The 72,089-nt window shown below is 34.0% G+C and overlaps 2 pseudogenes; both read left to right on the top strand.

Moving 5' to 3' along the window:
* The first annotated feature begins 43,020 nt into the window (after positions 1–43,020).
* On the top strand, positions 43,021–44,791 carry LOC141499181 (ribose-5-phosphate isomerase pseudogene; annotated as a pseudogene).
* A 2,432-nt stretch (positions 44,792–47,223) lies between these two features.
* LOC141499770 (DNA-directed RNA polymerases I, II, and III subunit RPABC1 pseudogene) lies at positions 47,224–48,274 on the top strand (annotated as a pseudogene).
* The last annotated feature ends 23,815 nt before the right edge of the window (positions 48,275–72,089 follow it).

The following is a 72,089-nucleotide window of genomic DNA, read 5'->3' as shown; positions in this document are numbered from 1 at the left end:
CCAAAGTTTAAATGATTTCCCTTGATCATATGGCTGGTATGCATTCAAGGCAAGATAAAAGTAAGGTCTTCTTGACTATATAAACTGAGACCTGAACCCTTCAGGGATCAGGATTTCTCTTTTCCAAAGGGAAGAAAACTGGAGGGCTCAAAGGTCAGCCCTATGGCACCCAAGTCCTTCTTTTCACAGGGGTAGAAAACCAGAGGGAGTCCATGTCTATGAATCTCAACAGTGTTCTTTGTTAAGCAGAAACAAATATGGATCAGAGAACTTACTGTTGGAAAATCAGGGAAATCAGGGAGTGGTTTATATTTTTTTCCTAACAAAGGGAGGTAGGAAATGGGATGATCTAGAGAAGGAAGATAGTGAGTTATGGGCAAGAATTCAAAGCAAGAAGGACATTGACTTCTTGGTACATTAAAAAGTAAACAAGGTAAGCAAGGTGAGAACAAGAGTCCAAGACTTGTGTTCAGCCAACAAAATGAGCAGAACATTTAGAAAGTCCTGATAAGTTGTTGAGTCTACAGCTTTTGTCCAAAGTTGGACTCGAACTGATCAAGGTTAGTTTTGTGGTTTCTGCCAATCACAGGCATCTCCAAATTCAACTAGTGTTCACTTGCAAAGTATCACTGTTAAATAAAGCAGCTCTAAACCACAGAAATCTTTTTAATTGCCCGAATTTACTGTTGTGTATATATGACACAAGAAATTAAACATGTATATTTTCTATTGTCTATGATTTGGCAAACAATAACTATTTCCCAGAAATAAATTAATATCCATGATGTTAAAAATGACTTTCTCTTCTCACTCATTAATTTATTCATTCAATAATTATCAGACACCTACTTGGAGAAGAGCACTGTGTTAAGCTTGAAGGAGATACCAAATTTAGAAAATAAATAATTATTTCCTGTTAGGACTGATAAGATAATATAGGGAATAAAATTCTAAGATAAAGTTTCATAATATAAAATTTAGTATGGTTTATTTAAATTATATTATATTACTTTTTTTTAAAATAGCATAGCATAATCAGAAAAGTTAATATCAAAGCTAACCCAATCTATGTCTAACTCTGACATAGATTGCCTGGGTGATCTTAGGTTAGTAAATAACCTCTCAGGGTCCTGGGGAAGTATCTGAAACTATAAACTGTATTGGCATAGGAGGTTTCCTCACATGAATTTTTTCCTATACCAATTAAGTCATGGTCTAATCCTTATCCTTTATTCCTTTAAGATACAATATGGATGGGGGGGGCAGATAGGTGGTGTAGTGGATAGAGCACCAACCCTGGGGTCAGAAGGACCTGACTTCAAATTCAGCCCCAGACACTTAATAATTACCTAGCTGTGTGACCTTGGGCAAATAATTTAACCTCATTGGCTTGCAAAAGCCAAAATGCATAAAACAACTGACATTTATATAGTGCTCTAAGGTTTGCAAAGTACTTGAATTGTTTTATTTCATTTGAACCTCACAATGATCTTGTCAATATGTCAGGTACTAGCTTCACTTTACAGATGCAGAAACTGAAGCAGTTATGTTAAGTGATTTGTCAGTAACCATACAGCTAAGAACACTCAACAAGAGGATTTGAACTAATGCCCAATTACAATTACACTGCATCTTCAATATTCCTCTATATGTATTTGGACTTGAAATCTTGTTCCAGAAACTAAATTAAAGTTGGCTTTTGAAGTAAATTATACCTCATGGGCAATCTTATACAAAGGATTCATTGTATTTAAAAAATAAAACTCCAAAAACTCCAACAGATAGTACTGCTTAATCATTATAATGCTTAAAAGATTGCCCCATTTCATATGCTGAAAAAAATCTGTTGACAGGTTTACATTTTCTTACCAAGGTTGGTAAGAAGAGTGGTGCATCATACACTACAGTGTCAAAAAAGGACTTGGGAATAATAAATGGTAAATACTGGCTCTGGTAGGAACAGCTTTGTCTTGATATGCCAGTGTGCCCTGTTCAGCCAAGCAACAGACTAAACAAAAGCTTTTAAGAGTTAGGTTTTTGAAACAGATTCACAAATATTTGACTAATGATCACCAGCAGAGCTCATCCATAATTAAATATCCACAAGGGGCTATAATAATATTCCGAGGGATGCTCAGTAGCTGACCAGAATAAAGCATGGAATGAAAATATATAAAAGACCAAAGCTATGATTGTTTACAATTTGGGACATAAGGAAAACAATGAGATAGAAACATGTGATCAGGCAGAATGGAGGAAGAAGAAAAAAACTGAATAACAAGGAAGTCAGTTTTTCTATCCTTTTTTTTTTTCTTGCATGTTTTCCTGGAGAAATGACACTATGTGTTGTCAATAATAAATTTTCCATATCTGATATTTTTAAAAGCCCACATCAAAATTATGGAGATTTACAGCAAAACATACTGGGTGAAATTTTTTCAAATGTCATTTGTTTTCTCTTCACGGCAATAGTTTTTTTTTTTTCTAGTGATATCTATAAACAGATTAAGCTATAAGAAGATGAGGACAATGGCAAATTAATGTTAATCAAAAAATCCTATACCAAGAAAAGAATGAAGAAGATGGGAATGGACAAAATATTACTTTTATCCCTTCAGTGATCTATTCTTTTGACCTAGAAAGGTTAGTTAAAATGAATATCAGGTAGAAGACAACTAAAAATGAAACTTCAGAATTGGTAAATTGGCAATTAAAATGCTACTGTCCTTTTATAGAACACATATTGGAAAGTAAGATTAAGTATGTGAATTGTTTAAATGAGGGATGTTCTTCACTATACTCCCCTCTTCCAAAGACAAAAGGCAATTGGTAAAACATGGGAGGCAGAACATAGAATTAAAGGGAAAAAAATCAAAGAAGCATAATTTCTTTTTTTTAAGTTTTTTGCAAGGCAAATGGGGTTAAGTGCCTTGCCCAAGGCCACACAGCTAGGTAATTATTAAGTGTCTGAGAATGGATTTGAACTCCTGACTCCAGGGCCAGTGCTATATCGACTGCACCACCTAGCCACTTCAAACAAGCTTAATTTCTAAAAGGGGATCAACAATGTTCTTTTAAAAAGGGACAAATAGAATGGGGAATGAAGTACATTGTAAAGTGTAAAAACATAAAACAAAAATAAAATTGAAATTCCCAACAAGATACAAGTTTATTGAGGGTAGGAACTATTTCATTTTTCTCTTTATATCCCAATTCCTATAATGGTACCTTGGCATAGTAGGTGCTTAATGAATACTTTTGGAATGATTAAATTATAGGAAGATTAGTGAAAGACAATATGGTAGAAATAATACAAGATCACCCTAAAATGGATAGGTTGGGATATAAAGTAGGGATTCACTAAATAAGTAATAGAGAACTGAAAAAAAAATAAAGAGATGAAAGAGCAGCAGCTTACTGGGGATTCTATAAGGAAAAGGAATGGAAATCAAAGTGAAGAAAAATGTCAATTGCTCACATACCCAGACATTCAATTAACATAGACTAGGGTGGGGAATAAGCATTTTCTAAGTGCCAGCTACATTCCAGGCACTGTGATAAACAATTTGCACATGCTATCTCAACAACAATCAATTGCATTAGCACAATGAATTGAAGCTACAATTTTAGGTAGATTTACAAAATTATTTAAGTACTTAATCATCACAAACTATTTGTAGCTACAAAATTCCATCTTCTTAAAATACCATATTTTTACTAATGCGATATGGATGAAAATCATATTACACCATAATCTCAAAGAAGGTAAACTATTCAAATTAAAATTGAAGGCTGTATGGTAGATAGAAATAGGCTGCAATGTGCTACCAATGATAACTCAGGGTTGTGATGAGGATCCACAGCAATATTTGTAAAGTACTTTTCAAAGTGTTCAATATATAATGGATATTCAATAAATATTTGTTCTAGAAGCACTGAAGTTTCATGATTTGACCATAGTTCTAAAGATATGATGTGTAAGAAGAACATATGTTTGATATCTCTCTATTAATTATAGTAAAAAAATCATATCCAAAAAGAGTAAACATTAAGATGTAATACATAAAAGCAATTCAAAGGAAGACAATACTATATATCAAAAAATATTCTAGGCAATGAGAATACAAAGATAAAATCATATCAAAGCAGTCCTTTCCATCAAGGAACTTCTATTGGGTATGGAGAGGGAGAATACATTAGCCATTAAATTCTTTCTTTAAAAAATTATCTTCTAATTTTATTTATTTTTAATTATATAAATATTTCATTTATTTTTCCAACTACAAGCAATGACAGTTTTTTACCAATCATTTTTTGCAAGGCTTTGAGTTTTACCATTTTTCTCCCTCCCTGCCTTCTCTCTCCTCTCCCCCAACAGAAAATAATCTGATTTATGCTTTACATTTGCAACCACACTAAACATAGATCGAAATTGAACACGTTGTAAGTTCCAAAGTTGTGACCTTCCAAAAGGAAGAAAGAAACCATTAGAGATAACAAATTTACCTAATACATATGATAACTTTTAAAAATTGAATATAATAAGGTTTAATCTTCATTTAAACTCCACAGTTCTTTCTCTGGATATGGATGGTATTTTTCCATCACAAGTCTCTTAAAACTGTCTTTGAATATTGTACTGCTAAAATTAACAAGTCCATCATGATTTATCATCACTCCATATTGTTGTTAGTGTGCATCATGTTCTTTTGTTCTGCTCTTTTCACTATGCATCAATACATGCAAGTCTTTTCTGAAATACCATCCCACATGATTTCTTATAGAACAATAATGTTCCATTGCATACATATACCACAATTTGTTCAGCCATTTCCTGATTGATGAGCATTCCCTCAATTTCCAATTCTTTGCCACTACAAACAGAACTGCTATGAATATTTTTGTACATGAGGGACTTTTATCCTTTTCCATAATTTCTTCAGGATACAGACCCAGTAGTGCTATTACTGGACCAAAGTGAGCACAGTTCCAAACTATTCTCCAGCATTGTTAGATTAGTTTACAACTCCACCAACAATGCATTAATGTCCCAGTTTTCCCCTCCAACAATTGATCATTTTCCTTTCTAGTCATATTGATCAATCTGAGAGGTGTGAGGTGGTGTCTCAGAAATGATGGACTTTAATATGATTTTAGAGCAATTTTTCATATGACTACAGATTGCTTTGATTCCTTTGAGAATTGCCTTTTCATATCCTTTGACCATTTCTCAAATAGGGAATGATTTGTTTTTTTATATAAATTTGATAAATTTCTCCATATATTTCAGAAATGAGTCCTTTGTCAGAAACATTAGTTGTAAAAATCATTTGCCAACTTGCTACTTTCCTTTTAACTTGCATTGACTTTGTGAAAGAACTTTTTGATTTAATGTAATCAAAATTATCCACTTTGTTTTTTATAAAGTTCTCTATCTCTTCTTTGGTCATAAACTGCTCCCCTTTCCATTGAACTGACAGGTAAACTATTCTTTGTTCTTCTGATTGGAGGTAAAATTACCTCTCATGTCTAAATCCTGCACCCATTTTGACTTTATGTTGGTATAGAGTGAGATGTTGGTCTAAGCCTAGTTTCTGCCATACTATCTTTCAGTTTTCCCAACAGTTTTTATTAAAGAGTATGTTTTTATCCCAGAAACTGGAATCTTCGGGCTTATCACATCGTAGATTAATAGTCATTTATAGCTGTCTCTTTTGCACCTTAACTATTCCACTGCTCAATCACTGTATTTCTTAACCAGTACCAAACAGTTTTGATGACTGATGCTTTATAATATAATTTGAAATCTATTATAGCTCAGTCTCCTTCCTTTGCATATTTTTCATTTAATTCCCTTAATACTCTTAACCTTTTGTTCCACATATGAATTTAACTACTATTTTTTTAAATCACTAAAATATTTTTTTGTAAGTTTCATTCATTTGGCCCTAAATAAGTAATTTAATTTAGGGAGAATTGTCATTTTTATTATATTAGTTCAGCCTACCCATAAGCAATTGATGTTCATACAGTTATTTAGGTCTGATTTTAGTTGTGTAAAAAGTGTTTTAATATTTATTTTCATAGAGTTTCCAAGTAAACTTCCAAGTATTTGATTTTATCTGAAGGTATTTTGAATAGAATGTATCTTTCTATTTTCTGTTGCTGCATCTTGTTAGTAATATAAAACTGCTGAGGATTTATGTGAATTTATTTTATATCCAGCAACTTTGGTATAGTTACTAATTGTTCCTGGTAGTTTTTAAGATGATTTTCTAGGGTTCCCAAGATATGCCATCATATCATCTGCAAAGAGTGGGAGTTTCGTTTCTTTATTACATATTCTAATTTCTTCAATTTATTTTTCTTCTCTTATTGCTAAAGTTAAAATTTCTAATACAATATTGAATAACAGTGTTGATAACAGGCATGCTTGTTTCACCCCTGATCTTACGTGGAATGCTTCTAACTTATCCCCATTACATGTAATTCATGTTGATGATCTCAGATTAGATATTGCTTATTTTTTTTACAAACTAATCCATTTATTCCTATACTCTCTAGTGTTTTTAATAGGGATGGGTATTATATGTTGTCAAAAGCTTTTTCAGCATCTATTGAGATAAACTTATGATTTGTTCGGTTTGTTATTGATATGGTCAATTATGGTGACAGTTTTCCTAATATTGAACCAACCCTGAATTCCTGGTATAAATCCTATTTGATCATAGTGTATTATTCTAGTAATAACTTGTTGGAATTGCTTTGCCAATATTTTATTTAAAAGATTTGCATCCATATTCATTAGGTCTATAATTTTCTTGCTTCCTGGTTTAGGTATCACCATTTTGGTGATAAAAAAGTAATTTGGTGGAGTTCCTTCTTCTCCTATTTTTTAAAAATAGTTTATATAGAATTTGAACCAATTGTTCTGTGAATTTTTGATAGATTCACTTGAGAATTCAATCTGATCCTGTAGATTTTTCCTTAGGGACTTACTTCATTGATGGATTGTTGAATTTCTTTTTCTGAAATAGGATTATTTAAGAATTTAATTTCTTCTTCTTTTAACCTGGGCAATTTATATTTTTGCAAATGTTCATTCACTAAGATTTACATAGATTATCAAATTTATTGGCTTGCAGTTGGGCAAAATATTTCTGAATTATCAATCTAATTTTTCTTCCTCATTGGTGGTGAATTCACTTTTTTCATTTTTGATAATTTGGTTTTCTTGCTTTAAATCAAATTAATCAAAGATTTATCCATTTCATATATTTATTAAATCATTCCATCAAATTCATGGACATACCATTAATATCCACCTCTTAAACCTAAGTATATTCCCTGTAATAGAATTACAATTCTTAAGAGTTACGATAATCTTCCTCCCTGGTGGGGATGTAAGCAGTTTAATCTTAATGGATAATAGTTTTGTTTCTTTTCCCCTGTTTACCTTTTCATGTGTCTCTTGAATATCCTCTTTGAAGATTTTCTGTTTAGGTTGCCTCTTTTCATTAGGAAATATTGAATGTCAATTTATTTTGTTAAATGTCCATCTTTTCCCCCTGAAAGTGAAGACTCAGTTTTGCTTGATAGTCGATTCCATTTGTAATTCAAACTCCCTTACTCAGCAGAATATCATATTCCAGACCCTTTGATCCTTTAATATTGATGCAACCCAGTTCTGTGTAAACCTGTCTGTAACTCTTTGATATTTAAATTCTTTCCTTCTGGCTGCTTGCAAGTTTTTCTCCTTGATATGATAATTCTGGAGTTTGGCTACAATATTGCTTGCTGGATTCATTTTAAGATTCCTTTCAGGAGGGGAAACGATGTATTCTTTCAAAGACTATTTTGCCCACTCATTCCAGAATGTCAGCGCATTTTCCTGAACTATATTCTGAAGTATGGAATCCAGGAATTCATTTTTCATTTTTGTTGTTGTTGTTCAAAGTTTTCAAGTAATCCTTTGATTCCTAAATTGTCTCTTCTGGATCTATATTCTAAGTCAATTGTTTTACCAATGAAGTATTTGACATTTTCTTCTTTTTTTTCACTTTTTCAATTTTGTTTAACAGATTTTTGATGTCTCAAAATGTCATTAGTTCCACAGATTTCATTTTTTTAGAGAATTTTCTTTATTTATATTTTTTCATCTCCTTTTCCAATTGATCAATATTATTTTTGAGAGCTGCTCTGTTTTACCATTTGCCCAATTGTATTTTTAAGGGAATCATATTCTTTTTGCATGTATCCAATTGTATTTTTAAAGGATTTGTTGTCTTCTGCCATCTTTTATTGTAAGATGTAAATTTTCTCTTGGGTTTCTTTTCCCAATTTTTCCATTTGATTTTTAAACTCTCTTTTGATCAGAAATCTTTCTGTACTGGTGACCAATTCATATTCTTCTCTGAAGCTTCACATAAAATTTCCCTTCTGGTGGTGGCTAGGTGGTACACTGAATAAAAGAACTGGCCCTGGAGTCAGGAGTACCTGGGTTCAAATCTGGTCCCAGACATTTAATAATTACCTAGCTGTGTGACCTTGGGCAAGCCACTCAACCCCATTTGCCTTGCCAAAAAAAAAACCTAAAAAAAATTTCCCTTCTGTCCTCCTTTCCTGAGCTAGTGTCCTTATCTCCAAGGTAACATTCAATGGACTCTATGTTGGTCTTTTTTCATTTGGGGGATGTTAGCTTTCCAAAGGGTTTTATACTAGGGGAGGGGGCTGGTTTTCAGACCTTCAGTATTGAGATTCCGCTGAGGCCTTGCTTACTTGTGTTGTTAAGAACTCCAAGTGGTTACTCAGTGGTCTCTCCAGTAAGGAACCAGAAGATTTCTCTGAATTTTCTATGTTAGAGGTTTAACAGGCCTATTCCTTAGGTCTAGGACTGGATTAGACCATAAGGGCTAGAAATAAAAGAGTGTCTCTCTGGGTAATCAGTCCTAAGGAAGATCTCCTGCCCATATCTGGGTCTTGGGCCAAGGTGCAAGCACTTGGGGCTATTTCTGTATTTGTATTGGAAAAAGTCCTTTCCACAGGACCATGGGGGCTCTCTGGAAACATGGGGGCTTTGCTAGAAACATGGGGGACTTCCAAATCATCTGAAGTGGCTGACGAGTATCTGAGAAGCCGTGCTGGAAATCTCCATATCAGCCCACCACACACACAGCAATGACTTCTGCCACAGTTCTCAGATTAGTCCTTGGGACTCACTCTTCTAGTTATGGGCTGGGTCTCTGTTCTCTGCCCTGGGTTCAGCCATGCTCCCCTGTGAGATACTTTGCTGGAAGCTATTCCCCCTCTGTTCTTCTCTGGGTTTTGTCACTCCAAAATCTGTTAAGAGTCTTGATTCATGTCAGGTTTTAGGGAAAATCAGGAGAGCTTAAAACAGTGCCTGACTTCTCTCTCCCATCTTAGCTGGAAGTCAATCCTGTTCATAAATAAATTCAAAGTGAATGCAAAAAAATACAAATTTATTTGAGGGAATGAGTTGCTGACAATTAGGGAAATGTAAAAATCCTCTCAAAGGATTTCTCACTTGAATCAAGTCTTAAAAGAATCCAGAGGTTCCACAAAATGAAAAGTGAAAATGGAGAGTATCCTAAGTAGGAGAAAAAGCCTATGCAAAGGAATAGACCTAATGATGGAGATACATGTAGTCAGACAGTTATTCAACAGAAATTTATTTAGCATTTACCAAGTACCAGGCATTTTACTAAGCAACTATAATAGAAATAAAAGCAAAAATTGGTAGTCTTGTCTTCAAAGAGCTTGCATTCTAATAGAGGCAATACATAAAAGAAATCTGGAAAGAGAAGGGTTAATCAGTGGGAGGGATTCAGAGTACTTATGATATCTGAGTCCCAGGGCTATAGTGATCTTCTAAGATGGAAATTGGAAAGGAAGGGAAATTTATTACCAGAAAATAGGGTGTTTTTAGTGTATAAAGGGGATTATCATTGTGGAAAGTTAAGATAGTGAAGGATTAGGGTAATATTCAACAGATAAGTTTCTATTTTATCTTAAATATGATAGAGAACCACTAAAACTTAGTGGACCAAGTAATGATCAGATTTGGGCTTTAGGAATCTAAATTTGATATGCAAATGAAAATGAATTTGAGACGAAAATGAATAGAGACCCATATACACACATACCATATATAGAGAATAAACCAAGAAGGGCATGATAAAGCATTGCTTATGAGGATGGGTAGAGAGGAGGGGAGAAATGCAAAAAAGTGTTGTATGGAAATAGAAATAGAAAAAAGAATTGGCAATTAATTGGACATGGGAAGTGAAAAGTAATGAAAAATCTACTTGTGAGTCCAGGCTGATAGAACAATGGTGGTGTCCTTGACAGAAATAGAACAGTTATAAGGAAGCGTCAGTTCAAGAGAAAAAGAGGACCAATGATAGAACAAGGGGTAAAGAGTTTCAGAGCAGAGGTGATTGTGTAAAGTGGGACTAGTTAACTACATAGTCAAAACTGCAAAGGGAAGAAAGGGATGCCAGAGTGGAATGAAGACCTGGGAAATCAGGAAAGGAAGGGTTGTCTAGAGGTGAGGATGGAGAATAGGTTTAGAATTAAGATAAGGCACAGAGTAGTGTAGATCAGGAAGTCGTTGAGATCAATGGTGTAACTATACCCATGTACAGTGAAGTTAAAGATCATGAGTTTTGAGAAAGTTGATGAACTGGGAATGGAAGATATTTGAGGAGAGACATATATGTGCAAATTCAAGGTCCGAGGTTTTAAGGTGATGAGCTATCATTCCTCAAGCTATATGATATATACCTCCTCTCTTCCTCAGTCAAGCTCCTATAAAGTGTTTTCTACATACATTTGCATCTACTGCCTCTCCTCATCCCTTTAAAATTTGGGTTCTGACTTCAACAATCAATTGAAATGAATCTCTTCAAAGATAACCAACAATTTTTCCAACTTTTTCAATCTTTTCTGTCTTTACCTTGCTTCACCATTGAATTATCTGACACAATCAACACCTTCTCGTTCTAGATGATCTGCTTCCTCCCTCTTCCATTTGATTTTTGATGCCACTTTTGACTGTAATTTGTCTTTCCAGTCTCATTTCACATTATTTCCTTTCCCAAATTCTGGTGCAGTCAAACAGGCTTTGCACAAGGCACTCTACTTCCTGCAACTGTGCTTTGAATAAGTATACTGGAAATGCACTAACCTCTGCCTAACAGTATATATCTCTCTTTAACTATGTTCTACACAATGCCTTTTTCTTATTTCCTTCCTCCTAGGACCAATTTTTCCTAATCATCTCATATTTATTTTGTGTACAATTAAGTATCAATTAGTGTTACTATTAAATCCCATCAATTTGTCATATTAGAATTTGCTTTGCATATCTCAAATAGACTGGTACAATAAGAAATTCTTATAATTATAGCTTCAAATACTTTGAATTCAAACAATGGGTTCATTTCACACTAATTGACGGGTACCTCATTGTTTACTTACCAAGGATTGTATGCACATGCATGCATATTTTCACATGTAGCACATGGCAAGTGGTTAATGAATGTTTATTGATGTTTTGATTGATTATTGATTGATTGAAGATGAAGATGATGAGTCATAAGAAAGAAAACAGATTAATATGGGAAACTGATAGCTAAGTGTTATCAGGATCCAGATAGGTGATATTTGTAGTCTGAGAGAATCTCAAAGAACTTACTTAGTGATGGTAACAGGTAAGGGTCTAAAAGCATCAGTGAGGAACAAAATGCATGACTGTCCCTTCTCCTTGCTAAGTCCAAAGGAAGTCACTCTTCATTGGCCTCTATAGGATGGGGGGAGTTAGGGGGTGTTATGGGAGGGGAGAAGACAGCTCAGTGGTGCAATGTATAGAGTTCTTGCCCAGGAGTCAGGAGGACCTGAGTTTAAATACACTTGATGCTTACTAACTGTGCAATCCTGGGCAAGTCACTTAACTCTAATGGTCTCTCTCTCTTTCTCTCTCTCTCTCTCTCTCTCTCTCTCTCTCTCTCTCTCTCTCTCTCTCTCTGTCTCTCTCTCTCTCTCTCTCTCTCTCTGTCTCTGTCTCTCTCTCTCTCTCTCTCTCTCTCTCTCACACACACACACACACACACACACATGCACGCACACAGATAATATAGGGGCTCCCATAGGCACAATAGAGCAGTAGACAAGACAGAGAAAATAAAATGATAGGGTTGGTATTAATGGGTATGAAAAAATGGGGATAGCTTCTGCTCTGGAAGTAAATAATTCTTTACAACAGAAATTCTAGCAAATAGTCATCCTTTCTAATGATGGCAATGCAGGTTTGATTATTCAAGATTGAATTGAGGTTCTGGTAATGGACTGTATGTAATTTACATCAAGAGACAACATGATGCTGATGATTAATCATGGCTTGGTCAGGACCTGGAGGCTTGATAGAAACAGCTTTTAGTTTAAAGCCTGACTGATATTTTTGTTTTGTTGATTTATTCACCCAGTGATCAATAATAAATGTCGAAGAATGTGTGAAGAGGAGGAGATAAAGTCCGAGTCTTTGATCTTGGTTTCAGTGATAAAGAGCATGTTGTGGTAGATCACTATTAGAAGACTATGATGTGGTTGATTTACAGTCATACACACATGCAACTAAGAATGTTCTAATCAGCATCAGGTCTAATGCTGAGCTGAGTGACTCCCTGATTCACTTGGGGTTTTTAATGTATTTCAAGGGATCTGTGCACTTCAATGGGAAAAATACATCGTTTTTTTTCATTATAATCCACCTGAAATTTAACAGTTTTTCAACTATGAACAAACATTATTTCAAGAAGGGACACATAAATTTCACCAGATTGATAAATTTCTGACTTTAGCAGACTGTCCCTGACACTAAAAATAACAAGCATTCATGTTCTAGAAGATCTCTGTTCCTTGTGGGGATGATCAGGTAGATGCTAAAAGAGAAAGAATTTAATTTACTGAATTAATGCATCCTTTTCAGAGAACTGCAGCAGTTAGTCTCTAGAATAAACTGCATGAATTAGGTTAATGACTTCAGGTTCCATTAGCAACTCAAGTAAATATCTAGCTCTGCTTTATCTTTGGTGCTAGGATTGTTTGTGTGTGTGTTTGTGTGTGTGTGTGTGTGTGTGTGTGTGTGTGTGTGTGTATGTGTGTGTGTGTGTTGTTCTATATTTTAAATTAAATGCTAATAGGATAACCATCCCTTACATTCGATTACTACAAATTGGTTATTTGGGTGTTTCTGTGGTTCAATAGCTAAACATAGATGAATACGTAATTGGATTTTAACATCCAGCCTAATAGCCAATAGACAATTGCTTGTCTACAGAACTTCATTTAACATGTCACTAAACATTTTAGGAAACTAAATTGAAAGCATTACCTGAAATTTCTTTCAATACAGTGAATTTATCCTCCTACAACTGAAGACACATAATCTATATACTTATCCATTAAGCTATCTAATATGTGTGTGTGTGTGTGTGTGTGTGTGTGTAAAATGGGCAATAAAGGAGAATGGAAGGCATTTAGAAAATGAAGAGAAGTGGCCAGAGATAGATCAAGAACAACAGTGCTAAAAGTTACAACTGAACAACCTCCATAAACTTTAGTTCTCTGAAGCACATATAGGAGATGAGCTAGCATTTTTAGAAACAACATGAAAGTAACAAGATGCTACTTTGTTCTAGCCATCCTCAAAAAATAAGTAGGAATTCTTTGACCATTTATTAAATTATCTGTGTTCTTCTCAGATTACCAAAAATGATTTAATTGTCTCTAATGCTAATCTTAGTGGAGTTTACTCAATTGTGATTCTTGGAATCAGAACTTTATCTTAGAGCATAGAAATTTGAAATAATGAGGAAATTTCTTAGAGTTATTCTGTAGCAAAAACAAACAAACAAAAAAAGCCCCCAAGCAAACGAAACAAAACAAAACAGAAAAAAACCCCAATTGATTCTAGCAACCAGTTGGTAAATATATGTGATTACAATATAAAGTTACCAGATGACAGCTATTTTCCCCTGATAGTCTCAGCTCAACTTAACTCTTCTCTGGTCCAATCTCACCTTAACCATTTCTTCCCATTGCAGTATGGGCTCACACAACACCACCATAGTGTAATAGGAACCCTCCTCACAGCTCCAAGGCAGAGGGAGGGCCTGAATACAGGCAAGAGAGCATTCACAGCCTCTCATAAGATCTTGGAGGAATTAAGGCCCCTGTTGGTTGTCCCATCCACCCCCCTGCAAAGCCTTGGAAGTGCAGTAAATAAGTCATAGGCTGAGGAAATATGCAAACAGCAGAAAAAAGAAGAATCTGACCATAGAAAATTACTTTGGTCCCTTGGAGAACAAATATATGTACCCAGATTTCAACAAAGTCAAAGCTTCTGTGTCCAAAACCTCCAAGATAAATAGAAAATGGGCTCAGGCTATGGATGAACTCGAAAAAAAAAAAGACTTTGAAAAGCAATTAAGGGAGGTAAAGGAAAAATTTGTAGAAGAAATGAAAGCAAGGCAGATAAATCATGAAAACCAAGTCAGCAACTTGGTGAAAGAAATACAAAAAATACTTAAGAAAATAACATATTAAAATCCAATTTATGATAAATGGACAAAAAGCAACACAAAAGGCAAATGAAGAGAAGAATGCCTTAAAAAGTAGAATTGGCCAGCTGTAAAAAGAGATAAAAAAGCTTTCTAAACAAAATAACTCCTTCAAATGCAGAATGGAACTAAAGGAAGCCAATGACTTTGCAAGAACTCAGGAAGAAATAAAACTATACCAAAAAAAATTAGAAGAAAATGTGAAATATCTCATTGCAAAAACAACTAACTTTGAAAACAGATCCAAGGGAGATAATTTAAAAATTATTGGGCTACCTGAAACTCATGACCAGGAAAAGAGCTTAGACTTCATTTTTCAAGAAATAATACAGCAAAATTGCCCTGAGATCCTAGAAGCAGAGGGTAAAATAGAAATTGAGGGAATTCACTGATTACCTCCTGAAAGAGTTCCCACCAAAAAATATATCCCAGGAATATTATAGCCAAATTCTAAAACTCTCAAGGCAAAAAGAAAATAATAAAAGCTGCCAGAAACAAGCAATTCAACTACTCTGACACTATAGTCAGAATTACATAGCATCTGGCAGTATCTACATTATGGGCTTGTTGGACTTGGAATATGATATTCTAGAAGATAAAAGAACTTGGTTTACAACCAAGAATCAACTACCCAGCAAAACTGAGCACCCTTTTTCAGGGGAAAAGATGGACTTTCAATGAAACAGGGTGTTTTCAAACATTCCTATTGAAACAATTAGAGATGAACAGAAAGTTTGATCTCCAAGTACAGGACTCAGGGAAACCATAGAAGGTGTGAAGGACTAATTATGAGAAACTTAATCATGTTGAGCTTCTTATATTCCTGCATGGGAAGAAGAAACTGATAGCTCATATAAACTTTCTCATTTTTTAAGAGCAATTAGAAGGAGAGTACATAGACAAGGCGCAGGAAGGAGCTGAATATAATGGTATAATATATTAAAAAGATGGAGTCAATGGGTGATAAAGGAAAGTACTGGGAAGAAGAGAAATGAAAGGAAGAAGGGGCTAAGATATTTAACATAAGAGACTTTTACAATGCTTTTACAATGGAGTGGAATGGGGGAAGGTGAGGGGGAATGAGTGAGCCTTCATTCTCATCAAAAATGGTTCAGAGAGAAAATAACATGCACACTTAAAATAGTACAGAAGTCTGTCTTACCCTAGAGAAAAATGAGAGGAAAGGGATGGAATACGGGGGAATGGGGGAAGAGGGAAAGGGGAATAGATGTTAGGAGAGGGGGAAGATTGTGGGAGAGGGTGCTCAGATACAATACACTTCTGAACAGGGACGGGATGAAAGGAGAGAGAGAATGGAATAGATGAGAGTGGGGAGGAATAGAGTGTAGGGAAAATATTGGGAAATCTAGGAGGAAAATATTGAAGCAACTTCTCTGGTGTCTATGATGGGGAAGATGATTCATCCTCGAGACAGAGCCATTGGAATTTGAACACAAACTGTAGTACACTTTTTTTTCCTCTCTCACTATTCTTTTTTGTTTATCATCTTTTTTGGGGGGGTAATGATTATTCTCACAACAAGATTGTTGTAGTAATATAAAAGAAATGCAAAGAAGAAATATAATTCTGTAGCATATCCTTCAAATGGGTCAAAAGACTGGTGGGAAAATATATGCCTTCTAAAAAGCTATAAAAGTAGCCAATACAATGAAAAATGAACAATTTTTGCTGGCTACCCAATCAGGTTCTCAACTTATTGTTTGAAATTGCAACCTCTCCAATATATCAACACATCATTGAAAAATTCTGAGGGTTTTTCAAATTGTCAGTAAACAAAGACAAATAGCTTTCTGTACACCTATTGATTAATTTGTGATCATCTTTACACAAGATAAAGCAGGTAATCAATGATTTTTTTTCTTTTCTTTTACATAAACATTGTCATTGGATACAATAAAGAAAAAAAATTGCCTAAGAGCTAATATAACTGTATTAGACCAACTATAGACAATGTTATCCCCATCCAGAGGAAGAAAAACCAAAGAAAACAAAACAACAACAACCAAAAAAAGAAAAACCAACTCTTTACAATCTGATGAACCCTTTATAAAAAGCATCTCTTATGTTTCTCTTACCCTTAATCCTAATTTCTCATACTGAAAATGACTACTATGTAAACATGTTTATCCAAAATATGTACAATGCTAATCTGACTGTTCACTGTTGAGGGGAGTGGGGTATGAAGGGAAGGTGGAAGGAAATTTTGTAACTTAAAAATATACCTGTGCATATGGATAAAAAAAATTCAAAAAAGAAAGAAAATTGCAAGGAAAATAATGTTTACCATTACATTCTCTAGTTTCTCTTTAAGATGTTTAAAGATAATAAAGTACCTATTATTGAAATAAAATTATTTAAAAGCATTTTGAAAGGACATCCTAGTCCTGACAAAAAAAATCTTTTTTTTTATTTTTTATAAACTCATCCTTTATGTTTCCTCTGTTTTCACAGCAATGCTATAAATGAAATATGTGCTTTACAATTTGACAGGGCAGATATTTTGTTTTAATTTATCAACGTATAAGTAAGTTAAATAATGCAAATATACCAGTTCTGTAGCAATAACTATCTATAAATCTATCTATCTATCTATCTATCCACCTTTACACACATACATATACACACATATATGTATGTATAGCAATACTCTCTATATATGTATATATATATATATATATATATAAATGTTTGTATAAATTTGTGTATGTGTGTATATGTGTCATAGTAGGAAGAATAAATGTACAAAAAAGGGAATGAGAAGGGAGGAAAAAAGATCAGTGGGTAAAAATGGAGGGGAAGGAGGGAAGGAAAAAGAAAGAAAAGGATAAAGAGAGAGAGGAAAGAGGGAGGCAAGAATGTAGAGGAAGGGAGAAAAGGAGGATGGAAAGAAGATAGTGAATGAGATGAGCAATGAAAGAAAACAAGAATTATTGAATTATTAAATGTTTATCAGGTCAGGTTATATATTATCGCTATGGGAAAAATTATATAAATTTTTCACAATTGTAGACATCAGAGTTAACCAAAAAATTCAGAGAGCAATTAAGTGCTAGTCTGGATGGAATAGAGAGTATAAGAAAGACTTTACTAATGTTAAACAAGGCTAGAAAGTTAAACTTAGAACCAGATTGTGGAAATTTCAGGAGTTTATATTTTACACTACAGATAACAGAATACAACTATAGAGCTATTGTTATAGTTATTATGGTTGTGGTTGTTAAAAGCAGATCCATCTTCAGATATATGAAATGTTGGCTTAGGGAGAGATGAAAGCAGGAGCAGGAAAGGCAATTAAGATGCCATTAACTAATATTGGATAGTTGGCTCTGTGTTTGGCTGTGTGTGTGTGTGTGTGTGTGTGTGTGTGTGTGTGTGTGTGTGTGTGTAGATAAAAGTACGGAATATAAGAAAGACATCATCAATAGGATTTGACAATGGTTTGAATGATAGAAATGAATGAGAAGGAATTTAAGGTTGAATAAGATTTTAAGCTAGTTTGAATGGGAGGATTCAAAAATCAGGAAATCACAAGGAAAGACAAATTTGGAGGAAATGATATTAAGTTTCATTTTGGCAATGTTGAATATGAGATGCAAAAAAGACATCCAGGTGCCAACCAGTTGATGGCACTAAACTGAAGTTCAAGGGTGGTTACAACTGAGTGTATGGATTTCAGATATATATATATATATATATATATATATATATATATATATATATATATATATATAAATCATACTCATGGAAGTAAAAAAAAAATATCAATGAGAGTAAGTAGGAAAAAAGACAAAAGGACCTAGGATAGAGCCTTAGGAGATATTTACAGTTAGAAGTCAAGAAGAAGATGAAACAGAAAAGGATATGAATGAGGGTAAGACAGTAGGAGAAATAGAAGAGATCAATAACATGGAAGTCAAGAAATCATCCCTCATAACATAGAATAATAAAAGAAGGATTTGATGATTCATTGACTAGTTTTGCTGATCTTTGTCACTCCTAGACCACCACCTCTGCAAAGAAGTAAGATTTTATATATACATATATAATCATTACACATAAGTTCAGGTGACTTTTGTTATTGCTTTTTTCACTTACATTGCCATTTTCACTGGCAATGTTTCGATAATATTTCTTTTTAATTTCTTTTTAGCTTTTTTCAAGACAATGGGATTAAGTGACTTGCCCAAGGTTACACAGGTAGGCAATTAGTAACTTCCTGAGGCTGGATTTGAACTCAGGTCCTCCTGACTCTAGGGCTAATGCTCTATTCACTGTGCCACCTAGCTGCCCCCTAATATTTCTATCTATTATGCTTTCCTCTAAGTCTTCCAGTATTTCTCTGTATTCTTCATATTCATTAATTCTCACATTGCCCTAATAACCATTACATACCCCAAAGACTAAAATGAATTTATCTATTCTCCAAAACAAAAGAGAGTAATTTCTTTTCCCTCTTCTTTGCTATTATGAAAAAATTGCTACTCTGTTCAGTATCGATAATATTGTTTCAAGAACAACTGAGCAACCATGTCATTTCGACAATTATAAATGCAGAAATTAAAAGTAAAGGACATATGAAGAGAGATACTCTCTGCATCCAGAGAAAGAACTGATAAATAGATGTATAGAATAATTTTATATAATTGTGCCACAAAATGGAAAAAAGGAATTTACATAATAAAATTATTATTTTTTTAAAGAATAGCAAGTTATATATAATAGATTTGCTAGTTCATGTGCAAGTACATTTTTGTGACCATATGTTATGGAAATTATTGTTTTATTTCATAAATAAAAAATAAAATATACTTATAAATAAGGAGAATTACCAAGAAATAAAATATAATAAAAAAAGGAAAAATACTACTATTAGATGTATATATAAAGACCTTTATGACTTTGAACTATTTTGGTAGGTGCCTAGCAATGGAATTTCACAATCTATAGACTTGGATATTTTTAGACACATTCTTGGCATAATTACAAACTGTTTTTACAGGATATTTAAACCCAAGAGACAAAGATATTTGATGAGATAATGGAGCAGTGGATAGAGTGCTAGGTGTGGAGTCAGGAAAATTCATACTACTGAGTTCAAATCTTGCTTCAGACATTTACTAGTTATGTGAAACTGTTTGCCTCAGTTTTTTCATCTATAAACAAAAGATGGAGAGGGAAATGGCAAATCATTCTAGTATCTTTGTCAAGAAAAACACAAATGGAGTCATGAAAAGTTGGTTGGATGTGACATTTTAGTGAATGGATGTCACTTTTTAGTGAATGAACAGCAATCAAACATATGCCTAAGAAAAAGATCTCTGATGGGTGTACAATGTATATTGGGAACATAGACAAATAAATGTAACATTTAGGAGAGGGAAAACAGCAAGAAAGGATCAAGAAAAATATCCTGTAGAAGGTAACCCTGGAGATGAGTCTTGAAGATAGTTTAATATTTAGTGAGAATATGTTGAGGAAATAGTGTACTCCAATGATATGGAACAGCCTATGCAAAGTCATGGAGAAGGGAGAAGTAATGTCATATACAGAGACCAACAAGTAGTACTTATTAACAAGAATCTAGGGGCGGCTAGGTGGTGTAGTGGATAAAGCACCGGCCCTGGAGTCAGGAGTACCTGGGTTCAAATCTGGTCTCAGACACTTAATAATTACCTAGCTGTGTGGCCTTGGGCAAGCCACTTAATCCCATTTGCCTTAAAAAAACTAAAAAAAAAAAAACAAAGAATCTATATATGTGAGGTTTAACTCTTTCTCCTTCCTTCAAAGAATCCCCTGGCTGCGTTCAAATCACAGCTAAAATTCCACCTTCTGAAAAAGTATTTTCCTGATTCCCAATAATTCTAATGCCTTTTCTCTTTTAATTATGTCCAAAATACTGTATGTAGGTTATTTTATACATAGTTATATGTTGTTTCTCCCATGAGATGGTGAACTCATTGAAAGTAGGATTGTCTTTAGACTTTCTTGGTTTCGCCACTGCTTAGTGAGAAGTTAGTGTCTATTTATGAACAACAATGTGCAATAATCCTAGAGGAATATTAAATGTCAATCTGAAAAGTTTCTACTTTCTTCTAGAAGCAAGAGGAAGATTGAATTTTTTGAGCAATTGAGTAATATGGTTAGACCTATGCTTTAAGTCTATCACTAGGTAGAACAGACTTTCCTTTCTGAGAACAAACCTAAGTATGGTAATACTCATGATCAATAGGCTGGTCACATTGTGAAGAAATTTTTGACCATGGCTACCTATGAAACAAAGATAGAAAACAGTCTTCATTATTATGTCGCTGCAGTGTTGGATGCAAGGTATAGGAAAAGGAAGTAGAAATCACAATTATTATATAATCTATCAAAATCAAATCTCATATCCCAGGTGTGAGATCTTTAACTGGTGAATAGTGAATGAGTAAACTACTACAAGAAGAGACTCTATTCAATCTTGGCAAATGAAACTAGAAGGAAAAAGAAATGTGCAACTAAATAGAATGATGTACAAGATTTCCTTGCAGATGAAAAAGAAATTGTTCATAGAATCAATAAATTTCAAATTTAGAAGAAAACTCTATGTCATTCTAATTTACTCATTAAAAATAATTCTGTCAAGGCTATCAGAGTTGGTTTTATCAAGGCTCTTTCATGGAATACTCAATCAATACATCAATCATAAGTATTTGCTAAAAGACCATCATGAAGATACTTAAGCCTAAGAGCAGATAAGAAGGTAGAGAAATTCTGTGAATAAGAAAATAAGACCCTTTAAGTTAAATCATCTTTTAATATAGACCTCAATTCAAAAATAATAGAAGAATTCATCCAATCATGATTCAAGATTAAGAACAAAAACAGAAAAGATGAGTATGTAGAGAATTCACATATTATATATATATACATATATATATATGTCTCTCTATATATGTATATATATATATATATATATATATATGTATATACTTCAAGGAGAAAAGTGATGTTAAAAATATTAAATTATATCACAAAAATTCAAGTTCATTATATTTTGCTGAACAGCAAATAAATAGTTACCAAAGTAGGAATAATTTCTATATATATAGTTTTTATACAGTACAACCTGTTAGAGCAAAGGTCAAAAGGAATGCTAAATATATAAAAGAATAAAAATTAAAATATATGATAGTCAATGAGGCAATTAATATCTCAAGTAGATAAATTTTTCATGCTGAAAATAAGAAATTGATTTATTATAAAAATTGATTTTTATAGAAATTGTTCATCAATAACTAACATTGATTCCTAAAATAATCCAGTACACACTGTCAATCAACAAAAATGTATTAATGGGTTGTTCACAACTTTCTTACACTATGTGTGTCTTGTATGTCACTTACATATTGTTTCTTCCATTCAAATATGAGTTTGTTGAAGCAAGATTTTTTTGCCTTTGTCTTCCCATGCTTAAGTCAGTGTATAGTACATTAGTAAGTTCTCTTTTTTAAATTTTATTTTATTTTTTCCCTGGTTACATGTAAAAATAAGTTTTAATATTTTTTAGAATTTTGAATTCTAAATTCTCTCTTCTTTCCACTCCTTCCCTCGTTGTAGTAAGAAAGCAAGTAATTTGATAAGGGTTAAAATGTTTAATCTTATAAACATTTACTTAATATTCATGTTATCAAAGAAAATATAGAAACCCCCCAAAAAGGAAACCCTAATAAAAATAAAATTCAAGAAAGTATGTTTCAGTCTATATTCAGATACCATCCTCTCTCTCTTTCTCTCTCTCTCTCTCTCTCTCTCTCTCTCTCTCTCTCTCTCTCTCAATAGCATTCTTTACTATGGGGACTTCAGAGTTGTCTTGGGTCACATTTCTGTTGAGAAAACTGTCATTCACAGCTGATCATCCTATAATATTGTTTTTTACTTTGTTTAAAGAACATTTCTCATTGCATCTGCAGTGGCAGATAGGGTTAAGTGGCTTACCCAAGGTCACACAGCTAGGTAATTATTAAGTGTCTGAGACCGGATTTGAACCCAGGTACTACTGACTCCAGGGCCGGTGCTTTATCCACTGCACCACCTAGCTGCATCTGCTTTTATACGTCTTTCCAGATTTTGCTGAGAACAATCATTTCTTATAGTAGAATATCATTTCCTCATAATTACATGACACAATTGTCCAACCATTCCCCAACTGATGGGCATACCCTCAATTTCCAATTCCTTGCCACCCAAAAGGAGTTTCTATAAATATCCTTTCATTTCTATATCTATAGCTATAGATAGAAATACAAACACACACACACACACACACACACACACACACACACACACACATAGGTAGGCCTTTTTCCTTTCTGGTTTTTCATCTCTTCTTTGATGCAGAGCTAATAATGACATTGCTAGGTCAAAGGGTATGCATGGTTTTCTTTTGGTCATAATTCCAAATTGCTCCACAGAATGGTTGAATCATTTCACAATTCCACCAATGGTGCATTAATGTCTCATTTTCCCTACATCCCCTCCAATATTTGTCATTTTCCCTTTCTGTTCTATTATTCCATCAAATAGGTATAAGGTAGTAACTCAGAATTGTTCTAATTAGCATTTCTCTAATCTACAGTGAGTTACAACTTTTTATTTAAATATGGTCACAGAGGGGTGGCTAGCTGGTACAGTGGATGGAGCACCGGCCCTGGAGTCAGGAGTACCTGAGTTCAAATCCGGCCTCAGACACTTAAAATTACCTAGTTGTGTGTCCTTGGGCAAGCCACTTAACCCCTTTGCCTAGAAAAAAACAAAAATAAATAACCAAACAAACAAACAAATGAATGAATGAATGAATGAATAAACAAATAAACAAAAAACAAACAAACAAATTATTGAATGAATGAATGAGTGAATGAATGAATGCATGGATGCATAAATAAATGAATGAATGAATGAATATGGTCATAGAGAGTAGTGATAATTTCATCTGAAAAATTTTCACATCTTTTGATCATTGATCAATTAAGGAATGGTTCTTACTTTTTATAATTTTTTCTCATTTCTCTATGTTTGACGAATGAATCCTTTAACAGAGAAATATTTCAATATTTTTTCCCCAAAGCTTCTATTTCTAACTGTATCTCCCTCTGTCCTATTTCTCCCCCAACCACTGTATATTCTCTTTCTCTTTAAATGCTATCCTTCCTCAAAAGTATTATGCTTCTAACTACTCTAGCCCTGTTTCTCCCATCCCTTTCCACTCCTGGGGTCTAAGTCAGATTTCTAAGCACAATAATTATGTATGCTATTCCTTCTCTGAGCCAATTCTGATGAGAGTCAGGTTCACTCACTCCCACTTACCTCCTACTCTGCTACTCCTCTGAAAACTTTTTCTTGTCTTTTTTATGTGAACTAACTTACCCTAATGTACCTCTCCCTTACCCTTTCTCCCAGTTAGTTCATTCCTCTCTCACTCGTTAACTATCTTTTTTAATATATTATCCTTTTATATTCAAGTTCTAACTGTGCCTTACCAATATATACTCCTTTTAACTACCCTAACAGCTGAAGAGGTCCATATGAGTTATCAGTATCATTTTTCCCATGCAAGAAAATAAATAGTTCAACATCATTGAGTCCCTTCTGATTTCCCTTTGTAGTTTATAGTAAATTTGTTAAGGGATCCAACAAATTATGAGGGCATTTAAGAACAAAGGTGGATAAGGAACATGAAATAAACAAATGAATAAAAAGTTTAAATTTGCATATCAAAATATTTCCTCCACTAATGAAAGTGGCACCATCACATGTTCGCCAATATTATTTTGCTTCATGAGGTAGTATAAATGGTGCCAAAGTAAAAAGAGCAGCCAGTCTAGGTCAACTCTACATATTACAGAATCACAATTGGGATACAAGAGTTCTAAAGCCATTGGGAGATGAACGTTAAAGATGATTTTAGAACAGAAGATGGGAAATGTAGGAATCACAAGTTTAATTATTACCCCAAATAGCAGATAGTGATATATCAATAATTATTGAACCATATTCTTACAATTAAGTTTAAAATCTTAAAGAGAATGCTCTCAATCAAAGATATCTTTGATTAAAAAGAGAGAGGCCATCAGGTACAGACTTCAGCAAAAGATCTCATATTTATAATCAATTACACAACTAAATGAAAGTTATACGAACTACTATTCCAGGTTAAGGTGGGTTACAATTAAAGAACTGATAGTAAGATTTATCAAAAGCAGGGAAGTGCATGGTGGACATGAACAACTACAACATATTAACAAAGAGGAATTATATAGGAGGAATAGTATAAAGGATAATGTCAGAGAAATGTATTACTTGCAAAAAAAATTGGTTGAACATGAAATGAGATCAAAAGATATTTAATGCACAGCCTATTTTGCAGTTGCCCCAGGAAACAGAGCAATGGTGCATCAATACTTTGGTATTTATGTGTTGTTAAAACATTTAGAAGATGGGACTCAATTTAGAATAATATCCAGGGAATTTATAGTGAAATACAGACAAAAGTAACATAGGAAGTAGAGACATGACTATATTAATCATCTTCACTGTTAGAAATAATACTCTATTTGGGATTGGAACTGAATGGAATATACAAATACCAAGTATATGGAATATGAGGAACCGTCTAGCTAAACAATGAACAGACCAATTAATTAAAATAAATGACTTTTATAAATTGAGATTATAATCTTTAAACGTTATTCTGAAGATTTGAGAATATAAATAGTTCTGAAAACAGACTGGAAATTCTTTATCAATGATAACTATTATAGGCCTAGCAGCACCTTTCACAAAGTCACCAGAGATGTGTGCAAGAGTCAAGGAGTGCCACCCTCCCTTCAAATATAAGGAGAGATATAAACAAAGAGAAATGCTATTCTTTTCTTTCTAATGAGGAAGTGAGACAGGGGATAGTATCAGAGCCCTCAGAAGATCATCTTTATGTTCTAATTACTACTTCTAATCTAGTTGGGTCATATATTCTTTGTCATTTTTACTCAGCCTATTCCTAAACTACTCCCTCTAAGGATTATTGTATAATATCACCATTACACTTTTAAGTACCAGATCAGGTCAGAGTCAGGAAGTTTTTGCCCTGTTAAAAAACAGAAAACCTCTTCTTAATACTGTCAGCATGACACTGGAACCCCTCTTTTGTTTTTACTAAAATTAGATACTGAGGGATGAATTATGATTTCTATATGCCATTCAGTACCAATTGAGAATTATGATGTCACCAAAATTGCTAAATGTACTGGAATTTTTTTGTCCTTTTTTTCTCAAAGAAGACCAATGACAAGGTGAGGCTAAGTGGTGTAGTGGATAAAGCACCGGCCTTGGAGTCAGGAGTACCTGGGTTCAAATCCAGTCTCAGACACTTAATAATTACCTAGTTGTGTGGCCTTGGGCAAGCCACTTAACCCCATCTGCCTTGCAAAAAAAAAACCTAAGAAGACCATGACATCAGGGACATGATGCTATGACAATACATAAATTTGATTTGAGTGAGGGGATGCTATGTTAAGTCAGCAGCCTTCCTTTCTCTTCCAGAGCTATGGTTTTATATATATAAATATATATATATATATATATATATATATATATATATATATATATATATGTATATATATATAAATCAGGAAGACTGGAGATGGCCCTTTTTGCAAGTCAATCAGGGTTAAGTGACTTGCCCAAGGTCATACAGTTAGTCATTGTCAGATGTCTGAGGTTGAAATCAAATTGAGGTCTTTCTGACTTGAAGGTTAGTGCTCTATCCACTGCGCCACCTTTCTGCCCTGTAAATTGGAATAAACCTCCAGTGAACATGTCCTTTGAGAGAGCTGTCTTAGTAGAGTAGTGGCTTAGACTATCTATTGCTTTTTAAATTTCTTGGTTTAAATAAATTTTAATTTTTTCTTTTTATATTTCCTATTATGTCTATTTCCTCTCTTGCTTGTAGAGTGGCTCCACATATAGCAAAGAAAATAACCAACAGGTTACCTCATTGGTAAACTCTGACATGATAGGTTAAGTTCTATTCCTACAGTTCCCCACATCTACCAAGAAGGTTATGAAATATCTTCTTCTGCATCTTCCTTTTTGGCCAAATTTGAGCATTATAATTTTATTTCATGGATTTTAAATTATTTCTTGTGAAAATTTCCATTTAAATTGTTTAAAGTCACATGTATTTTGTGGTACTGGAATTTTTTTTTCTCCTTTCTCAAAGAAGACCATGACATCAGGGACATGATGCTATGACAAGTACATAAACTAGATTTGAGTGAAGGGATACTATGCTAAGTCAGCAGCCTTCCTTTCTCTTCCAGAACTTCTGGATCCAGTGGTTATATATATAAATGAGGATGACTGGAGATGGTCCTGTTTGCAAGTCAATCAGGGTTAAGTGACTTGCTCAAGGTTCTACAATTAGTCATTGTCAGGTATCTGAGGTTGAATTCAAATTGAGGTCTTTCTGACTCCAAGGTTAGTGCTGTATCCACTGCGTCACCTTTCTGCCCTGTAAATTGGAATAAACCTCCAGTGCACATGTCCATAGTCAGTCTATTTTCTTCTAGCCAACTTAGTTAGGCTCAACGGAAGAACTCTGGAATTTTAAGACAACAAAGCAATTCCCTTATTGACCACTGAGCTGAAGGAGCTGCTGACTCAAAGAAGACTTAAAATGGAATAAATCTATTCTCTTTCACAGAGTAGGTAAGTGCTATTTAAACATATCACTTTAATTATAAATGGAGAAGGTTACTACGTATTCTCCAACACAGTGGAATGGTGTCTATGCAGCAATTTGAGCAAAAAAGCTCAGCTACAGAAGCTCAAACCAGGAACTCTGACTACCTTATGTTTTGTGTTTCTTTACATTATTGTATGAAACCCAAATGCAGGCCTAATGTAAGAACATTAAATTTTGGGGACAAACTTGAATTTAAGAGTGTACATTCTAGGTCCTTTAGATGGAGCTGGCTATAGTGTTGTAAGAAATATTTCCAAACCTGTGAATACAACCATTAAAATAAGAACAAACAGAAGCCGTATATTGACTTCATAGAAGATAGGAAGATAGGGAAACTAGGGAAATTTATGGGGATTTTTTTATTGTTTTTTGAATTTTACAATTTTTCTCCCAATCTTGCTTCCTCCCCACCACTACCCACACAAGGTAGTCTGATAGTCTTTACATTGTTTCCATGTTATACATTTATCAAAATTGAATGTTTTGAGAGAGAAATCATATCCCTAAAGAAAAAATAAAATATAAGAGATAGCAAAATTACATAAGAAGATTCCTTTTAAAAAAATTAAAGGTAATAGTTTTTGATCTTTGTTTAAACTCCACAATTCTTTCTTTGGATACAGATGGAATTCTCCATGGCAGATATCCTAAAATTGTCCCTGATTGTTGCACTGATGAAATGAGCAAGTCCATCAAGGTTGATCATCACCCCATCTTGCTGTTAGGGTATACAGTGCTTTTCTGGTTCTGCTCATTTCACTCAGCATCGGTTCATGCAAATACTTCCAGGCTTCTCTGAATTCCCATCCCTCCTGGTTTCTAATTGAACAATAGTATGCCATAACATACATATACCACAGTTTGTTCAGCCATACCCTAAATGATGGACATTCACTCAATTTCCAATCTTTTGCCATCACAATCAGGAATGCTATGAATATTGGGCGACAATTTTAACATAAGCATGTATTCATGAATCCTACCAAAAGCATTTTGTTCTCATGGCTTTAAGTCACAAACTTCCAAGATATTAAAGCAGTATTTGTTATTGTCACTCATTTTAATTATTGGTAATCTGCAATTTCTGAGAGAATTTAATTTAAAGCCTTTCTTTTGTGCATAGGAATAAATAATTGTACCATACATGATGCATTATATAAACTGAGTTCATGTTTTTGCCCTCTCCTCTTTTGGGTAGACATTAGAACCCTAATCTTCGATTAATTTTCCCAGAGAAATCAATAGTAAATGAAGATTCAAAATCATAGAACTGACTATTCTGAATTCAGTACAACCTTTTACATATATACATATATATATATACATAATTTTTATTGATGTTTTACTTTTACAAATACATGTTTTGAAAGCTATTTTTAACATTCATCCATATGCCTATATATATTTCTAAGTTACAAAATTTACTTCCCCCCCTTTCCACCCATCAGTTGTTTTTCCAATGACATATTTCACATTTTCTTCAAGTCTTTCATTCATTTGGTTTTGTTTTATTGTTTCCTGTTCTCTCACAAAGTCATCAAGTTCCATTAACTCCATTCTACATTTTAAGGAATAGTTTTCTTCAAAGAATTTTTGTATCCCCTTTTCCATCTGGCCAATTCTGCTTTTTTTAAGGCATTCTTCTTCTCATTGACCTTTTGGACTTTTTTTTCTCATTTTACCCAAACTGGTTTTTAAGATGCTATTTTCTTCAGCATTTTTTATAATTTCTTCACCAAGTTGCTGACTTGGTTTGCTTTTTTAATTTTTTTAAAAACTAATTTATTTATTTTCATCCATATGCACATGTATATTTTTAAGTTACAAAATTTCCTTCACTCTCCCTTCCCACTGCAATTGAACTACTAAAACAAGGACACAGAACTGAGTGAATCCATGAAGTGAAGCGGAAGAGGGTACAGTTTTCCACCATTATCACCATGATGAGGATTTTCTAAATAATCCATTATATAATCATCAAATGGAGATCATTTTGTGTCCTCTTTGATGAGCATGAATTTACTTTTGATCTTGCTGCTATTCCTAAAACTTTTAGAATTATGTCAAATTTTAGAATTATTCAAATCCGAGAAAGGATGGTCTTACTTTATTCCTATATTAATTGGGGAAAGATTCTAGTATTTTTATGTCTAGTATTTGAAAACTGACTGTTTTTGGTTTTGAATAAAATGTTTTGGTTTTTTTATCATGTTGAGAGAGACAATATAGTTTAGTGGATAGAGCGTATGTCGTGCAGTTAAGAAAGCATGGGACTCAAAACTTGTCTCAGGTACTTACTAGACATGTAAGCCTGGGCGAGTAACATTCTCTTCTAAGCTTCAGTACCTCACACAAGATTCTCAGTCATGAGTATCAAATGAGAAAATATGTAAAATTATTTGCAAACCTTAAAATATTATATAAATGTTAGCTAATATTAACACATTTTTAAAAGTCTTTCTATGTATTTTACCAAAAAAAGAGTATTCTACTTTGTAAAAAAAGTTTGCCCCCCCCCACATCTACTAACATAATATGATGTGGGCTATTTTTTAATGTGAATGTTTTAATTCTTTTCATAATGTTGAACTATTTTCATATATCATATAAATTCAACCCGATAGTAATTTTTCATGAATTTCTATATTATTTTGTTTATAATTAATTTAAATTGATTAAGAATTTTATTTGTTACACTTTTTAATTTTGAGTGATTTGAATTTTTAATCTTTATGTAAAATAAGTAACTTAAATGGATATTATATGTGTATCTTTTCTTCAGGTATTGAATTTCTTATAAATGTTGTAACTTGGGGGTGTGTAACTAGTGGATCTTGAATGGAAAAATCTTCCTTTTTTGAAGATTCAGCAAAAAGACTTGGTGAAACTAAACCTGTGTCATACCTGTGTGCAAACCCAATGAAACACTGGTAATAAAATTGTTTTGGTGAACTTTTGTTGAGACCTATGCAATCTTCTAGTAATACATTAAAAATTTTAGAAAAATTTCTCTTTCTCTTGAATTTTCAGTTTTGCTAAGAGATTCAGATATTTCTCTGTAAATTCATGTAATTTCCTTTACAATTTCTTCTCAGTTGTAATATTATCATTCCCCATTTTTTTAAATTTGGTTTTCTTACATGATATTTTTCATCAGGATGACTAAAAGCTGACCATTTTTCTTTGGTTTTGCAATAGAATAGGTTTTTAGTTTTGTTAGCAGTTCTAAATCCATTTTTTATTTTGAATTTACTGATTTCAACTCTAATTTTAAAGACTTTTGAAATTATTTGTTGGTTTTTCTCCTCACATTATTTTCAATTCTTTAATGATCTTTTTTTTATTTTGTTAATGTAGGTGCTTAGGGTTATAGTTTTTCCTAAAATACATATACTATATAAATATGTGTGTATGTGTATACATTCCATATGTCTATGGAAAAGATATAGACTTTAATTGCATCCTAGAAATTTTATATTGCCATATCATTTTAATTACCTTTCATTAAGTTATGAATTGATTCTAAAATTTGATCTTCAGTTCACTCATTTTTAGGATATTGGTATTGCTTTTTTAAGAGTTGTTTTTGTTTTATTTATACTTTTGTTATACTTTGTAAAGGAGACATCCAAAACTACTTTTTAACATCCATTTTTAATTTCTCTGTTCTTAATTCATAGTATGTTTTTTGAGAACTCAAAATGATTCAGAAAACTATGGATAATACTTAAAGTCTCCCTTCAAAAGATAACATGAAATTTTTGGCTCTATATCTTCTAAAAGTTTGTTTAATTCCATATTATAATTTTTTAAATTCATCTTTCTAATGGATATGTCTAGCTCTGAGACAAGAACAATAAAATGTTCTATTCTGATAATACACATACATATGTGTGTATGTGTGTATATATACATATATGATATCAAAAATACATATTAGTACATATCAGAATAACATATTAGTATATAAGTATAGAATAAATGCATATACATGATCAAAATAGTACATTTTAATGTTCTTTTCTCAGAGTTATGTATGTGTATATTTAAAAAAGAAAAGTTACCCAAACTATATATGTATTCAAATATATATAGCACACAAATTATATATAATATATGTCCACATACATCATGTATGTAACATACTTAATATGTAATTATAACTATACATAAATATGAATTTTATATGTAATTCAATTAACATTTTATTTATGATTTTACATGTTATATCACCTAGTGATGTAGATGTGCTTTTAATATTGATACAGGTTCATTATTCATGGGTCCTTTATACATAACATGATCTCATTGTTTATAGCTTGAAATTATGAGCTTTTATTTTTACTGATAGCTTTTTTTAGAATGTCTACTTTTTTATTCATTTCATACACAATAAATCTTGTTCTTGCACCTTATTTTTGATTTCTGTATTTGTTTTTTGGAGATGTTTTCTTGCATAAAATAAATTGCTTTATATTCTTATATAATCTGTCACATTTTAAATATTCTTGTTTCCTTTATTTTTAAAGCATTAAATTGTCCCTGCAAATAGTTTTCTTCAAATCATGTTGATGCCACTTCTCCCAAAGACTCTCTCCATCCTTCTCTCTTTCCATTTCCCAATCTTTCCCCTAGTTTGAGAATATTATTTAACTTATTGATTTATTTTTCATCCTTTTAAACACATTTAATTGACATGCCTCTTAGTTAAGTAGAAAGCTCAAAAATATCTTCTTTTCTGACAAGTCTCTTAGTTTTATTTTTGCTGTACTTTTCCTTTGTTTTGTACTTCATAACAATTCTCATTTCTCCCAGTCAATTTTGAAATTTTATTCTGTAATTCATAAAATATATCATTATTTATTCCTTTTTTTAATTCATCCATGTACCTCATGGAGTAAAACTTCTAAAATATTGGAGCTGAACTCCCTTTTAATCTAATTTCTAAGTGAGTGCTTTTATAGATCTTAATTGCTTTTTTTGCTTTGTGCCTCATTTGTTAAAAAAATATAAATTTGGTGAAGCAAGCAATGCTGGAGAGAAGTTGTGCTATATGGTAAAAATTACCCTGTGTTCCAAGTGTTATAGGTTGGGTAGTGCAGTGGGTAGAGCAATGGTCTTAGAGTCAGTAAATCAGGAGTTCAAACTGAGCCTCAGACACTTGACACCCACTAGCTCTGTGCCTTGGGCTAGTCCTTAACTCTAATTACCTCATCCAGGGTCATCTCAAGTCATTCTGGTTCATATCTGGCCACTGGAACCAGATGGTTCTGAATCAAAGTGATGTAGGTTATTTGGTACAGCCCCACCTCACTCAGATCTAATTCATGTGCTTGTCATGGCATCACCTCCCTGATGTCATAGTCTTCTTTGAGAATGAAGGATAACATCAAGCAACAGGTTGGTTCTACCTTTGTTTGCTCCATTCACCAAACCCAAGGTATCTCATTTATAGTTCTAATCCCAATTTCCACTAATTCTAGGTACCAACTGTCTAAGAATTAACACTTGCAAGACCACAATGTTGCTTATGAGGATATTACATCTTCAGGAAAAAGGTTGCCTAGTTTATTAATTACCCCTAGATTAAGACTATCAGTTTGAGCAGCTTCTCGGCTGAGGAGAATTCTGGTTATGGAATCAGGAAGACCTAGATTCAAATCTGCCCTCAGAAACAATCTAGTTGTGTGAAACTAGGCAAATCATTTAACTTCATTCAAACATAAAATGGGTTTAATAGTAGTACTTACCTCACAGAATTGTTTTGAGGTTTAAATGGGATATGAATAAAGAGGATTCATGAAAAAAGTCAAAGTAGGGGTAGGAGGAAAAGGCAGATTGTGCAGAAGTAATGGCCTGGAAAAGAGCTGAAGATCAAAAGGACTGAAACTCACCAAAAGGGTAGAGAACAGAATTAATAATACAGGTCAAGGTAGGAGATGAAAAAACCCATTATTTAAAAAAATTTTGAAAATTATGAACATGAAAGTGACACACTGCTAAGCAATAGTAAGATCAAGGAATTACTAGCTTTCCTAGAAAGGCTGAAATCATTCTGAATTTGAATAATCTCAACATTATTTTTGAAGCTCAACAGTTATTTTTTTAATTCTTCCTCTACTGCTTGCAGTTAAAAGAAAAGCTTTCCTGTACATATTTTAAAATTGACGTTATATAAAAAGAGAATAATGTTTATGTGACATCAAAGTTTCCAAGCTCCCCTCCAGTCACTAAGTCCTCATTGTTGATAAGACTTAGATCCAGACTGTATGATGCCTTATATTATGATTGATTTTTTATTAATGTAAGGAAAATATTGGTAATACACTGACAGTAATAGAAATCTAATGACCCACAGATGTTCTGATAATCAAGGTCTCATTACTATTAAGATTGATAAATTGTTGTATTAATATATTTCAATAGGGAAACCACCAAACACCACTTCACTCTTATTCCATATTTTACCTCTGTAAAATGAAAATAATAGTATCTACTTCCCAGTGTTGTTGTGAGAATATAATGATAAAATATTTGTCAAGTGCTTTGCAAACCTTCCAATGATACATAAATCCTATTTATTATTATTTTTATTGTTACATCATTTTTCTTGTCCTATCTTCAGTAATTCCCTTTATTGAATTATCTCACACTTGAAATCATCTCTGGCTCCATAAGATCACTCATTGGAGAAAAAAAAATAACTTTTCTCATCAGAGTATTCAGCTCTTCTCTTGAAAAAAAATCTGTTTTAACCTTCAAGTAATCATATTTCCAGTCTTTCATTTTCTCTTTTTTTTAATATTTTCTAGCATCCCAATGACTTGTCAGATCTCAATGCACCTCTGGATTATTTTTTATTTTTTACAGTAAACTTAAACTGTTAAAAAATAAGAGCCTGAAGTTTTCTTCCTACTGACCTATAAATCAAAAAGGCATCAATTAAACTCATTTATTTTTACATATAAACTTATCTATATTGATACATATCACATGACCTTGGTAGAAATACAAATATCATATACTAAAGGCAGGGTATTTGAAGAATTTATCCTTCTATCCACCCTACTGACTAGAAGCAAAATACTCAAGCTATTCTCTTTCTTTAATTTAGCAAATCTGGATATGTGTTTTATGGAATTCTTAAATTCATACTTGTTAGTCTGCTTCTCACCCCATTAGAAAAGATTTATATGCCACCACAATCACACTCAACTTCTTTTTGTTTTCTCACTGACCTCCTGCTTTCTTTTACCAAATTGTCTAGCTTTGTCTTACCAAATATGTTCTCCTTCTTGAATTCACCTGTCTATACTTTCATACTTCTTTACACCCTCTTTGAAATATCCTTTTGCATTTCCTCCTCTCCTTTACTTCAAAATTTTCCCAACTTAGCCTTTTACCCTTTCAATTGGGTTCTTCCTCTTCACACCTTTAGCTTCCCATGCTCTTGCTCTATTCTTTTGTCATTTTTCTTCTGTCCTACAATTTTAAATCCTTTCTTTCTTCATATCTAGTGCTTCTGGATCATTTTAAGGTCTTTTACTTTTGCAACTTATCCCCATCTTCCTAAAATTTACTTCGCAAAAGTCTGATGTATGACCTTTTACATCATTCCAAATACCTTTCATATTTCAATTTCTTCTTATTTAGCTGAAATTTTTGTCCTGCTCCTACACAGAAAGTAAAAGTAGAGCACAGAAAGAGATTCAATGTGGTAACCTATGAATAATATTTTAGGTAATTCCTATATGGTATATAGCTATGCTATCAGACTTACAAAATTCTCTCAGAATTTTCCCAAGACATCCAAATCTGCTGCACATAATATGAAAATTATCTTTTTTGCATGTGGGCACATTACCTTTCTAGTTTGAGAGGTAAAAGCAAACTGTACAGAACACAAAGTATTTTGAAAGATTTAAATTCTTAAATATGTATATATATATATATATATATATTGAAGAGCCAATCAAATCCATTTTATTTATTCAAAATTTTCATACATGTATATATATATATATATATATATATTCACATATATATTTGCCTCCATGCTCTCATATTTATTCACTATTATTCAATTGAAAGTTTTTATCTCAGGAAACTTGGCAATTAAAAATCATGTCCTTGCATAATGAAAGTAGTTTACAGTTTTCTTCTACTAAAATAAATTTATTCTATTATTATTGAAGCATTTCTAGAGTTAAAGTGAATTGTCCTATTGCCTTTTCTTTGGTGTATTGTTTTTCTTTTACATATCTTGCTATCTCTTCTACTGTTTTCTTATAGGTTGTGAATGCATTTTCACCATTTTTATTAATATTTTATTTTTACAAATACATGTTATGAAAGTTTTTCACCATTCATCCATATGCATATGTATATTTTAAGTTACAAAATTTTCTTGACCCTCCCTTCCAACCTCCCTCCCCTCAGCCGCAGTCTGATTAACATTGTACATGCATATTTATGATAAACATGTTTACATATTAGCTATTTTCAATATGAGGAATTGGGATTAAGAGGAATAGATATATGAGATGTTTTTTTATAAAATGTTCATCAGATCCTGAAGGATTTTTTGTTTAGTTTTGTTTTTCTTCTTCCGGATGGGGATAGCATCTTCCATAGCCTGTCTAATACAGTTGTCCTAGTTCTCTGAACTGCTGAGAGGAGTGACTTCTACCAAGGTTGATCATCTCACAATCTTGTTAATGTATGCATTGTTCTCTTGGTTCTTCTGCTCCCTTCACACATCATCAGATCCTGTAACCCATTCCATGCTTCTCTAGAGTCCGACTATTAATGGTTTCTTAAAGAACAATAATATTCTATCATATTAATGTATCATAGCTTATTTAGCCAGTCCCCAATGAATGGGCATCCCCTAAATTTCTTATTTTTGGCACTACAAAAAGAAGTTGCTATGAATATTTTGGAACATATGGGACTTTTCCCATTTTTTATGATTTCCTCTGTATATAGAGCTAGAATTGGAATTGCTGGATCAAAGGAATGAACAATTTTATTCCTCTTTGAGCATAGTTCCATTTTATTCTCCAGAATGGTTGGAAAAGTTCACAACTCTACCAGAAATGTTCCAATCCTCCCACAACCTCTTCAACACTGATAATTTTCCCTTTTTCTCATCTTACACAATCTGATAGGTATGAGGTGACACATCAGAGTTGTTTTAATTTGCATTTCTCTAATCAATAATGATTTGGAACATTTTTTTTCATATGATTGTATTTAGCTTTTATTTCTTCATTTGAAAACTGTCTGTTGAATTTTCAACATATTTTATTATCTTAATATCTTTCAGATTTTGTAAAGTTCACTTTAAAATTATTTTTCGTTTCTCTTGAGCTTTTATACATTATACTAGACTGGTTCTAGGTAGTAAATGGGCTAGGAATAGCCCTGTCTATCATTCATTATCATATCACATTAATATCTATTTCTGACAGAGCTAGAATCAAACAAGAAGTCGATGAAGCATTTCAAGTTCCTATGGGAAGTTTTCCTTGAGTTATACTTTAAAGAGTAAACTAGGGGTGGAGCCAAAATGATTGAAGGAAGACAGGAAATCCCAGAAGCTCTCCTCCAAAACACTGCAAATACCTTATTGTGGCTGTAACCAAATTCTAGCATCATGAAACCCACAGAAAAACTGAGTGAAAAAATTTTCCAGTCCCAAAAACCTTGTAAGGTCTATAGAAAAAAAAGGTCTGTTCTTCCAGGGTTGAAGAGGGATCAGAACAAACTTAGACATGAGGGACAACCAGCTCAGTTCATGGGTCACTGGGAGATGCTTGAGTCCATGGCATCGGGGATTGTCAAGGACAACTTGGAAGGTCAACAGGAAAACTCTGCCACACCACAGTAAGCCCAGGACAGTACAGGTCTCAACACAACTCTGGTCCCAGGAACCTACAGAACTACACAGCCAGTGCTTCCAGAGCACTCAGTCCATAGATTGTAAGGGGATCAGGAGAGACTACAGACGTCTCTCTGCTATCCCTGGAGAGGACTCTGTTGCTTTGCCCATACTCAGATGTAGGGCATAGTCTGAGATCAAGGGCCCTCCTCATGGCTCCAAGGCAGAGAGGAATACTTATGGTCATCCACAGACCAGAGAACAGACCAGGAAAGGAGTCAGAACCTCTCATAAGATCTTGAAGGAATTGAGGTCCCTAGAGGGAACTGAAAAGAGCTGCAAAAACCTTCAAAAGCTTGGAACATTGTGTTCCCTACCTAGAAGCAGAATCTCAGCTTAAGAAGGAGTTAAAATCAAGTTATAGACTGGGGAAATGAGCAAATAACAGAAGAAAAAGAAGCTGATTATAGAAAATTACTTTGGTCCCATGGAGGATCAAAATATATACTCAGAAGATGACAAAGTCAAGGCTTCTGCATCTAAAACCTCCAAGAAAATAATAATTGGTCTCAGGCTATGAAAGGTTCAAAAAAGCTTTTGAAAATCAAATAAGGGAGGTAGCGGAAAATTGGGAAGATAAATGATAGTGAATGCTGAATAATTTTTTTCCTGGAAATTCAATTGAAATATCTTGAAATGATTTTTATAGTCATATTAAAAAAGGACTTGTTACCACCAAATTATAGGTCCCCAGATACTTTTATAGACCAAAGTTTGAGTTATGGTAACAATAACCTTAATATAGTCTTTAAGAGTCAAGGGAAAGATCTAATATTTCATTCATATTCCTTTGCAGAAAATTCCAATGAACTGTTCTTCATATAAACTATACAAGTCCTTTCCATCTATTTTGTATAATTTCAAAGATAAACTTCTAACAGAAAACAAACACTCTAGCATCAATCAATTCAAATGAAAATATCCATTTTAGGAGATGACAGAATGGAAAAAGTGTCTATTTAAGGAGTCTTTCTAATATTCACAAGAGAAGCTCAAATCTTGGTCAGTAATGATAAAATTACATGGAGAAAATTCGTGGGACAACCAAGGAAGCATTCAGAACAAGGCTCCAAATTTAGAGCCTAACAACAGAGACCCACACATGTAGTTAACACATATGATGAAGGCGATTTTTTGCTCTAATACTGCAGGGTCTTGAAATCCTTTACTTTCTAGTCCTCCTGAAGTCCTTCTGAAGCTCTTCTTTCAGTGCAATGCAATGTTTCTGCTGTGAATATCACTCACCTGATTTTCTTCAAAGTTTGGTTTTCAAATGCCAAATTCTCTCCTCTGCCTCACTCTCACTCTGTCTCTCTCTCTCACTCTGTCTCTGTCTCTGTCTCTCTCTCTCTCTCTCTCTCTCACTTTCTCCATCTCTGTCATGCTTTCTCTCTGTCTGTCTTTCTCTCTCATAGTCAAAAGTATTTTCTACTGTCAAACCCACTGCTCTTATAATCTTCTTCCTGCATAAAGTGATTGTCTTTTTATGTCTGTATCAGTAACAGGGGTGTCCAACCTGTGACCCTCAAAGTTCATTTATGAGTCATTAATACAGTTTATTATTGGAAATCATTTAGTGGATGATTTCTGGTACAGAGCCAACATGGCAGCATGAAGCTAATATACTTAGACATCCTGGAGTATCTTCAGTGAAGGTCTGTCTCTTTGGGGCCAAAGGGAATGTAAAGTCAAGTTAGGCTGGAGAGAGGGAAAGCTAACAGTAGGCTTCAAGCCACAGTGCAGTCAGCAACTAGATAGCAAGCCAGCAAGAATGGTCCCAACTCCAAACAAAGTCTGAACCCTGGTATTACCAAGGCAAAAGACAGGACTAGATTGGGAACAAATCACTGCTTAGAACTTGGAGATAAAGGAGGAAATAAACCTCTGCAAGGACAAGGCCTAGACTGCATAGACAACATCTTGGCCAATGACAACCCAGGGATCAGACCCCAGGCCCAGCCTAAAAAGTTTGGATCTATACTCCCCATATTCCATAAAAATGAACAAAAAATTAAAAGATTCTGCAACTACTTTACAGAGAAGAAAGATAATGGAAGAAGAAATCAGTGTAAAATTACTCTTAGGGAAGTTTCAAAAGAGTCTATGAATTGAACGCAAATATAAAAGCTCATAGAAGAGCTTAAAAAAGAATTTAAAAACTAAAGAAGAGAAGGAGAAGAAAACTGGAAAAAAGAAATGAAAGTCATACAGCAAAATTATGAATAATTGACCAAAGAAATCAACTCTGTTAAAAATAAAAATAACTAACTGGAAAAAGAAACAAAATTTGATTGAAGAAAATAAAACCCTAAAAATTAGAATTAAGCAAATAGAAACCAATAAATCTACAATACTGTAAGATTCCATCAAAAAAAAAGCTGAAAAGATTGGAGAAAATGTTAAGTACTTTTTAGGAAAAACAAGCAACCTGGAAAATAGATCCAGAAGAGATAATATATGAATCATCGGACTACTTGAAAGCTTAGACTTAAAAAAAAGGAACCTGGAAAATAACATACAGGAAATTATCAGGGGAAAACTGTCCAAATCTTCTATAATAAGAAGACAACATAACCATTGGAAGAATACACTGAGCCCCTTCAGAAAGAGACCCCAGGATAAAAACTCAAGGGACTGATATAGCCCAATTCCAGATCTCTCAATAAAGGAGAAAATTCTGCAAGCAGCAAAAAGGAAACAATTTAAATAAAAAGAAACATAATCAGACTCACACAAGATTTATCAACCTCAACACTGAAGGACCAGAAGACCTGGAATACTACACTATCAGAGGGTAACGGATATGTGATTACAACCAAGACTTTACTACCCTGAAAAATTCAACATATACTGTCAAGGAAAAAAAAATGGAAGTTCAGGAAAATAGAGAACATTCAAAATTTTCTGACAAAAAGACCAGAACTGAACAGAGAATTCAGTGGCCAAATATACGGTTTAACCGATGTGTAAAAGGGGAAGGACAAAACAAAAACAAAACAGATGTTAAAGACCATCAAATTGAATAAAACTCTAAAAGGGATGGTATAACACTTATAATTCTTGAGAATTATGCTTCTCTTAGATAACTAAAGGGTCAAATATAATTGAAGAGACTGGAGTTAGAGGATATGGGTATGGTTGTTCTTGTGTCTTCCTTTGAAGAGTTTCAAGATGACATCGAAAAGCCCTGATGATAAGCAGAGTTGTTTACTAAAACCTAAGTGTCTCAGTTTCCTTTGATCCATTTTAATTCTACTGTGATCACAGAATTTAGCACTTTCTCTGAAGATTGCATCATAAGATGGGTGGTCTTGAGTCAGTGTCTCCCAAAACTTAAAATAAATTTTAAAGTTCTTGAGACATTAGGAGCCTACCAGTACTTAGAGTCCTTTGAGATTCTTAAAGTTAATTAAAATAGGGTTGAATTTAAACCTGCTGTACTTAAGAAGGGGTTAAATACCCTGCATGGGAGGTGGAGTGAGAAGTGAGATTTTTATTGTTAATTAAATCAGGGTTGGACTTGATCCATTAAGTGCCCTGGGTGAGGGGGAGGGGGGAGTAAACAAGAAGTATGCTCAGGCAAAAGGATATAAATAATTCATGAAATGATTTAGCTTTGGTTGATTCTTTGGTTCCTGATGATTGTGTGTCCATGGAGTGTACTTGAAAAGGGGGTAAGAAAAAAATGATTATAATTTAATGTAATTCAACACTCTTGAAAGGTATTCTAATGACAGAGAGGAGAGGGTTCTGAGTGACTTTGAGCCAATGCTGCTTATCAAACAATTCAATCAATCAATCAATCTGTGATTGATGATAGCTGATTAATAGCACTGAGTAATAAATAACCCAGGATGAAGAGGCACAAAGATTTATAATTTTAGAAGGAAAGAAGAAATTATGTGAACACTGAGTAAATTATATTCAATAGATTTGGACCAGAGTGGGAATAAGATATATTCCCAGTTGGATTTAAAAATCTATACTACTCTATAAGGAAAGGGGGGAAGGGAAGAAGGGACTGATAAGATGGATGTCAAGGTATAAATGAAAATAACCTAAAAGGTAAATTTTAAAAGAAAAGATAAAGGGAAAGGGAGTAAACTTTGGTGAGGAGGAATAAGATAGCATGGAGGATAATGAAGAGTTATTAATTGTAGCAGTGAATGTTAATGAATGAACTCTCCCATAAAACAGAAGCAGAAAGCAGCATGGATTATAAAGCAGAATCCTACAATGTGTTATTTACAAGAAACACATTTGAATCATAGAGATTCACACAGTGTCAAGATAAATGAATGGGGCAAATATATACTATGCTTCAGCTGAAGTAAAAAAAAAAAAAACAGGGGTAGCAATCCTGATCTCAGATAAAACAAAAGCAAAAATAGTTCTCATTAAAAGGGATAAGGGAGTAAACTACATTTTCTTAAAGGCACTATAAGTAATGACGCTATATCTTTATTAAACATGTATGCACCTAGTGGTAGCATCCAAATTCCTAGAAGAAAAGTTAAGTGAAATACAAGAAGATATGGCAGCTAAACTTTAATAATGTGGGGCCTCAACCTCCCTCTCTCAGATTAGAGGGATATATCTAAATAGAAAATAAACAAGACTTTAAGAAGCTAAATGAAATCTTAGAAAACTTAGATATGATAGACCTCTGGAGAAACTTTAAGGTGATAGAAAAGAATATATCTTTTTCTCTGCAGTACATGGCTCCTATACCCAAATTGATAATGTACTAGGCATGTACTAGGGCATACCACTGTGTGGGGAATTTAAACCCTAACCAAAAAGGACTACTAAGAGTCCTCTTAAAGTGGCAGCAAAGAGTGAAAATTTAATTTGATTCTTGCAAGAAGTGGGGCAGCTCCTAACTCTCTATGAGAGAGAGAGAGAGAGAGAGAGAGAGAGAGAGAGAGAGAGAGAGAGAGTAGGAAAAGCCAAATTACAGAAGGTGAAGCAGGGTTAAAAAACCCACAAAAACCACAACCCATTCCCTCTCCTCTTTTCTGCCAACCCTTACAACAGTAGTTCAAACTTGATGGCTGAAGAAAAGGGAGGTGTACCTAAGCTTTCCCAGGAGGGTCTGTCTTTGTTTTCATCTTATAAGGTTAGGGTGACATAATTTTTCTAGCCAGAGATCCAGGTTCTCATGCTCACCTGATTTTGGAGAAATAGAAATTGAAGCCTATGACTTAGACTAATTTAGCACTATGTTTTTGAAAATTCAGCACTTTTGCCCCTCACAAAGGGTCACAGAAAGAGAAAACAAAACTAAATGGAAACTAAATAGCTTAATTTTATATAATGATTGGAACAAACAAGAAATCATAGAAATAATCAATAATTATAAGCCATAAAATGATAATAATTGATATCATACCAAAATTTATGGGATGTAGTCAAATTTTTTTGAGGAGAAACTTTATATCTCTAAATGCTTATATAAATAAAATAAAGAGGACTTCCAGCAGATATTGCAGAAAAGACAGGCACTGTGATAAGTGCTCCTCTTTCCTCCTCAAAAATAACATGAGAGAAATGTCTTAACAGAAATTTGATCAACAAATCCTTGAAAGAGAAGCTAGGAGAAGAACACCTATCCAGAAGGTCTGTCTCAGGGGACCATGGGTGAACCTGGAGACAAGAACAGAAGATTAGCTTGGGAACAGCAGCTGGGGGAAGAAAGAGGCCCAGCCTCAGTCACAGAGACTGTGGTGAGTGGTGGGTGTGTGATCCAACTTTAGCTGCAGAGTCTTTGGCAGGGGGCTTGTGGGGAGGTGGAGCTACCAAGGGGTGAGTTCCAGCACAGAGTCTCAGAGCACTTCTGGAGAACAACCAGCTGGGCTATGGACCTGAGCTCCATATTTACATGGAGCACTTTGCCAAGAACAAACAATAAACAACCCCTCTACCACTCAGAGCAACAGAGTTCACTCAGCTGAAAGAAATTAACTTCCTCCTCCAGGGCCCAACCCAATATTTAAGGTAAAATCAGACCCTGGTGCTGAGGACCTCAAACACTCCAGAGAAAGCAACCAGCACCCCCTACTGCCTGGCCCTTGGAATTACTAGGCCAAGTGAACAAAGGCTCTAGTATTTTCAAAAGAAAAACTCTGAGAGTCAGCTCCCCCCAATACAAGATCCCAGAAAGATGAAAAAGGCCAGAGAAGGGGACCCCATGGAGAAATACTTAGATTCTAAATATATAGATTCTAACCCAGAGAGATCTAGCACTGATGAGGAAAATATGAATTAGTCTCCAGCCCAGAAAGACTTCCTTGAAGAAATAAGGAAGGAATTTAAAAATCAATTGGAAAAAACTGGAAAAAGAAGGTTCTGCAACAAGAACACAAATCCTTGGAAAATACAATTGGAAATACAAAATGATAACTCAGATGTTCAATTGGACAAATGCAAAAAGAAAATGATTCTATCAAATCCTTAATTGGGCAAATGCAGAAAGAAAATCATTCTGGGCCCGGGGCCTCTCAGCACACTGTACAGGCAGGTCCTGGCCCCGCTGCCCAGGAGGGCCGGGGCCAGGGGTGGGGGCCTTGGCAGGGGGCAGGGGCAGCTGGTGCGTGGGAGAGCTGCACAAGCTGCCGCCCCAGTGCCAGACCTTGGCCACAGGCAGAGCTGTCCCACCCCTGCCCTGGCCCTGGCCCCAGCCCAGTGCCTGCCATGTCCAGGACGGAGGAGGCCAAGCAGCTGATGGGCCGCACAGCTGTGGAGAACCACGTGAGGAATAACCAAGTGCTGGGCATTGGCAGTGGATCCACCATTGTCCAAGCTGTACAGAGGATAGCTGAAAGAGTGAAACAAGAAAACCTGAAAATTGTCTGTATTCCTATGTCCTTTCAGGCCCGGCAGCTAATTCTTCAGAATGGCTTAGCCCTAAGTGACCTGGACTGACACCCAGAGCTTGATCTTGCTATTGATGGTGCTGATGAAGTAGATACTGACCTCAATCTCATGAAAGGTGGTGGAGGCTGTCTGACTCAGGAGAAGATTGTAGCTGGCTATGCCAAATGTTTCATTGTTATTGCTGATTATAGGAAGGATTCAAAAAACCTTGGCGACCACTGGGTGAAGGGCTTTCCCATTGAAGTCATCCCCATGGCCTACATCCCCGTGTCCAGGGCCCTGTCCCGGAGGTTCAGCAGAGTGGCTGAGCTACGAATGGCTGAGTGCAAGGTAGGTCCTGTGGTGACAGATAATGGCAACTTTCTGCTGGATTGGAAGTTTTAATGAGTCCACAAATGGAGTGAAGTGAACACGGCCATCAAAATGATACCAAGTGTTATGGACACAGGTCTCTTTATTAACATGGCTGAAAGAGTCTACTTTGGCATGGAAGATGGCTTGGTCATCATGAGGGAGAGGCTGTGTCACTGACCTAGGCTGCACTGGTCGTCGAGGCAGAGAAGCCTAAGAGTCTTTGCCTTAATGTACTTGCCCCAAGATGGCCGGTCAGTGCATGGAGGGGGACTCCTGAAATACTATTGAATGCACCTGTCTTTTTTTTAAAGAAATAGAGAAGCATATATATTTTTTTTTCTATCTAAAAATACTCACTTTTTTAAAAGAAGTAAAAAAACTTGATTTCATGTTTTATATGAAATACTACTAAAAAAAAGACAGGTTTTTTTTGAGTCCTTGACTTGAAGCTACTGGTTTCATATTATTATTCTGAGTGTTTGGTTTTTCTGGGGAATCTCAAAATGTCAGCCACTGTGCTAGCCCAGTTTGTTAAGGGCTGAACCAACAGCTCCCTGATGCCTTACAGGAGCCATTGATGATCTTTATGCCTTTGTTCTTGATTTGTTGGTTTATTTTTGAGTTTACATTTTCATAGCTCACAATAGTCACACATTTAGGCCTAGAGTGTGTGTGTGAGCTGAGCAATGCCCGTGATAGTGACCTTGATGAGCCCCAGCCCTCCTCAGCCAAGGTCAGGCCATTCACCCAAACAGGGAAGCCCATGACCCTCAGTCTCCCTGCCAGAGAGGACCTTACCAGTACATCCTTAGTGCTGCTGGGAGAGACCTCTCTTCAGGAGGGTTTGTTTTTGTTGTTGACCTTTTTTGGATTCTCTTTGCCTTTCTCCCCTAGGGTCTGTCACTTGCACAGTTGGGCATCAGATGTCTCCTTTTGCATTCTGTGTGTATTGAAATAAAACAACTCCATGCCAAAAAAAAGAAAGAAAATCATTCTGTCAAAACTATGCTTGGGCAAATAGAAACATCCTTCAAAAATAGAATTGACCATCTGGAAAAGGAGTTGCAAAAGATAAATAAAGAAAAATCTTCTAAAAAAAGACAATGGAATTGGCAGAAACTAATGACTTCAAGAGACAAAAAGATTGTGTTAAACAAAACTAAAAAATGGAAAAAAACAAAAAAAATGTAAAATACCTCATCAGCAAAACCATTGATGTCAAGAACAGATCAAGATGGGAGAACCTGAGAATTATCGGTCTTACTGAAAAGATTGAAGAGAAAAATAACCTGGACTTAATATTACAGGATTTAGTGATGGAAAATTGCCCCAATATCATGGAACCAGAGGGCAAAATAGTTATTGAAAGAATACATCGTAGGGGCGGCTAGGTGGCGCAGTGGATAGAGCACTGGCCTTGGAGTCAGGAGTACCTGAGTTCAAATCCGGCCTCAGATACTTAATAATGACCTAGCTGTGCCACTTAACCCCATTGCCTTGCAAAAAAAAAAAAAGAATATATCGATACACTCTGGAAAGAGATCCTAAAATGGAAACACCTAGGAATGTTGTGACCAAATCCCAGAAATATCAGATAAAAGAAAAAATCTTACAAGCAGCCAGAAATAAAAAAATGTAAACACCAAAGAGCCACAGTAAGGTTTACACAGGACCTGGTTGCAGCAACATTAAGGGATCGGAGGCCCTGGAATGAAATATTCCAAAGAGCATGCAAGCTCAAAATGCACCCAAGAATATACTACCAGCAAAGCTGAGCCTTTGCTTCCAGGGAAAAAGACAGACATTTAATGAAATGGGAGACTTCCAAGATGACATGATGAAAATACCAGAGATAAATAGAAAATTTGCACATCAAACAGGAGGCTCAAGAAACACATGAAAAATTAGAAATAAAACTGCTATCAAATAAGATTAAACTGACTTTATACCTCTCATAACTCTTGAGAATTGTAAATCTATTAGAGAGAATATACATAGCCAGAAGTGATGGACACTCAAAACTTTTCTGTGATTTAGGTAGAATGATATAAAAACAATAACTCCTTAAAAGGCAAGGGGGGCAGTAAGGAGAAGGGAGGTTGGAGGGAGACTGAATGGGGTAAATCTCATTACATCAAGAGGTACAAAAGACCTATTGTAATTGAGGGGAAAAATGGAGGAGGTGAGAACCACCTGAAACTTCCTCTCATCAGACATGGCTTAAAGTTAACTTAGACACACTTAGTTAAGTTAAAAAACTTATCTTGCCTTTCAAGCATTAAAAGGAAGAATAAAGGGAAGAATGGAAAAAGGGAAAGGGGAACGAAATGGGAGGGGGGTCATATAAGAGGACAAACACACTGAAGGTGGCAGTATTCAAAAATAACGCTGAGTAATATGAATAAATGGGAAAAAGGGGGGAAATGCAAACAGAAGGAAGATAGCATGGAGGGCAATAAAGAGTTAGTAATTATAAGTTTGAATGTGAATGGGATGAACTCTCCCTTAAAACTTAAGTGGATAGCAAAGTGGATTAAAAACCAGAATCCTACCTCCTTCAGGGTCCTCGCTGAGGAGCACGTCTTGCGGGAGAGATCGAGAGGGTTTAGTGGCTTCTGCGGGCGACCAGAAGGTGCCATGGATGACAAAGAGGAGACGTATCGACTGTGGAAAATCCACAAGACCATCATACAGTTGTGTCATGATCAGGGTTATTTGGTGACCCAGGATGAATTAGATCAAACTTTGGAAGAGTTCAAAGCTCAGTTTGGCGATAAGCCCAGTGAAGGATGACCACGATGCACTGATCTTACTGTATTGGTGGCCCACAATGATGACCCCACAGACCAAATGTTTGTCTTCTTCCCAGAGGAACCAAAGGTTGGAATCAAGACCATAAAGATGTACTGCCAGTGGATGCAGGAGTTGAACATCACCAGGGCCCTCATCATGGTGCAACAAGGCATGACACCCTCTGCTAAGCAGCCCCTGGTTGACATGGCTCCCAAGTATATTCTGGAACAATTTCTACAGCAGGAGCTGCTCATCAATATCACTGAACATGAGCTGGTTCCAGAGCACGTTGTTATGACAAAAGAAGTAACTGAGCTGCTGGCAAGATATAAGCTTCGGGAAAACCAACTTCCTAGAATCCAGGCCGGAGACCCAATAGCACGTTACTTTGGAATAAAGGGAGGGCAGGTAGTGAAGATCATTAGACCCAGTGAGACTGCAAGCAGATATATCACTTACTGGCTAGTGCAATAACTGCTGACTCCCTGAGAACATCCCTGGAGGTCTGTTCACCTGACTTCTGTATCGTCCTGCAAGGCAGATTGACCTGAGAGAAGGGCTGACTTCTACGCCACCTATTTGTATCTACTTGTGGATTGTTGTGTGTGCTGCTTAACCCAAGGAAGAAAGCATGAGTTTTTCCCTCTCATTGGTTCAACAGGACTGAAATTGAAGACAGAGAATTGGCCTTCGATTTTTTTGGCCAGGAATGGTGAAGAGGATAATAGGTCACAAAATAAAACATAAATCATGGATCTTGTGTCTTGATCTCTAAGCCACCATTTGCAGAGCTGTCAAATAATCTAATATACAGGTCTGATCATGCTATCTTTCCTGCCTAAAGTCATTGGCAATTCTTGGGTATCTCTAGGATAAATGGCAATCAACTCATTTTTTACCTTTCATGTCATTTCTTTTTGTGCAATGACTCAGTAATGTTTATTCTGCACTGAAAGAATGCCTTTTAGAGTTTTTATGTAAGATCTGGAACATCCTTGTCATCCTTTTCTTTGGAGGGGGGGATGAGAGGGTGCATGTCTTCCATGAAGTTTATCCATGGTAAAAAGAGTAATGTAATATGTGCACCAGCTCTGGCAGAACATGAGTTCAATCCAGCCTCAGTCACTTGATATTTACTAGCTGTATGACCTTGTACAAGTCACTTAACCCCATTTTTCCACAAAAGCAAAAAAATGTGTTATATGGAAACAGTGCTGGACTTGGAATGAAAAAAGAGTGAAATCTCACTAAGCCTTTAGTATCTTTCCTTTGTTAAATGGCAGTACCTATTAAAGGGTTTTTGTGATAATGAAATGGATATAAAAAGTACTTTGCAAACCTTAAAAGAACTGTGCAAACATTTTTTTTCCTGTGAAAGTTCCCACCCTCTTTTCCTAGTACTTTGTATTATACTTATTAATGTGTGTCATATCCCCCCACTTTAGACAAAGTTCCTGGAGGATAGGAAGTCTCATTCATCTTTGTATCCCCAAGTGCCTAGTACAGTGCTTTGTCTGTGACATGCATTTAATAAACAGTTTAATTGAAAAAAAAAAACCAGAATCCTGCAATATGCTGTTTACAGGAAACTCAGTTGAAGTAGAGATACATATAGAGTTAAGGTAAAACTTTGGAGCAAAATATATTTTGCTTCAGCTGAAGTGAAAAAAAGCTGGAGTAGCAATCCTAATCTCATACAAAGCACCTGCAAAAATAGATAGCATTATAAGAGATAAGGAAGGAAACTATATGCTCCTAAAAGAGACCATAGACAATAAAGTAATTTCAATACTAAATATGTATGCATCCAATGGGACAGCATCCAAATTCTTAGAGGAGAAGTTGAAAGAGCCACACAAAGACACAGACAGCAAAACTCTACTAGTGGGAGACCTCAACCTCCCGCTCTCAGATTTAGATAAATTGAATAATAAAATAAACAAGAAAGATGTTAAGGATGTAAAGACATTGTTAGAAAACCTAGATATGATAGACCTATAGAGGCAATTGAATGGGGATAGAAAGGAATATACTTTCTTCTCCAATATATGGCACTTACACAAAATTGACCATGTACTAGGATATCAAAACCTACTATTCAATTGCAGAAAAGCAGAAATAGTGAATACATCTTTCTCAGATCTAAATACAATAAAAATCATATGAGCCAGGGTGATATAGACCCAGAACTAATTAAATAAACTAAATAACCTCATTTCAAAGAATGAGTTTAACAAGCAACAAATTATAGAAAGATTAATTAAAGGACAATAATGAAACAACATACCAAAACCTATGGGATACACTCAAGGAGGCTGTCAGGGGAATATATTATATCTTTAAATGCTTACATGTAAAAATTAGAGACAGAAGAAATCAATGAACTAAATATGCAAATAAAAAATTAGAGAAAGAACAAATTAAAACCCCCCAATTAAATACTAAATTAGAAATCCTCAAAATTAAAAGAGAAATTAATGAAATTGAAAGCAAAAAACTGTTGAAGTAATAAATGAAACCAAGTGCTGGTATTATGAAAAGACCCATAAAATTGGTAAACCTCTGGTCAATTTGATTTAAAACAAGAAGAAAACCAAATTGCTAGTATCATAAATGAAAAAGGTGAACTCAGCACCAATGAGGAGGAAATTAAAGTAATAATTTGGAATTATTTTGCCCAACTATATGCTAATAAATTTGACAATCTAAGTGAAATTGATGAATATTTACAAAAATATAAGTCACCCAAATTAAATGAAGAGGAAATTAAAAACCTAAATAACCCTATTTCAGAAGAAGAAATTCAACAAGCCATTATTGAACTCCCTAAGAACTCTACAGGGCCAAATGGATTCACAAGTGAATTCTATCAAAAAATTAAGGAACAATTGTTTCCAATTCTATATAAACTCTTTGGAAAAATAGATGAAGATGGAACTCTGCCTAACTCTTTTTATGATACCAATATGGTACTGATCCCTAAAGACGGAAGAGATAAAACAGAGAAAGAAAATTATAGACCTATCTCCCTAATGAATATAGATGCAAAAATTTAAATAAAATCTTACCAAAATGATTACAAGTTATCACAAGACTAATTACATTATAATCAAGTAGGATTTATGCCAGGATTGAAGGGTTGGTTCAATATTAGGAAAACTATTAGTATAATTAATTATATCAATAACATACCTATCAGAAATCATATAATATCAATAGATGCTAAAAAAAGCTTTTGACAAAATATAGCACCTATTCCTACTAAAACCACTAGAGAGAGTGTGTGGGAATAAATGACTTGTTCCTTAGAATAATATACAGTATCTATCTGAAACCATAAATAAACAAACATTATAAGCAATGGGCATAGGCTTGTAGCATTCCCAGTAAGATCATGGTTGTGAAACAAGGATTCCCATTATCACCACTACTGTTCAATATTGTATTAGAAATGCTAGTTTCAACAATAAGAGAAGAAAAAGAAATTGAAGGAATTAGAACAGGGAAGGAGGAAACAAAACTCTAACTCTTTGCAGATTACATGATGGTATACCTAGAGAATCCCAAAAATTCATCTAAAAACTACTAGAAATAATCAGCAACTTTAGCAAAGTAGCAAGATATAAAATAAACCCTCCTAAATCCTCAACATTTCTTTAAATGACTAACAAGATACAAAAGAAAGAGCTAGAAAAAGAAATCCCATTCAAGGTAACCACAGACCATAAAAAATACCTGGAAGTATACCTGCCAAGGCAGACTCAAAAACTTTTTGAAAATAGTTACAAAACTCTTCTCACACAAATAAAATCAAATTTAAATACCTAGGCAAACATCAGCTGCTCATGGACGGGTAGAGCTAATATAATAAAAATGACAATTCTACCAAAACTAAACTAATGTTTAGTTCCCTATCAATCAAAATTCCAAAAAAAATTACTTTAATGAGTTAGAAAAAGTTGTAAGTTAATTTATATGGAGAAATAAAAAGTCAAGAATTTCCAAGGATTCAATGAAAAAAGGTGCAAAAGAAGGTGTCTTATCCTTACCAGATTTAAAATTATTTACTAAAGCCCATCTATTGGGATAAAAAACTCTCTCTTCAATAAAAACTGTTGGGAAAATTGGAAGTTCATATGGAAGAAACTTAGATTAGACCAACATCTCACACCCTGTACCAAGACAGAATCACACTGGATAGAGGATTTAGACATAAAAAAAAAAAATTTTATCAGCAAACTAAAAGATCAAGGAGTAGTTTACCTGTCAGATCTATGGAAAGGGAAACGGTTTATGATCAAGGAAGAGATAGAGAACATCATTAAAAACAAACTAGATAATTTTGATTACATTAAATTAAAAAGCTTTTGCCCATACAAAACTACCTTAACCAAGATCAAAATAAATGTAGTAAATTGGGAAATAAATTTTGCAACTAGTATTTCTAACAAGGGACTCATTTCTAAAATATACAGAGAACTGAGTCAAATTTTCAAAAAAAAATATAATCCCTTCCCCAATTGACAAATGATCAAAGTATATGCAAAGGCAATTACAGCTGAGGAAATCAAAGCAATACATAGTCATATGAAATATTGCTCTAAATCATTACTTATTGTAGAAATGAAAATTAAAAATTTTCTGAGATACATCCTCACAGCTGTGAGACTGGCCAATATGACCAGAAAGGACAATGATCAATGTTGGAAGGGATGCGGGACATCTGGAACACATACATTGTTGGTGGAGCTGTGAATTCATCCAACCATTCTTGAGAGCAATTTGGGATTATGCAAAAAGAATGTGCATACCCTTTGAAACAGCAATACCACTAGTGGGTCTGTACCCTGAAGAGATTATGAAAAAGGGTAAAAACATCACTTGTACAAAAATATTTATAGCAGCCTTGTTTGTGGTGGCAAAATTTGGAAATTAAGTGGATGTCCTTCATTTCAGTATTGGCTTAGCAAACTGCAGTATATGTATATCATGGAACACAAACTAGGAGGGATGGGAATTCAGGGAAGTCACTGATGCTGAGCGAGATGAGTAGAACCAGAATAACATTGTACACCCTAGCTGTAACATGGGGGTGATGATCAAACTTGATGAACTTACTCATTCCATCAGTGCAATAACCAGGGATGATTTGGGGCTTTCTGCAATGGAGAATACCATCTGTACACAGAGAAAGAATTATGGACTATGAACAAAGACTATTACCTTCAAATCAGGAAAAAACACATTATCTTATTATGTAATTTAAGATCTCATACTTTATTTTTCCTCCTTAAGAATATGATTTTTCTGTCATCACATTCAACTGAGATCAATGTATAAAATGGAAACAATGTAAAGACTAACAGAATGCCTTCTGTGTGGGGAGAGGGAAGCAAGAATGGGGGGAAATTGTAAAACTAAATAAAATCTTTCTTAAAAAGAGAGAGAGAGAGAGAAAGAAAGAAAGAAAGAAAGAAAGAAAGAAAGAAAGAAAAAAAGAATAAAGAAAGAGTAGATCAATGAACTGGGTATGCAACTAAAAAAGTTAGAAAAAGAAAAAATTAAAGATTCCAAAATTAATATAAAATTAGAAATTTCTGAAAATCAAGGGAGAGATTAATAAAATTGAAAACAAGTCGTTCTAATAAATAAAATGAAAAGTTATTTTATGAAGAAGTCAATAAAATAGATAAACCTTTGGTTAATCTGATCTTAAACAAAAGAAAGAAGACAACCAAATTACCAGTTTCAAAAATGAAAAGGGTTAATTAAACAACAATGAGGAGGAAATTAAAGAGATAATTTGGAAGTACTTTACCATACTGTCTGCCAATAAATCTGATAACCTGAATGAAATGGAATATTTATAAAAAAATACAAGCTGCCAAGATTAATAGAAAAGTAAATAACATACTTAATCTCATTTCAGAAAAAGAAATTGAAGAAATCATTAATAAACTCCCAAGAAAAAGTCTCTAGGTCCAGATGGATATGCAAGTGTATTCTACCAAATATTTAAGGAACAATTAATTTCTATTCTACATAAACTATTTTTAAAAATAGGATAAGAAGGAGTTCTGCCAAATTCCTTTTATGACACCAACATAATGCTGATACCTAAACCAGGAAGAACCAAAATAGACAATGAAAATTATAGACTAATCTCCCTAATGAACATTGATGCAAAAAATCTCAGATAAAATTTTAATAATGAGATTATAATACCTTAATCAGGAAGGATTCATACCAATTAGGCAAAGATGGTCAAATATTAGGAAAACACTCAACATAATTGAGCATATCAATAGCAAAATCAACAGAAATCATATGATTGTCTCAATAGATGCTGAAAAAGCTTTTGACAAAATACAACATCCATTCCTATTAAAAATACTAGAAAGTTTAGGAATAAATGGAGTTTTCCTTAAAATAATAAATAATATCTACATGAAAACATCAACATATATCATATGTAATGGGGATAAAAACTCAGAGCATTTCCAATAAGATCAGGGTAAAACAAGGATGCCCTTTATCACCATTACTATTCAATATAGTTTTGGGAATGCTAGCTCTTACAATAAGAGAAGAAAAAGAAATTGAAGGAATCAAACTTGGCCATGAAGAAGCAAAACTTTCACTCTTTGTGGATTATATGATGGTATACTTAACCAAGAAAATTATCTAAAATAACTCTTTGAAACAATTAACAAATTCATAAAAGTAGCAGGATATAAAATATATCCACAAAAATAATTAGCATTTCTATATGTGAACAACAAAGCCAAAGAGGAAGTGATAGAAAAGGAAATTCCATTTGAAGTGACTATGAACAAAATTAAATACTTGGGAATCTACCCTCCAAGACAAACCCAGAAACTGTATGAACACAATTATAAAGCATTTTTTACCCTAATAGTCAGATGTAAAAAAAATGGAAAAATGTCAATCTTTTGAGGTAAGGCCAAGCTAATATAATAAAAATGACAATTCTACCCAAATTAAATTACTTATTCAGTACCATACCAATGAAGCTACCAAATAATTATTTTACCAAACTTGAAAAAAAATAGTAACAAAATTCATCTGGAGCAACAAAAGTTCACAAATATCAAAGGAACTGATGAAAAAGAAAACATAAAGGAAGTTAGGACACTCTACCAGATCTAAAGCTATACTATAAAGCGGTAGTAATCAAAATGCTTGATACTGGTTAAGAAATAAAGTAATGGATCAGTGGATTAAGATAGATTCAAAAGAAACAATAGTAAATGACTTTAGTAATCTACTGTTTGACAAACCCAAAGACATTAGCTTCTGTGATAAGAATTCACTAGTTGATAAAAATTATTGTGAAAACTGGAAAATAGTATATCAAAAACTAGGCATAGACACACATGCCACATCCTATGCCAAAATATTATCAAAATGGGTAAAGGATTTAGACATAAATGGCAACACCACAGATAAATTAATAAACTAATAGATAAAGAGTTATGTTAGACAATTTTCTTGCATAAGTATACCATCATATCATCCACAAAGAGTGAAAGTTTTGCTTCTTAATTGCCAAGTTTGATTCCTTCAATTTCTTTTTCTTCTCTTATTGTGAAAGCTAACATTCCCAAAACTATATTGAATAGTAATGGTGATAATGGGCATCCTTTTTTTATCCCGATCTTATTGGAAGGTCACCAAGATCTATGGAAAGGGGTAAAATTTATGAACAAAGAAGAAGAAATAGAGTACATTATATTCAACAAAATGAGTGATTTTGACTAAAAATCAATGATGCCAAAATTATAAGGAAAGCAGAAAACAGGGAAACGATCTTCACAAAAAGGTGTTCTGATAAAAGGTTTCATTTCTAAAATATATAGAGAAATATGTCAAATTTATAAGGATGCAATTTATTCCCCAACAGATAAATGGTCAAAAGATATGAATAGACAGTTTTCAAATGAAGAAATTAAAATTATATATATATATATATATATATAAATATATATATATTCATATTAAAAATGCTCCAAATCATTATTGATTAGAGAAATGCCAGTTAAAATAACTATGATGTATCAGATTGGCTAAGATGACAAAAATGGGAAAAATGATCAATGTTAGAGAGGTTGTGGGAGGATTGGAACATTGATACATTGCTGGTGGAGTTGTGAACAGGTCCAACCATTCTAGAGAGTAATATGGAACTATGTCCAAAAAAGCAATAAAACTGTATATATCCTTTGACCCAGCAATTCTAATTCCCGACCTATATCCAGAAGAAATTATAAAAAACAGGAAAAGTCTCACACTTCCAAAATATTCATAGCAGCTCTTTTTGTAGTGTCAAAGAATTGGAAATTGAGGGGAAGTCCATCAACTGGAAAATGGTTAAACAAGTTATGGTACATGAATATTATGAAATACTATTGTTCTGTAAGAAACCATGAATGGTCAGACTTATGGAATTGGTTACAGGATCTGATGCTGAGCAAAGGGTGTAGAATCTAGAGAACAATATGCACATTAACAACAACATTGTGAGCTGATCAACTCTGATGGATGCAGATACTCTCAGCAGTTCAGAAAGCTAGGACGACTGTATTATTCGGACTGTGGACAATGCCATCCCCATCCAGGAGAAGAAAAGCAAAACAAAACAAAACAAAAAAGTCTTCAGAATTTGATGAAAACACTTAATTTACTTTTAAAAAAATTTATTCATATATATATATATATATATATATATATATATATATATATATAATTTATTTATATTTAAGGCAATGGGGTTAAGTGACTAGTCCAAGATCATCCAGCTAGGTCATTATTAAATATCTGAAATTAGATTTGAACTCAAGTCCTTCTGACTCCAGGACCAGTACTCTATCTGCTATGCTATCCAACTGTTCCTTACATTTACTTTAAAAATATCATGCATTTCTTACCTTTATTCCTAAATTCTCAGACTGAAAATAACTAATCTGTAAAAATCTTTAACAAAAATATGTATGTAAAATATTAACTGTTTGGTGCTGAGGGGAGGTGTATGGGAAGGGAGGGTGGAAGGAAATTTTGTAACTTAAAATATACATAGGCATATGGTTGAATGTTGAAAAACTTTCATAACATGTATTTGGAAAAATATCAATAAAATATAAAGCTTATCTGGCTATTCTACTTCCATAAAAATAATAATAATTTATTGCTTTTTATGTGTTGATAATATGGGTTACATTTTTAGCCATAAATAACTGTTAAATTATATATGCAGCCCCCGATAAGTTTTTGTTCAGTGATGTGAATCAGAAGAGTTGCAAGGTTGATACCCAAAATAAAGTATTTATCTCAGACTTTTGTTGGTTACAGTCTTGTGCTGTTCAAATAAAACTGCCTGATTTTCTCCTCCATTGTTCGGTATAAAGACAAGGGTCTCCTCAATATCTGCCTCAAAATCACAAATTATCTTTTAAAGTCACCTAGTATTATTCTCATTTCGGTGTTAGGTATTGGAGTTACCCCTTTTGATTCACTCAGGGAAAGGCATGCACATATCATGAAAGTATCAGAGTATAGACACGTTTTTCCAGTTCATTCAATACCTCATTAACACCTTGTGATTGCATTCTGGGCTTTCTGAATTGGGGGAATGGATAGTTGATTGAAGATCCACTTCCCTTCAATAAGAAAATAGAGATTGGCTTCTATTCTGTTCTCTGTCTCAAAATATCTTCTACCATCCTTTTCTTCTGTTATTCTACTCTCTGATGAAGTTATCTTATTCCATATTGAAATTATCCCCACACGTATACTTCAGATTATTTGCTGTCTGCTTCAACAAATTTCCCTGAGAATAATCCCCCTCTTCTAATTATCTTGTTATTCCCTAAAGACTGAAGCCTTCCCTTAGTCTTACCTATTAGTTAAAAATAAATAAATAGAAATACTTATCTCTTCATACCTTCCTTTCAAATAAACACATCCTTTATTTCTTCTCACATTTCTTGGTTCAGCTTCTACAAATGTTTATATGAATGTTTTATAATATGTTTATACATATTGACTCCACTTACTGTACTTTCACTTCACTTATTTTTCAATCCCTTCCAACTTTGCTTCCCTACTCATTGTACAATTTAAAATGCTCTCTACAAAGTAATAAATTATTTCCTAATTGTCATAATCCTGAATCCTAATTGCCAGAATCCTGAATCTTTGGAATTGAATTTGGTAAGAGTAATACTATGTAGAACTTGAACTAAGTGTAAATCTTACTCTCCTCTCATTCTTCCCAAAAAACACTCATAGGAGATATGATTATATCCTCAAGATGTTTGTGAAAAAAAAATTTCTGTAATTCCTTTCTAAGAAGTAGTGAAAAAAAGACAAAAGACAAAAGAAACAGTCACAAAAATGTCTCTTTCCCACTGACCACAATAAAACCCAGTTCAAACCAATCTATTGATTCAGTTATACTGATGGTCTATTTCCTGGACTCTCTGTAAATTGTGCTGTCCCTATCATACTGAAACATGAAAAGACTATAAAGTTGATATCATCCATATTCCCCTGACACAAGTATGATGAATAAAGCTCTACTACATTTCTGTATTTATTTTCTGTCAGGAAGCCCCTTCTATCAGAAACCATAGAATTTCATAGTAGGAAAGAGAGAAGGGGAATAAATATATCTATGGCTTCTGCAATATGCATTGTGCTAAGGACACTGCAAATGCCTCATTTGATCTTCACTGTGACCCTGCCAGAGAGGTGCTATTATTATCACCATGTTAAAGATGAAGAAATTGAACCAAATAGTTTATGTGACTTAACAGGGTCACATAACTAGTAAATGTCTGAGGCCAGATTTGTATTTAGGAATTCCTTATTCCAGGCCCATAGCTATATTTTTTCATCACAAATTGCCTCTGTATATAGTTTGATATATTTAGAGAAGGAAGGAAGGCTTGAATAGGTTGGGTCAGTGGTGGTAGCAGTAGAAAACAGTGTATAAACTCAAAACATATACAGTGAAAGAATGTAATATACCAGATGCTTCTAAATTTATAGTCTTTTCCACGCCTGCTAATGATCCCTTGCCATGTTTTCACCTCAACATTTAGCCCAGAGTTTATACTATATTAAATAACTAAAAGGAATCATGGTACAATGGTTAGAGGGCCAACCTGAGGCAGGAAGACCTAGATTCCAATGGGGACTCTGCCACAGTATCTGTGGAGTACTGAGCTAACTATTTTTTTTTGTTCAGTATCCTAGGCAACTCCTTGAAATTATAAACTGTAGTGCAAATGGCTAAATACTTTGCTCAAAACTGTTCATTCTTGGAAGCTCGGTCCACCAAGAAAATCACCGGTCCAAATAATTGCACTTATTTCTATAGTTTCTTTCCAAGAATTCTTATGGTTTATTCATTTGAAGGGTATCTGAGCATGGAGAAAACACAAAATTAGAATTAGAAAAGGATGAGATAAAATTCCATGGTGGGCACTTGTTTGCTTTGACTATGACCAATTCTTGTCCCTTCTGAGTTCCATTGTAAAAAGTAAGAATATCCATTGGATCCTCTTTGCAAGAATATTGTGAGATTTGACAAAGGTGTTCTAATGTAAAATGCTAGGCAAACCATAAAATAATTTATAAAAACATCCTTTATTCTTAATTTTCAAAAAAAAATTAAAATCCTTATAAATGGGATTTTTGGCTTCTCTTTCACATACAACCTTTTCCTTTTCTACATGCTTATAAAATGTCACATGTCCTAATCAAATGGTGTGGTTAGTATATATTGTTGACAGCTTCTCATTTTCTAAGGCTTAACAGAGGCACAGATCATTGGTCCTTCCACAATGATCTAATAACAATAATAAGCACAGAATCACTTTCTGTGATGCCTTATAATTGCAAAGAATTTCATATACATTAACCAGTGGGGAGAAGACATTTTAAAGCCAGAAGGAGAGAATAAATATAAACTTTATCTACCTACAAATTTTGCCACAGAGGATACTACTGACCCCTATATTCTTTCAAGTATTTTATGCTAGATTGAAAGGAAAGTTTTCAATTAGCAGTGTTCCCACTTCTACTACATAGAAGGCATATTTCAAATCTATAGCCATCACATTCATTTTAAATTCTAGATTAGCTGTACAAATGGTTCTGAGAAATCATTACCCCTGCAGAAATTGTTTGGTCCACAAAATTTATAATAGAGTTCCCCACATGTACAAGGCATTTCATTTTCCTCAGTAGAATCCAAAGCTGAAAAATTACAGGCATCTGCTTCAATAGCCTCAATTCCTCAGATATAGTGATTTCAAAGTAAGAAAGATCAAAAGAGGTGAAAGAGAATGTGACAAAGGTGACATAGTATTAATGTTCTTATTAAGTACACGTCTGTGTTTTCATTACCCTACCTAATAGAGCTAATCAGAACAGAGTAAAGTTCTGCCCCCACCAGAGTCAGAATCTGTCATGAATATAGAACCCCATCATCAGGCAGCCTTCAGTGGGGGGCAGAGGAAATGTGGTCTAAGGTTAAGAGAAAAAGGTTGCATGAGAATTGAATATTTTATATTCATTTTAGTCATTAACTCATTTTGTGATCTCAAGCAGGTAACTTCAATCACACAACCTAAAACAAAGGAATAATGATGTCTTTGACTTGATCATAGCAGGACTTCTTTCCCCATTAAACGAAAGAAAAGAAAAGAATACTGTGATATGTCTGGTCTTGAACTATGGTATGGCAACTGCTGAATTCAAAGAAAAACTAGACCTACCATCTACAGTGGCGTAGCTAGAAAGTTTGTCATCCCACTCAAGGAAAAAGATAAAAGAAAACAATACAAAAATTCCCTACTTAATTTTCCAAGGAACAAATCTCAAAGTTTTCTATAATATTGGTGGAAACATAGTAGTTAAATAATTGATGGCACACTGAATTTTGGCAACAACCCTGCAAGTCAGGAGCTATTAGTAACCCTATATTATAGTTGAGGAAATTAAGACAAATAATTAAAGTTCATGAGGCTGGATTTTTGCTCAAGTTTTCCTCTCTCTAGACCTAACTTTCTCCACTAGTTGCCTCAAAGTTACTTAAATTGTGGCACTATGTGAAAACAGAGTTTAAGTACCTTGGATAATCCTCTGTATATTCCTGTTTTTAAATTAACAGAATATTTTAGCAAATAACACTCATGTGTTTTCAGACTAATCTTTGTTTCACTTTTAGTTGTAGGGTATGCAGGCCTTATAGACACTGCTTGAGCAGTAACTATATCTAGGCTTCTTTCTTTCTTACAGTCTTTTTAAATTATATTTTCAACAAATGATTAGTCACTCAACCTCAACTTTAAAATCTCTCAGAACTGGGAAATTGTGATCTAATGAAAAAGTCTATTTCATTTTTTGACCATCCTAGAATGTTGACCCATTTGGGCTTCTTGTATTTCTAATAATTCCTCATTCTTCTCTTTCAAAATAAAAAAAGAAACGCAGCACTCATTCATGTCTCCTCTGCTACATATCAAACATTCTAAGATGTTTTAGTAAATCCTCCTATGATTTCATTTCCTCAAAATTCTTGTCTTTTTCCTCTGGCTAACATAGTTTACAATGTTCTTCATAAGATAAGATACAGTGCCCAAAGCTAAACAATGAACAGTTCCACTCAACTGTGATTTGATTAAACTACATCTATAGTATTATCACTTCTTGTGTTCTAGACACATCAGTTAATAAAGACTAAGGACACATTACCTTTTTTAACAAAATACACAAAATCTTTAATTCATTTTAAATTTATAATCAACTAAATCCATAGATATTTTTTCCCATATATGGTATAGCCTATCTTTCCCTACTGAAACAAATCTAAGCTTTCACATCCTATTTCCTTGAAGGATTGAGATTAATGAAAATGGAGAGAGTCAGTCCATAGTCAGATTCCCTAGCAGAAAGTTTCCCATTGTGGACAAATTTTCCACTTTGGACCCAACAAGAAATGGGAGATTTTTCTGATTAGAATATAGGGTACAGATCTCTGATCACCAATTGAGATGAATAAAAACACAAGAGACAGGGTTTCTGGGTAATTAATTATCATTTTACTGATTAGACTAACAGGCAATCAATAAATGGATGATTTATGGTTTCTCATGATCAAAGATTTCAAGGGAGACACTGAATCTTAAAATTCTTCAGAAAAAGAATTCACCTGATAAGTGAAAAATCAACCCTGATTGATAGATATTGTTGAGAAGATGGGCTTTACCACCCTCCAATGAAAATTTGACTTGGGTAAGGAAAAGCCACTTTCATCTGGATCTCTCTAGTTAGTTTTCTCCTTCATGAACTGGATTGCTCTGAACTCTACTGGTGAGGGACAGTGAACAATGGATTCCTTCTCTAAGCAAAGTCTTGCACAAACTAGATTTTATTTACATTAGGTCTCCCAGTTGAGTGGAGTCCCTGTCCAACTAGTAAGCATGTGCTTTAAGGGCTAGGGACAAATCGCATCATTTAACTATGTCCATCAGAGGTTTTTCAGGAGATAGTTTTAAGAGATATAATTGGAAAATAGTTGGATCACAAATTAATAACCTGTAACAAATATAATAATGTAATATTAATTTATCTCAAGACTATTCTCTGATTTTTAATATTATAACTAGCTAATCTAATAAACTCATCTGTGATATTGTGGTGTTAGTGTTAATAAGTAGGCTGTTATTTTCCCTTCAAGATCCCCAGCTGGAGATCTGACACTTTAATCTGAAGAAAAGTATAAAGAAAAATTGCAACCCTGTGGCAAGATTTAGGGTAATATATGAAAACACACAATTGTTTCCCCAAATCATAACACATAGGAACTTACTTATTCAGTCCAGATGTAAGGCTAGCCCTAATTCAGCATCTAAAAAGTTGTAATTCTTTCTTCTGGAAAATTTTCTTCACTATGAATAGAATTTAGAGAGAAAAGCAACTGGCAGGTAAGCATTTTCTATAAAGGCTTTTAAGTCATGAAAACTTTTTCTACCTACTTATGTCATGATCCAATTAAGAAATTAATCCCTCAATATTTCCTGGTCCCATGTAGAGACTAGGTCTCTCCTATCAGCTTTTCCTTTATTCATTTATCAAATTTAACTCCATTATTATTCATATTAGTCCCAGGAAATCCAAAGTACTGTCAGTTTCAATTCATATGGATCTATTTCAGATTCCTCCTTTGAACTAAAACTTTACTTTAAATTGATCAATATTTTACTATTATATATGCTGAATTTATTGATTAGACATTTCAATGATTGCAAACCTAAAATCCAAATTTCAGAACCGTCAAGAGGGAAAATTGTTTTCCCTCCTTTCTTAATTTATCTTCTCTTCCCCTTTCCTCCTTTCCCCTTGTATTCTTTTTTACTTCCTTCTTTCCTTTTCTTTCTTTCTTTCCTTCTTAGGATTTAAAAATAGTGACTTCAGTTTCCTCATAATAAACCCTTTGAAATTCTACTAAATATCTTGTGCCCTGTAAGTATGTCAATCTTGACTAATCTAGTTACTGAAGATTGAGAAATTAATTAGTTCTCAAATTGACTTTCTTTGTACTACATTTATTTCTTCCAATCTCATTTCTCACTGCATTTTAAATTCTTGCTCAGTTTTCTAGCTTATAATACTTTGGACATGTTTATGCAATACATCTCTATCTGAAAAGGGCTAGAAAGGTTTCCACTGTCTTTCATTTTAGGTTTTTTTTTTGAGACCATGTGGAGAATATCCTAATGTTTTTGTTTCCATTTTGAATAATAAAAGAACTCCTTCCACAATCTTTATAAACTCACTCACTCCTGGAATCATTATGCAAGCTCCCTGTCAACTTCCTTTACAATTCTCTTCATAAAAGGACTTACAACTGGGCTATTAATTCTTTGTGGTATTGGAAAAGTAATAATAATAATGTTGATAACATAGTTGCCCTAGGCTATTAGGCCAGGACTCATATTTTTTTATCTGATTTTTCAGAGGAAGTTGCTGACACTTCTCTAGGGTAGAAGCAAAAGATACAAAGAATGTCTGGAAATGAAGATACTTAAATTCCTTTTTCGCACCTTTCTTCAGATGTAACCCAAGTGCTTTACACTTATTCAACCCCACATGATTCCCTGGGACTCAAGCTGTTGCTATGCACTTGGAATATGAAAAAGTATAGAATCATCAGGCCCAAGAAAAATAGGATGTAGAAAATTGTGTGGAGTAGAATGAAGCTTTCTTGTCTTCCACCCACCTCTCTTTTTGCATTCCTCTCTTGATTCCCTCCTTCAACAGATACACTCAAAATACACTTTGAAAGAAAATCCATGTGGACAGAGATAATGTCTTATGATATACTATGTAATATTCTTAACAAATGCTTTCTGTGTAGCTAATAAAAATAAAAAAACTACACTCTGACTTTGCTTCCCAGTTTTCTATTATTTCCTCAAACAAAATTTATCCCTCCCATAACCTAGTTCCTCTAAATTTTTTGTTCAATCATGTCTGATTCTTCAAGTCCATATATGAACTTTTATTGCCAAAGATCCTGGAGTGGTTTGCAAATCCATTCTCCAGCTCATTTTACAGTTGAAGAAACTGAGGCAAATAAGATTAAGTGACTTGCCCAAGATCACACAATTTGCTAGTATCTGAACACAGGAAGATGTGAATTCCTGACTCCAAGCCCAGCACCCTGAGCCACTTAGCTGCCTTTTAGCTTAATTTTGGGAAATAATCTAATAAATACACTTCTATTTCACTTTCAATGGATCTGTAATCCCATAAATGTGGATATTCCCTTTAATGATGAATATTGTAATCCATTTATATCTTGTATGATTCTTATCCATATCTTTTTTGTAGAAAAATTGGGCCCAAACAATCTGTCAGGGATCTTCTTCTACTGTCATGGATCCTGCATGGATACCAACAGAGTATATGGTTCACGCAGAATTGTACCCTGATCATCCTTTCTTCTTTTCTGGCTGTGTTTGTCTCTGAAGATAAATTTTGTGAAATTTCTCTTAGGATCATGAAATAAACCCTGATCAATTTCAATAATTGATAGTATTATTAATTGAATCTGCTCTAAATGGATGCCATTTAATTTCCTCATTCTCCTAGAATTTGGCACAGTTGACCTTTACTTCCCTTATGAAGTTCTTTTCCCTTAAGATCCATGGTATTCTTCTCCCTCAGTTATTGTTTTCTCTCTCTCTCTCTCTCTCTCTCTCCTCTCTCTCTCTCTCTCTCTCTCTCTCTCTCTCTCCCTCTCTCTCTCTCTCTCTCTCCTCTCTCTCTCTCTCTGACTTCTTTTTCTCTTCTTGAATATTTTTATTCAAACTTTTTCTGTTCTCGAATTTCTTTCCACTCTGTACTCTCTCCCTTTGGTGATTACCTTCACTGGTGACTTTTACTGTTGTCTCCATAAGCCTGATTCTTAAAGTTGGTCTTTCAGTCCCTATCTCTCTCCAGAGCTTTACTACAATACTTAATTGCCTGGTAATTAATGTCAATTTAATGTCCTCAAAGCCATTATGTTCTTGAAGCTAGAAGCACACAGTGCCTGGTACATAGTAGGTACATAATGAATAATAGATTTATTGACTATTAACACATTATTTTCCCATATTAATCAGATTCCAAGCTTTATAACTTTATCTCCAAAATGTCTCTCATGTTTCTAAATCATGATTGCTAGTTCAGTCATTTGTTACTTCATACAATTCTCTTGAACTATTGTGGTAGCTATATCTAGTCTCCATGCTACCAGTATCCACCCAAATTTATTCTCTCGCCAAAATATTTTTAAAATCCTTTCTATACATAGCTATCAGATTCATATCACTAAAATTCAGGACATATTTGTCATGTCTCTCTATATTTCCTTCATCTGCTGGCACTAAAGCACACACCAATACATAACTGAGATAAATTCTCCAGTATCATTCCTGATTTAGTTACCATGCTCAAAAAACTTCTAGGGGTTCCACTGACTACCAAAATTAGTAAACATCCTTTAGTTTAGCATTCAAGGCACTACAAAAGTTAGTACTAGCCAAATTTTTCCAGCCTTTCTTGGTAAATTTGTACTACTCACCATTCCCAAAAAAGTACCCAGTATCATCCCCATCCTTATCCTTGTAAGTCAAAATCATATATATATATATATATATATATATATATATATATATATATATGTATATATATATCGATACAAATGCTAGTTTGCCTATCTGAATGTTCTATAAATGTCCAAAAATGTTCAAAAACTCTTCATTTGTACCTTTAAAGAAATTGTCACTGAATTTTTTTAAATTAAAGAAATATTCCAGGGATTGTCGCTCTAATAACATCTCACATTTCAGAGATTTCATGTTTAAATTTTAAATTACAAGTTTATGTTGTCTCTGGAGAGGTGTCTTCCCTTCAAGCTGTTGCATGATTCCTTATTTAACAAATGCTTTATGACTTCTTGATTTGCCTTGACATTTTTGCCTCTCATCCCCATTTAATAACTGTAAACAGAGGAATACTTCTCATGACATAAAATGTTAGATCTTCACATCTCCAATTTTTGACATATTCAAGTCTCAGATCTCTGCAAAGATAAATTCTAAGCTCTTGTGTTTCAAAATGTATTACACTGATGATAAAAGACCATCACTTGCAAATACTATTTCATCTAATAACCTACTTTCAGGAAACCAAGTTTAAAAATTAAGTGGAATATATATATAAAGTCATATATAAGTCATATAAACTCTTATGTCCTATATTGAAAAGTAAATTCCTTGAGTTCAAATGCAACATCATATATAGAAATTATTCATAGTAGTTTGATGGCAAGTTGGATAAAGTGGTAGACTTGAAGTCAGGAAGATATGTTCAAATCTTTCTTCAGCCTCTAGCTAGCCATGTAACCCTGGGTAAGTCATTTAACCTCTCTCAGACTTGGTGTTTTCATTAGATGATAAACTCCTTGAGGACAAGGACTGTTTTTTTGCTTCTTTTTGTATCCTTAGCATTCATCACAGTGTCTATCATTTAGCTGCTGATTAATAATGTTTATTGATTAATTGCTTAACACCTTGCGATTATTAGTCACATCATCATTAAGAAATCAATCATAAAAGAAAGAAATCAATCGTAAATATTTTTACTGCTTCTAGGAAGTAACAGAATGGAAGTAGGTGTCTGATGTGTGAAGTAAAAAGAACAAAGAGGTCAGAAATGCCTAGAAGTTGGATTTCTAATTGAGGCCTTGCAGACAACTGTTGAGGGCAGCTTGTGCTTATATTACAGATTTGAAGAGAATCTACTAAAATCAAAAGCAGATCAAAAACAACTAAACAAACTAGATTCATCTGTGAGAAAGGGAAAAGGAGTATTACTTGGGACATACCATTTCTCCAACCCTATTATGGAGCAATTACTATGACCAAAGAAGTATGGCAAATAGTCAGCACAGCTGTTTGTTGTGGGAGTTACCAACAAGAATAGCCAAAATTCAAAACAAAACAGAGAACTAAAGATCTCAATTTGCATAAATATAGAGGGTAAAGCAAAGTACTTGTCTTGGTAAACAAAATGTGTTAGTTTTGTATTCCTATCAATATCAAGCAGTGGTGCACTGCTCGGAAATGTTCAACCAGTTCTCTGAAAATGTATTACATACTTTTAAGTTGTCTTCATTACAATTTTTTCCATCACTTACTCAAGTCTATATCATCAACAAAACACTATATCAAGTCCTGATTGATAGTGTTTGATCACTTCCAAGGTATAAATGCTTTTTTCTGAAATTTTAACAGTTGGGTTTGAATTTCTGGAATATTACTTAAAGTTTAGGAATGACACAATCTTGACTTTCTCCAGCACACCCTTGGTACCAAGTGACAGCTATGTACAAAAAAGGGTAAAGTTGTGTGTGTGTGTGTGTGTGTGTGTGTGTGTGTGTTTGTGTGTCAGTCAGTGTGTGTCTGTGAATGTATCAATATATGTCTGAGAAGATGAAAGTAGTGAAAGAATGTCTCTCCATGTCTAAAAAAGTGGTCCTTGAAAGAATGGATGAAGAAAGAATAGAATACTAAAAGATACTGAAGGACAAAAACAAGTGGTAACTTCTATTAAAAGGTTAGGAAAAGAAGAATGGAAGTAAATGTAAAAGAGAAGCAAAATAAGGTCATTTGGAGCTATATAATAAGTAATAAGCTCCTCTAATGTAAACTTCTATACACTACACGTATCTCACCTTTAGAAAGTATCCCAGATCCAAGCTGTCAGTCTGCCTGTCAGGTTTCTGGAATTGGGGGAGAGCAGGGGGAGACGAGTTCTTCTCTAATGCCAATGGTTTGAGTCCCCACCAACTGTATTCCCCTCCCCCACTGGTAAATGCCAATGACTAACATCCGAGTTACATTTAACAACTTAACATCAATTAGCTTTTAGAAATGGATCTTTAGGGGTGGCTAGTTGGTGCAGTGGATAGAGCACTGGCCCTGGAGTCAGGAGTACCTGAGTTCAAACCTGGTCTCATACACTTAATAATGACCTAGCTGTGTGGCCTTGGGAAAGCCACTTAACCCCACTGCCTTGCAAAAACCTAAAAAAATAGATATTTACTTCAAAGGTATAGCAAAAGCAAAAGGACAAACATTTCATCCTCATACCTTAGGGACTTAATTCCTCCTATTCTCTTCACCAACAAAATGGAATTACAGTTTACTGACTTACAATGACAAGAGGATAAAACTTCTCTATTCACTACTGTAGGTCATCATCGTTTTTTCTAGTCGCCCAGATTTCCAATTGCTGCTGTGTGCCAACACTATTTATATTGGGATACAAAGAGAAAAAGTAAAAAGAAATTCTACAGAAAGTGGACTCACTCTTAGCTTTGATCATTTATGGCAAAGGTTCAAATGCTACCTTGCTGTGAGATGATTGAATATGTCAGCTAGCATGAGATGGGTCCCAAAGGTTAATCCTTGTTCCTTGAACCATTCATACTGAGCTAACTGCAAAATGCAAGTCCCAGGACATTAGAATACTGTACTCCCTTCACCTTAAATAAAGAACCAATGTTAGGGCAAACAAAGTATCAAGGATTGTATTAGCAAGGTCAAAAGTCTATCCAGAACACAGCTGAAGAGAACTGGATAAAGAGAGCAGGCCAAGGCTAACTCAAGTCTTTTTGAAGACATCTCCAGTTCTGGTTATTCAATCAGTCAAAAAAAGGTTTCTCCTAACCAGTCTGAGTGAGTAGACTGGCATCACCGAATATTTAGATGTGCTCAAGTTTCTCAATGACCTTTTCATTACACATCACTACCACTCTCCAAGAACTAGATTTCTTAATCTCCCATGTCAAGTACTATTGATAATACTCTATACATGGGAGAATCCTTGTTACACCTTTATATATGAAATTATGCACATCTTGGTTTCCCCCCTAATTTTCCAAAATAAGTTCCTTGAGGGTAGGGACTCTTCTAGTTCTTTTTTTTTGTATTCTCAATTATTAGTACAGTATAGACAAATAGTAATCTCTTTAAAATAAATTCTTGTTGATGAATTGAATGATTGTGAAACCACTATCTCCTGAACAAGGTTACTATACTTTTGGACAGCTCTAATTTTTAAGAAATTTTTGGTCCTCTGGTTAGATCAGATCTAAAATCAATGAATAGATTTTATAAAGAGGTCATTGTTGTACTCAAAAATAAAGAAAATTTTTCTAAGAAATGAAGCTCCCCAATGGCAAGTTGTGAAGTCCCAAAAGTCATGGATCATTGTCACCCTTCCAGTACAGATTGAGTTTTCTCCTTCAAAATGTTTCTGAAAGAAGAAGAGGGTCTGCTACAAAGGGGACTAATATCCACCTGAAATTTAGGACCTAAAGGCATTACAGCTGTGAAAAGCCTTTCCTTAACACTTTCTAAAGTTACTGTTCCATATCTCTGAAAACCTTTGTTTTTGATGTATATTTATATATACATGTACATATATAGAAATAGATTTAGAGATAGAGATAGAGATAGAGATAGAGGTAGAAATAAAGACAGAGATAGAGATGAGATAGAGATAGAGATAGAGATAGAGATAGAGATAGAGATAGAGATAGAGATAGAGATAGAGATAGAGATAAAGATAGAGATAGAGATAGAGATAGAGCTAGAGAGAGAGAGAGAGAGAGAGAGAGATAGAGATAGAGACAGAGACAGAGACAGAGATAGATAGAGATAGAGATAGAGGTGATGATATATATATATATATATATATATATCTGTTGTTTCTTTACATAGAATGAAAACTCCTTGAGGGTAATTAATTTTTCTTTAGATATCAATATACACAGGGCCTGACACATGAAACTCTTGAAAAAGTTTTGGATTTTTTTGGTTTTGGGGATAAATTAACTTCTATGTTAGACAAATTAAAGTCAGTAGTCCTTCCCCAGTGATTAAGTTGCAGATTCTGGAAATTGCCTAATGGTGTTTGGTTCCTCAGTTACTGAGGCCTAGCAAAAGACCATGAGGGAGTAGTTACAGAAGTCTAACTCAGAAGACTGAAAAAAAATTTCAATGTAGACTAGTTGGAATGAACTTAAAAATTTTGACTACAATCTGGCTATTATTTTCTTTTGTCATTCCAAACAGTTTGATGGTTGACTGGTAAATCTGTTTTTTCTTCATAACTGTAATTTTATCAGTTTGAAAGATTGCTGGATGGAAATTACACTCCCCTCTGAGTCTATTTGAGATTTATAAAGTGAAGAAAGAAACTAAGGGTCTTATTGCTATGTATAATATTAAAAGAGAATTTAGAATATTTAAGGCACAGGAGGATTACAAACACAAACTATCCCTACTTCACAGTTTTGACAAGAATTTTCACTAGTGAGATATTCTTGGAAGAAACATATATTTGAAATCTTATTTGACTCCATGACTGACTTCAGCATTAAATTTCCATCTTTTTCCTCTCACTATTTTCCTTTGACAACTCAAACCCAATTTGGACTACTCAGAATGCCCTAAACTTAGCTGACTCTCCTTTATGGTTTTGTTTATAATTTCCTTCTTATTTATAATAGAGACCCCACCCCCACCATTTTTGCCTATTAGCATCATAGTATTTCTCTGTGTTAGTATTGCCTCCTCCACAAAGCCTTCCCAGTTTCTTCTATTTGTCCAGTCGAATGAATAAGTATTTGTTAAGTGACTGCTACTTGCTCCTGGTCAATCCCTACTCTCAAGAAGATTCATAATTCAATGAGAGAATCTATTAACAACTATATACAAACTAGGCAGATACAGGCTTAATAAAAAAAATATAGAATTGTGTTTCATCCCTCAATCAGGTCACTAATGTACTACTAAGTAACAGCACTGAAAATCTATATAGCACTTTAAAGGTTGCAAATCGTTTTATCTATGTTATCTCACTTGAATAATAAAATCTTATGTGTCAAATGCTATGATCATTATTATTCTAACTTTATAGATGGGAAAATGTATCTCAGGAAAATTGAGACTTATCCAATGGTACTTTATGTATGGTGTCCTTTCTAATTCCTGCCTCCACAATTTCTAATGACTTCTCCTCTGAAGTACACTTGCATTAACTCTGTTTATGTATTATGTGTAACAAGGATCCTCTGGTTCACTATCACAGATCTAAGCTACTATGTCTGTCTATTAGATGTCTAGAGTACAGGAAGTGTCTCTCTCTTCATTAATGCCATTTTATTTGACATAATAAATATGAAAAGTAAAATCTGAACCCAGGTCTTCAGAATCACTGGTTCACCACTTTAATTAATATAGCACACTACCTTTCAGTATATGAGGAATGTAATTATATAGTGATTTGCTAAATAACATCATAGTATCTGATATAATTAATGATTTCCAATGTTCTTAAATAAATTATGTAGAGTCTCTGGTGCAGGGTAATCTGCTTTGCCAAAGAGGCTTCATATCATAATGATTCCTTGTAGCTCTTTCTTCTTTTATGCCCAATATTTAAATAAAATATTTATAGCCTGCAATTAAAGTAGATTTGGATTTCAAATTGGTAGATATTAGTGCTTTTCAGCTATTTATTTACATACATTGAAACAATCTCACATGTTAATGGCATCTGATTTGGAAGAAAAGTTACTCAATTATCCAGTAGCTTTTGTTTGAACATTATGAATAGTACCTGGTTTATAGGCATTCATCAATGTTGTCTTAGGCCTGACATAAAAAAAAAAAAAGAATTTCCATACTTTGGTACTGATAGCATATACTGTCTTAATGACCATTCATCTCATCTACATGCTAAATCTAACACATCAGTGAAAATTTATAACAATTTTCCCATCCTTGGAGCATTTAATTAGCTCTCTTCAATGTCTTCAGTAGTCAATTTCATATCACAACAAGATATCCTCAGTGATATCATCCTTAGGAATGTTCCAGAGTAAAAGACCCCTGAATACACCCATTTTCTTTGTTAATCTATAGCTGAAACACAACATCCAAGTTTTCCTAAAGTTTTAGGGTAAGAAGGGGATATAAAGGTAATATAGATGGATAGATACATACATACATACATACATGCATACATACAT

Source organism: Macrotis lagotis, chromosome X (assembly GCF_037893015.1).
Source record: "Macrotis lagotis isolate mMagLag1 chromosome X, bilby.v1.9.chrom.fasta, whole genome shotgun sequence".
Classification (NCBI taxonomy): Eukaryota; Metazoa; Chordata; class Mammalia; order Peramelemorphia; family Peramelidae; genus Macrotis; species Macrotis lagotis.
The sequence above is the reverse complement of the archived record's forward strand: the minus strand, read 5'-3'. Positions and strand labels throughout refer to the sequence as shown.